The following is a 72,089-nucleotide window of genomic DNA, read 5'->3' as shown; positions in this document are numbered from 1 at the left end:
ATGATTTGGAGAGAGCCAACAGATCATACCAGCAATTCTTACTTCTGCATGGTGCCTCCAGTTGGGAAAGGTGTGTCAAAGGAGAAAAAGTCGACTGTGCATTATCCAAACATTCCATCAGCTATACGCCCAGTACCCCACGGAGAAGGACTGCCGGTTCCTGATGCACCAGAATCATTCTCACTTGAGTCAGACGAGGAAGAGGAAGAGGATGAAACTTCTGGTCCTGAACCATCAATGTCACAGGACCCACATTTTCTCCCATCCTCCTCCTCTGAACCACACCTCATAACACAAGGTGAACTGAATGACCTTGTCAGGGATTTGGAACTACCCAAGAGTAAGGCAGAGCTGTTGGGCTCCAGACTACAGCAGCGGAATCTCCTGGCAGGTGATGTTAGGGTTTCCATGTTCCGTGACCGTCAAAAGGATCTTGTCCCATTCTTCTTCATGGAAGGTGATCTTGTAGCCTGCAACAACGTCGATGGTGTGATGGCAGCCCTCAACATCATTCACGATCCAGATGAGTGGAGACTGTTCATTGATTCATCGAAGACGAGTCTTAAAGCTGTTTTACTGCATAATGGCAATGTTTTGCCATCAATTCCAGTTGGTCATGCAGTCCATATGAAGGAAACCTATGACAACATGAAACAACTTTTGAGGTGCATAAACTATGACCAACATCAGTGGCAGCTTTGTGGCGATTTGAAGGTTGTTGCTCTCTTGCTTGGTCTGCAGACTGGATACACAAAGTACTGCTGTTTTCTCTGCGAATGGGATAGTCGTGCAAGAGATTCCCACTACATCAAGAAAGATTGGCCACTCCGACAGTCATTGGAGCCTGGGAGGAAAAGTGTTCAGCATCCACCACTTGTTGAATCAAGGAAGATTTTGTTACCACCCTTACACATCAAGCTGGGTCTGATGAAGAACTTTGTCAAGGCCATTAACAAAACACAAGCAGCTTTCAAGTACCTCCGTGGAAAATTTCCAAGGTTAAGTGAAGCTAAGATAAAGGAAGGTGTCTTTGTTGGTCCTCAGATTCGTGAACTTCTTCGAGATGATGCATTTGACCATGTACTGCGTGGCAAGGAAAAGACGGCCTGGAAAGCCTTCCAGTTAGTGGCAATAAATTTTCTCGGAAACAACAAGGCAGACAACTACAGGTTGTTGGTGGAAAACCTCCTCAAGGCATACAAAAGCCTTGGTTGCAACATGTCACTAAAGATACATTTTTTGCACTCTCATCTAGATTTTTTTCCACCGAACTGCGGAGCAGTGAGCGACGAGCACGGCGAGCGATTTCACCGGGACATTGCAACAATAGAGAAACGCTATCAGGGCAAATGGAGCCCATCAATGCTTGCAGACTATTGCTGGACAGTGACAAGAGATGCTCCATTTAATGAATACAAGAGACAAACCAAGAAGCGCCGAGTAGACACTGAATAGGACTAAACTATGTACAGAATAGTTTTTTGCCTTTTGTTTCATAATAAATTTTATTTATAACACCCTTTTGCTGATTTTTAAAGTGTTACATAAACAGGACAGGTGAAATATTATCATGTAAAGCAACCATAAACACATGAAAAGACCTAGGTTTACAATTTATGATTAAAACTCTACTATCTACACAATATACATAGACATAAAATGTAAAAACTTAAATATCTTAGAAACAGTAGCCAATCAGTTGTTTTAATTGTCATATTTGAATTCAGCACATCAAAATACATAATAAATAGCACATTTTATCTCTGAAGCAGACGACTTCTCAAAAATTGTAGACCAGTGTTACAAGAGCACACTTGAGGTACTATATGGCTGAAGGAGGCCTTGAGAACACATTTTGACTGTGAACCGTGAACAGGAAAATGTGTCCCTTTACGTTAATTTGTGACACTTCACGGTTAATCTGTAATGTGCTTGTATATGAACCATAGATGAATTGTTCATTTACGGAGAGGGGATATTGAGCTAGGGGGGTTGCATGGCTGTTTTGCAAGTCAAAATAAACAAATCTTTGATTTCCAGAAATCAAAACTTTATTGAACAGTTATAAGCAATAAAATACTTTTTAAAAAATTAAAGCCATTTAAAAAAAAAAGCGAGTGCAAGGTGCTGTGCTTTCCTCCATTGGTCACAGGTCAGTTTGTACGTATATTCATACCAGTTCCCTTTGTTATCCATTGGGGTTGAGTGGAAGGGATCGTGCAGAGGAGAGGGGCATATGGGATGGGGCTTAGAAACAAGGTCTTGTTTATGCAGTGAAATGGCTGCTGAGGGTGCAAGTCTTTGGGAGCTTTGCTCCATAATGCTTTGCAGCATTGGAGAGCGTTGTCTCAGGAGCTGCATAATGTCTTGATGCATTTCCCTATGCAACTTCTGGTCCTTGAGACTGTCCTCAAGCATGTGTGCCCTCCATTGCCTTGTCTCATAGCCCCCAGACTCGGCACTCCTGAGGACACCAAAGAATGTGTCCTGCCTTGTCCTTCTCTTCCTTTTGATCGAAATCTGTCTTTCAGCAGGTGTGAAGGAGATGCCGCTCAAGGATCTCCCAACTGAGGCCACTGTCAAACAAGACTGTGAGAATCATAGAATCATAGAATATCAGGGTTGGAAGGGACCTCAGGAGGTCATCTAGTCCAACCCCCTGCTCAAAGCAGGACCAATTCCCAACTAAATCATCCCAGCCAGGGCTTTGTCAAGCCGGGCCTTAAAAACCTCCAAGGAAGGAGACTCCACCACCTCCCTAGGTAACGCATTCCAGTGCTTCACCACCCTGCTAGTGAAATAGTGTTTCCTAATATCCAACCTAGACCTCCCCCACTGCAACTTGAGACCATTGTTCCTTGTTCTGTCATCTGCCACCACTGAGAACAGCCGAGCTCCATCCTCTTTGGAACCTTCCCTCAGGTAGTTGAAAGCAGCTATCAAATCCCCCCTCATTCTTCTCTTCTGGAGACTAAACAATCCCAGTTCCCTCAGCCTCTCCTCATAAGTCATGTGCTCCAGACCCCTAATCATTTTTGTTGCCCTCCGCTGGACTCTTTCCAATTTTTCCACATCCTTCTTGTAGTGTGGGGCCCAAAACTGGACACAGTACTCCAGATGAGGCCTCACCAATGTCGAATAAAGGGGAACGATCACGTTCCTCGATCTGCTGGCAATGCCCCTACTTATACAGCCCAAAATGCCGTTAGCCTTCTTGGCAACAAGAGCACACTGTTGACTCATATCCAGCTTCTCGTCCACTGTGACCCCTAGGTCCTTTTCTGCAGAACTGCTACCTAGCCATTCGGTCCCTAGTCTGTAGCAGTGCATGGGATTCTTCCGTCCTAAGTGCAGGACTCTGCACTTGTCCTTGTTGAACCTCATCAGGTTTTTTTTGGCCCAATCCTCTAATTTGTCTAGGTCCCTCTGTATCCGATACCTACCCTCCAGTGTATCTACCACGCCTCCCAGTTTAGTGTCATCTGCAAACTTGCTGAAAGTGCAGTCCACGCCATTCTCCAGATCATTAATAAAAATATTAAACAAAACCGGCCCCAGGACCGACCCTTGGGGCACTCCGCTTGAAACCGGCTGCCAACTAGACATGGAGCCATTGATCACTACCCATTGAGCCCGACGATCTAGCTAGCTTTCTATCCACCTTACAGGCCATTCATCCAGCCCATACTTCTTTAACTTGGCGGCAAGAATACTGTGGGAGACCGTATCAAAAGTTTTGCTAAAGTCAAGGAATAACACATCCACTGCTTTCCCCTCATCCACAGAGCCAGTTATCTCATCATAGAAGGCAATTAGGTTAGTCAGGCACGACTTCCCCTTGGTGAATCCATGCTGACTGTTCCTGATCACTTTCCTCTCCTCTAAGTGTTTCATAATTGATTCCTTGAGGACCTGCTCCATGATTTTTCCAGGGACTGAAGTGAGGCTGACTGGCCTGTAGTTCCCCGGATCCTCCTTCTTCCCTTTTTTAAAGATGGGCACTACATTAGCCTTTTTCCAGTCATCCGGGACCTCCCCCGATCGCCATGAGTTTTCAAAAATAATGGCTAATGGCTCTGCAATCTCATCCGCCAACTCCTTTAGCACCCTCGGATGCAGCGCATCCGGCCCCATGGACTTGTGCACGTCCAGTTTTTCTAAATAGTCCCGAACCACTTCTTTCTCCACAGAGGGCTGGTCACCTTCTCCCCATACTGTGCTGCCCAGTGCAGCAGTCTGGGAGCTGACCTTGTTCGTGAAGACAGAGGCAAAAAAATCATTGAGTACATTAGCTTTTTCCACATCCTCGGTCACTAGGTTGCCTCCCTCATTCAGTAAGGGGCCCACACTTTCCTTGACTTTCTTCTTGTTGCTAACATATCTGAAGAAACCCTTCTTGTTACTCTTAACATCTCTTGCTAGCTGCAACTCTAAGTGTGATTTGGCCTTCCTGATTTCACTCCTGCATGCCTGAGCAATATTTTTATACTCCTCCCTGGTCATTTGTCCAATCTTCCACTTCTTGTAAGCTTTTTTGTGTGTTTAAGATCAGCAAGGATTTCACTGTTTAGCCAAGCTGGTCGCCTGCCATATTTACTATTCTTTCTACACATCGGGATGGTTTGTTCCTGCAACCGCAATAAGGATTCTTTAAAATACAGCCAGCTCTCCTGGACTCCTTTGCCCTTCATGCTATTCTCCCAGGGGATCCTGCCCACCTGTTCCCTGAGGGAGTCAAAGTCTGCTTTTCTGAAGTCCAGGGTCCGTATTCTGCTGCTCTCCTTTCTTCCTTGTGTCAGGATCCTGAACTCGACCATCTCATGGTCACTGCCTCCCAGGTTCCAATCCACTTTTGCTTCCCCTACTAATTCTTCCCTGTTTGTGAGCAGCAGGTCAAGAAAAGCTCTGCCCCTAGTTGGTTCCTCCAGCACTTGCACCAGGAAATTGTCCCCTACACTTTCCAAAAACTTCCTGGATTGTCTGTGCACCTCTGTATTGCTCTCCCAGCAGATATCAGGATGATTAAAGTCTCCCATGAGAACCAGGGCCTGCGATCTAGCAACTTCTGCTAGTTGCCAGAAGAAAGCCTCATCCACCTCATCCCCCTGGTCTGGTGGTCTATAGCAGACTCCGACCACAACATAACCCTTGTTGCTCACACTTCTCAACTTTATCCAGAGACTCTCAGGTTTTTCTGCAGTTTCATACCAGAGCTCTGAGCAGTCATACTCCTCTCTTACATACAACGCAACTCCCCCACCTTTTCTGCCCTGCCTGTCCTTCCTGAACAGTTTATATCCATCCATGACAGTACTCCAGTCATGTGAGTTATCCCACCAAGTCTCTGTTATTCCAATCACATCATAGTTCCTTGACTGTGCCAGGACTTCCAGTTCTCCCTGCTTGTTTCCCAGGCTTCTTGCATTTGTGTATAGACACTTAAGATAACTCATCGATCGTCCCTCTTTCTCAGTATGAGACAGGAGTCCTCCCCTCTTGCGCTCTCCTGCTCGTGCTTCCTCCCGAGATCCCATTTCCCCACTTACCTCAAGGCTTTGGTCTCCTTCCCCCGGTGAACCTAGTTTAAAGCCCTCCTCACTAGGTTAGCCAGCCTGCTGGCGAAGATGCTCTTCCCTCTCTTTGTTAGGTGGAGCCCTTTGTTAGGAGTCTCTGCCTAGCACTCCTCCTTCTTGGACATTGTCAGACTTAAAGTCTGGCTGGACAGGAAAGGATAACTCTGGAAACTCCCTAAAAAGTTCCCATAAATATATTCATATAAGCATGAAGTGGGTCAGACTAGCTTCAGAACCCCTTGCTTTCAGATGGGCAGCAGTGTGCAGCAGGGTGATATTGTGGGCATTGGGGCTCCTAAAGTGCATGATAATACAGCCAATAACTTCTGAAACCCTGTAGCCATTGAGGGGTGGGAGAGCGCTCTGCTGACTGTCTCTGGCAATAAGTGTAGAGAGTGCAGTAAATTATGCCAAACTTATTACCAGGGGCAGTGATTCTGGCAGATATCTCGCTCATGAGCATGCCAAAAGCCCAGAGGAGGTAACTGCTTGAGGCCACCTAGGGCTATCTGCTGCTGGTATCTTCACAGTGACGGTGCTGCTGAAGCTCATGGCAGGGTAGTGTGGGAAGGTTTCCTACAGCAGAGGACGAGAGAGCAACCCTGCCCAGAAATCTCACAGCAAAGCCTCAAGGAATATATAGCTGCTTAAAAGTTTGAGATTTGTCATCAGTCACAAAGGGAGACTCGCTGGGGGGGGAAACACACCACACAATACTCCAAAAGAGGAGGGCGGCTGCCATTGGATAGCCCCACAGGCCAAAGCAAAGCAAAGAGAGCTGAGCCAGCAACAAACTGTCTCTGCCTCTTTCTACTGCCGAATCCAAGCATAGCATGCCAGTAATTTGTTTTGGACTCTTGGACTGGAGAAGCAAAGCACTGCATATTCTGAAGTTTGCAATGCATGTTTACCAGACATTTTTAGACATAAGATCAGTTTGTCTAAATGAACAGTTACTGGATTGCTTGTGAGGATTATTTTACGTTTTCTATGTGTTTTCTTTGAATGCTTAGGTTTCAGTTTCCTTGTGTTATTTTTTTCCTCTTGGCAACTCATTGATTTTAGTTCTTAGAAATTCTACATGCCTGCCCTGGCAAAAGCATGCACTTGGGAATGTATTTTGTCTTCACTATAGTATTCTCTCTCTCTCTTTTGTGTGTGTGTGTGTGTGTGTGTGTGTGTGTGTGTGTGTGTGTGTGTGTGTGTGTGTGTGTGTGTGTGTGTGCAAGGAGGAGGAGGGCGGGGGGAAGGAGGAGGACAGTGGCTATGTCTGCCAGTGTATGTTGTTCAAATAAACCAGCTCCTTCAAAAGGCAATTCCTTTGTTCTCTGATCATGCACTTTTGGCTGCTGTGATAGAGTCACCTCCTCGACAAAGCCCCCCTCATGGGATGGATGGCTCTGCAGCACCCTGCCTCAGTTTCCCCTTCTTGGTCTGCTTCAGCAGCTGCAGTGTCTTGGCCCTCCAGCTAAGTCCTTAACAAAAGGCCTCCCCTTCCAGGGAAACAGAGATATCCTATCCTATCTCCTAGAACTGGAAGGGACCTTGAAAGGTCATCGAGTCCAGCCCCCTGCCTTCACTAGCAGGACCAAGTACTGATTGTGCCCCAGATCCCTAAGTGGCCCCCTCAAGGATTGAACTCATAACCCTGGGTTTAGCAGGCCAATGCTCAAACCACTGAGCTATCCCGCCCCCCTTTGCCCCAGTTTGAAACTGGGCCCAGCCACTCCTCCTCAAGAGGAGTCTTCTCTCCACTAATTGTTCTGCCCAATCTCTGGGCTTGGATTTCAGCCCTTCCCAGGTGCTTTTCAGTCTCTCATCTCATCCTTCCTGGGCTCCTTTGGGCTACTCCCTGCTCTTTCCCAAGCAGGTATTCCTAGGCCTTCCTACCTGGAGGCTTCCACAGGCCTCTGCCTGTTTTGTGCGCTGCTCTGGCCCCTCATAACCATCTGCCATCTACTGGCCATGGCCTAGATATAGAGACCTGACTGGGTCACATGAGCCATCAGCCACATGACCTTCATTTTCCCCATCTGGGAAGGAGAGTTGGCTGTGTCCCATGTGCAATTGAGACCCATCTTCCTTTAAAGGGCCAGCCACCCCGGGAGAGCCATCATTTTGAGAGCAGCCCCCACAACAAAGGGGGTTCTTTGTTAGGTTTTTTTTTGTTTTTTTTTTTAAAGCTACACAAGAAAACAGCTACCTGAATTCCTTCCCTTCCTCCATGGGTTCTTCTTCCGGACTCATCTGGGTCAGGTCCAACTTGTTCTCAAAGAACTCCTGGCTCTCCACACTATCTGCATCCTCCGTGTACCCCTCCTCAGTGAGCTTTTTGCCCCTAGCCATTGCTGGGGTTCCTTCCGTTGGGGCTCGGGAGGTGTTCGCTGTCACTTGTGAGGTGGTGTTGTGGTCCCTGCTAACTACACAGAGTTGGATGCCATTGAAGAAGCATGTCTTGGGGGCAGCCCCAGATTTTTTTGTTGCCCTCCATCCCTGTCTGGTAGGACTGTTGCTGTTCCTTCCCCTTCACCCAGTTGCTGCATGCCCTCTGCTCTGTCCCAGTAGACATCTTTATTTCTGCAGTTATCCACAGCTGAGCTTGCCCTGCTCATTCTTCCCATAGGCCAAGGAAATCCAGGACATCTTTCCTGGATCAGGCAGCACCCTGAAGCTTCGTTGGAGTTTTACATAGAGCTGTGTGCTCAGAAAAGTGGGCTAGCAGGAAGAGAGGCATTTCCAAAACACATGAGGAGGTGGCTGGGGGAGACAGACTTCTGATTACTGTGACTCCTAGGCAGCAGAGTTCTAATGACTGCTCTGGTCACTAATTGGCACAGGGACAGGGGCATTGTGGGACAGCCACTGGAAAACTATTTTTTACTGTTATAAGTAATGCAGCGTCCACACATGAATTTTACTGATGGAACAGTGCCAATAGAGAACCTATGTCATTCGAGGAAGTGGTTTTCAGCCACCAACAGCAAGTAAGGGTCTTACTGACAGGACTCAAAAGCGATTGTGAACACATGCAACGATTTGCCAAAATAAGGCAAGCTTTACTGGTAACACTTTGTGGTGTAAACCAGGCACCCATTTTTGAAAGTCATGGGCTACAAGATTGTTAGAGGCATGAGGGCATAGTAGCACAACACAACAGAGTTCTAACTTGATTATAACTCCCAGCATCTACCCGTTCTGACTGCAAGCTCAGTAAACTGACTTTAAACAAGACCCGGGTTTCCTGAGGCTGCAGGTAGCACTGATGGCTGCTGTTACCCTTGCTTTAATCAGAAATTTCACAGAGATCACATGTAGGTGAGCAGGTTCAAAAACTAGGAGATATCATCTAAAAAGTAGGAAATTCTAAGCAAATAGGGAACTCAGGCAGAGCTATTTCACACAGAGGACAATAAACATATGGAATAAATTACTAGAAAAGGCAGTTGAAGGAAAGTGTGTAAACGAGTTCAACAGACACTTAGATTCGTTACTGGAGAAGGAGGGATTGAGGGTGTGGGATAAAAAAAAAAAACAGGAAGATGGAATTAAAATGGCCTTTTCCTGTTCCCATGGCCTTTTTTGTGTTCTTATATTCTCCTTATGCTTAGGTATTGCAGCAATCTCGGCTCAATCCGTGTGTGATGTCTTGTATGCACCATGTGGATGACAATACCTTGGCACTATATTTGTATTGGTTTGCATCAGAACCCCAGCCTGCCTTCAAAGTACCATGTCAGTGTGTTCATTCTGAATTACAAATATGAATGTTTTAATTTCACCGAATCCTTGAATTCTCAATTTTATTACACTCCTGAAATGTGCCGAGGTATCTAAAGAAAAGTGGGGGGTGGGGGTGAGGGGAAGCCGGCACACAAAAAGCACATTCTGACTTGAAAGAGCAAAATACAGTATGCCTATTCATGGGAGGGGAACAATATTTTTATAATATTAAAAATTGCTTGGTCACAAGTTAGGGCTGCCAGAGGCTGCGTGGTGGTTTTACTGGCACTTTGATGTCTTACCCAGACTTTAACACTACATTATTTACTAAGGGGTCTGGTCCCTCCTTGGGATGTGCAAACATAGCTGCTATTTGTGCTAACGGGAGCGCCACACAAACATGGACAGGAGAATAGCCCCTTGTGCGTGTATATTTTTAATGATAATGGCACAGAGCTAAATTCAGCCCTTGTTTACCCCTGTGCAGCCCCATTTGTGGTTGCATGGTTGTAGCTAAGGGCAGAGTTTGGCTCAGAGTGATTCAACAGTCTGTGCTTTTACACAAAGGGAGAAGGGAATTTCCCTCAATCGCGGGGCATACTGGGGACAGAGAAAGAAGGCAGGAAGATGAGACAGAGGTGGCCACTAGAGAGACGTTTGGGAGGAACCATGCCCAGAGCTGCTAAATATAGGAGGGTCCCCACTGGTGTTCTGGGGGGATGTCTTGATTTACATCTGTATTTAGAAACCATTTACAGTAGCACAAGCACCAGACTGGGCTGCGGAGAGGCTGGAGTGGTTGCTGCGGGCTGGAAGAGCCAGCCAAGTTGAAATAAATTGAAGGTTTCATTTGCTTTCCATAGAGTTGTGTTTCATTTGAGCTATAGTGAGCCACTTGATTGTCTCAGACACGTAACCAGCAACTTACATGGGCAAATGACAATGAACTGTTGACAACAACAACTGCCTCTTGCACATCACAACAGCAAGACCAGCCAGCCCTGGAGTCCTTCTAATGCCAAATCTTGCACTGACTGTCAGATTAGAACCAGGAACATACCCATTTCTAGAACTCCCGTGAATAGTCCCATTGACTCACGGACTGAGCCAAAATCCCACGAAAGTCAATGGAAGTCTTAAAGTGGGCATAAATATTTCCTAAGTATTTTCCTCTTTGCTTCTAGGTAAAATCAGGATGTTACAACACAGAACACTGAGCACTGTAATTTATGTCTTTCTTTAATGAACAAACCCCACAATGTGCCATTTAAAAACTGGAAAGTCACAGAGCAGATCTGAATTAAAGTTGCATGTAGAATTCTGTTCTCATCTTTTGCAGTGTTTCATATATTTATCTCCTATGTGCCTTGAGTAGTGAGTCCTTAGCTATAGTCTCCCCTCCTGACATCAACAATAAACACACACATAATGACATGCTAGCAGGATTTAGTTCAAGGCAAATTTTACTAACAATTTTTTTATATGGATATGGGCCAAAGCCAGCTTTGCAAGCAACAGGCAGAAATAGAAAACACGAGCTCTTATTTTGCTCTCTGCAAATTCACACTCTCAATCAAATTCTGGCCTTTAGTAGCTGTGTACTCAGCTATCTTGTTTGTAGCTCACATGTCCATTGTTAAATCATCAAGTGCCTATATTCCCTGGCTCTGCTGGAAAGCAGCATTGCATGGTTAACAGAAGGGAATAGGAGTCAAGAGACACGGATTCTGTTCCATCTTTCTGTACCTCAGTTTCCCAGTCAAAGTAACACCCACCTTTGTAAAGTGATCCTCAGATGAAGGGTTCTATATACTGAACTGCAAAGTGCTGCTGTAGTGGTGACACTGAACAAATCAGCAAAAAGCATTTCTTTTGTTTCTGCGAGGGCCCTTTATGACTGGCAATAGCCCACAGATGGCCCAATCCCAGTGCCTTTTACAGGTGATGGAAATGGTCCAATGAAAGGACCCTTGCAAGGGTGAGCCCACTCACTGACCACAGCAGGCTACACATCACAAGGGGCAGAGCCTCTGTCCCTCACAAGTCCCAGTTCCATCAAATGTGCACCAACTGGTACATCTCATCATTGTTATTGGGCCAGACTCTCAGCTGTTGTAAGTCAATTATTTTAATGAGCTATGCTGATTTACAATGAGCTATGCTGAAGACTTGCCCAATCAGTCTGTGAAACGCATGGCAGTAGATCTGTCTTAAAGGAGGGGCTTGGGTACCCATGTATTTTGCTACATCAGCTGCAAATAACCATAGGAAACACCTTTGTTTCCCGCTCACATTTTGGGTTTAGATTATTTTGCATTGTGTACTTAGTGTTTTTTAAGCACCCTGAAAAATAAAGCATAGGTACAAAATGATTAAAGTCCCATTTGTTTCTCTGTGTGATAGGAATTCCTAGAACTATGCCTTTCTTCATTTGCCACCTAAGTCAGGACCATGAAACACCTGTACTTTCATTTCCTGGGGTCAGCATGTTTTACGGCAACTGGCCGAGAGGTTCTTCATCAGATCTTTTATTAACACACAGCTATATCTCTCTGTTTAACTGCAGCTGCTCTATTGCAGTGTCTGAAATGACCGGTCTATTTCTGGAGAACAAGGAACCATGAAGTCCACTAGAGCAGTGGCTTTCAACCTGTGGTTCCTGGAGTCCTGGGGGTCCACCGACTATGTCTAAGATTTCCAAAAGCATCCGCACCTCCATTTGACATTTTTAAGGGATCTGCAAAGGAAAAAAGGTTGAAAACCACTGCAGTAGAGACATCACTCTGCCAATTTGTTATCCCTTGAGGTGCTCAGATACTAGTGAAATGGGCACTAATACAAAGTCCATAAATCAATAGGTAGGGGAGAGGACAAAAGATCTGCCACTGTGTTAACAAATTTCAGACTGCTGTCTACACTCCTGACCATCAACCACCCCCAGTGAGATATTTTCCATGCATAAAAGTATGACCTGCCTATTGATTTCTCACTAATTTACAGTTGTATCGAGCATCATTACTATCAGTGAATTCCATTTTCTAGATTTCAAATTCCCCCTCCTTATATTTGGTTGTTATTATTATTTATTAGCATTTATGTGGCACCTGTGACTGTGATATTAAGGCACCTTGTCAACGTTTAAGCTGTGTCATTCAAGATATCAGCAAAAGAGAACACCCTGGTACCTATAGCTTTACCAGTAGGGAACCAGCATTTAATCAGTTAGGAAGGACTGGGTAAAGAAGTGAGTCCTATAGATAGATCTTTGTGAAAGTGGGCAGGTTTGTAGCTGATGGTATTTCTGCAGAGGGTGGATTCCAGAGAAGGAGGCCCACAGCGAAACAAAGTCACTTGCCAAAGGACACATAGAAAGTCTGTTGTGGGGCAAGGATTTGACCTCAGTCTTCTGAGTCCCAGGCTACCATCCCAACCACTGGACTGCCTGAAACAATAGTGCTACTCTTGTAATTGATGTAAAAAAATACAGGAAGCACATTTGCATCTCTGCCAGCCCCTCTACCACACTTAGACATATCCAGACACTTCCCTGCAATTCACAGAGAAAGGCTAAATCCACAGCTGGAATTTCTTTGTAACTTCATAGTCTTTACATTAGAAGCTTGTGTATGTGTCTCAGGCCTCTCCGATACCTTATGAAGAAGGAATGACTTTTATCAGGGATGTGTCTGAGCTGCTAAACACAGATGCAGACCTAGACTGGGATCCAAACTTTCTTGTAATTTTGTTTGGGGAGGGAGGGACTTCAAATCCAGAGTTTTGATGCATCTCCTCTCTGCTTAATCCCCAACAGAGGACACACTATTTCTTTGTTAGCACTGCCTGTTTATTCACTGAAACACTGGGAGAGTGCTTAAAGCAGCAATATGTAGCTGTTATTCCAAATGAATAATCAAAATGAAGGGCGGAGCACTTTACCTCAGTCCCTGAAATCTCAGCCATTCTCTCTCTCCCTTTTATTTTGTATGGGTTGGGGAGCGATGCATGCGGATATCTCTGTGACAATTGTTCTCCAAGACCCAATATAGAGCCGGTCTCAGGAGCTTTAGTTATGTTGTCTGGAAAAGGCACTGTAAATTTATGTGTAATCGTTAACACTTAACTTTTAGCCCTGTTGTGGCTGCTGTGTTATGGGGCTGGCAGGAGTCACTTTGTTGGTAAAAACACTTAGCGTGCAGCACAAAGCTGAGCAACCCACAATTATGAGGAAAGCTTCCCTGGGTCTATTACAAACGCCCTCAGGTTAGCCTGGGCTCGCCAGGCAAAGTAAAGGCCCCCCCTTTCCTACCCATACCACAGACTCTGACTCCAGGAATGAGAGAGGCAGGCTACCTAAAGCACCCATGTCATCCAGCTCCTGCACCGTAGCAGCCATAGTTATTTTTATATCAGTTATGAGGCTCCTTTTGAAAGTTCCAGTTTCTTTGATCTGCTTCCTCCCCTCTCCTTAACAGGAGGCCCCTGTTCTCACTTCCTTCCCCCCGGACCTCCTGTGAGATTCCAACCACTCCTTCAATCTTCTTTCTAATAACAATGATGAAAAAAAGACTGCATTGTTGCTGCTCCCAACCCTAGTGCATGGGCCATGTGACGGCGGAAGGGAACCACCAGCAGCACTGTCTCCAAACCTCCTTTGTGCCCATATAGAACATAAAGCTTCTGATAGACATGATTTTGAATGGCTGACTTGGCCCGCCTGCATTACCCACAAAGAGAAAGTCAGGTAATGCTTCACACTGCTCTCTATCACCAGGAACAGTGTGAACTATGTTGCTGGGGCCCTTCAGCAGATACCATGTCCCTTAACTCCTCCCTTTCTCCAGTGTCCCTGGAGAAATTTTTGTTCTTGGCTCTGATCTAGTTGATTCATGTCTATGATTCACTACTTGGTGACATTTTCCCTGTTGCATGATCCTTTTGATGCCTTTCCTGGTGTATGTTCAGGGGATACTGCCTGATGCAAGATGTGCTAGTATAAACTGTGCTGGAGTAGAGAGTGATCCATAGCTACACCATCCCAGAGACAATAAGTACCAGGAGGCATTGTGCTTCAGAGAGACCCCTCAGAGGCACAGTTCCTCCTGGACCTCCCCTGTCCTGCAAAGGATGTAATCTCTGGTACTTCTTTATAAGGTGCACCATAATTCTCACCCCTGCCTCCCAACACACATGCATTCATCTCTGTTGGCTGGCATGGTGGAGGGGAAAATTGGACCTACTCTTCACTCCTCCCTGCTCACTTGCTTGTGTGGGGATCATCCAGGCATACTGTGGGATGAGGGGAATACAGCTGCCCCTTCTCTGCTGAAAGCAGAGGGAAGCTCCTACTTCCAAGCCTGGCTTCAGTAAAGAGTGCTCCTCCACAGCTCCCAGCCTCCTGGGCTGGTGTGGTGTCCAGGGATCACTCAGTGCTTAAGGTACTTGCAAGATATCTGCTGTATTCTGTGTTGGTTCCAGCTGACTGTGCATACTCTGCTGGTGTATGCAGACTCTTGCAAAGTGATGTACTCTGTTGAATTTCTTGCATCTATTCCCATATGCCAGGCATTGCTTTAATTGCTCCATTCTTCCACTCAAGGTATTTCTTAGTTCCTTTTTTCTCCGGGTACAATGTGGTGTTCAGTGATCAGCTGGTGCAGTGAGAGGGCCCCCTCCTGTTTATGTCTATATTGACCACTGGGAGACTATCTGATGCAGCCCCTGTTCTCCCCAAACACCGGGAAGTCCTCAGGCCAACTGTGCAAAGATGGGTGGAAAGGGCATCCTTATAGTGTGGCAATGTGGCAATTGGCTTCCTACTTGTCTGCACAGTGTCTGGCAGAGCAAGGATGCTCTATTAGTAAAATATAACAAATATTCATAAATAACCCCACGCACTACATAACCGTGCTGATATCCAGTGCTTGCATATCACTATCAGCAATATTAGCCATGGCTCATGATGAGAATTTTGAATGGGTTAGACTGCGAACCTCATCAGCCCAGAGCACATAGTCAGTGGGATTACCCCTGTGAGTAACGACTCACCCCAGGGAGTGAAGGCCTGGCAGTCTGGCACAAAGTGAGCAGAACAAGGCGATTGAAGGGCAGAAATGTCCAGTTCCTTTTAAAACGTGGCTTTGGGGGCAGGGAGGGGGCTGATATGTTTGCTTGAGTCCTTCTTAGTCTAGTCCTCCTCTTATTTCAGAAAAGGGAGAGAAAGATGCCCACCCCCTTTAGCCCTGGGTTGGTGCTGACCAGTGGAGGGCACTGGTGTTCCCATTTGCCCCCGCCTCTTTATGCCCCTCCCCCAAAAACAAACAACAACAACCTCTTTGCTTGTTCTTATCTCGCCTTTGTCCCAGCAGCCCAGTAGCTTTAGCTCCACTGAAGTCAAAGAATGACTAATGTCTTCAGGATCTGGCTTCTAATCTGGTAATTGTAGCCCCTCCACGGCTCTCACACCATTTTGACCCAAACTATCTGGTCCTCGCTATATGTTTAATTAGACTCAAAAATGCAGAAAAACCAGCGTGAGATCCTTTGATTTCCCCTTGTTTAATATCTGTTATTATGACATTAAGTGTAAGGGGGGCGGGAGTTTAAAATCCTCTTCTGTTCTGCTGTTGTAGCCAGAGGTTTGCAACCGTTTTGTGTACATTAAAGTGGTCATTTTCGGATTAGCTCTTTCTTTCCTTTGATGCCTATGAAACGCTTCATCAGTTAGATGGGGAATGCCTTCTACCCCGCTTGATGCCCTTCTCTCCAGCCAATACGAAGGAGAGGATGAAAGCCCCCGACTCGCTCTTTAAAACATAAAGGAGTGGCTTTAGTTGCCACTTCTGCCTGAAGTTTCCTGGCCAAAATAGAGGTTGTTTGTTTTCAAAGGCGCAGCCAACAAGACAGCATTCTTCGGCTGGAATTCGGCTCACCGGGCGAACTGCGCATCCTGAAACTTTTCTTTGGGATATTTCTATGACAGTTGTGAAACACCGATGCTTTGGATGAAAAGCCTGCAGCCCGTTCGCAGGCAAAACGCTCGTTGCAGCCCGTGGCGGGGATTGATTGAGACTGTCACTGTGCAGCGGTTGCAATACTGACAATACACAGATACTTTCCATTTACACGTGACCTATATCATTCGTGGTCACTCCTGTGGGTTTGTTTGACATTTTGATCAGTTAAAACAAGAGCAGAGAAGAGAGGAGAAACCCTCAGAGCCCCGAGAATTGCCACTTTAAACATACATATTGTTACGATCATTCCTATGGCTTCTCAATTAAAAAACAAAAACACAACCCTTTTCCTTCTCCTCTATAATCTGCGGCCCTATAGATTATACAAAATACTTGCCTACAAGGGGGAGGGGGAGAGAAGCTATAAGTGTTTATGTCAACACTGATACTCGATAGAATAATGCGACCCCAGTGTGAAGTCACAGCCCAAGGGCATGTGAAGTCACAACTTCTCCAGGTGACAGGTGCTAGAGAAATTAACATGCAAGGCAGCGAGTCCCCCTCTCTGCTAAATGCATAAATAACAGTGGAGCAGAGAGAGGCTGTTTGTGGATCCCACTTTCTAAAGCAGCTCTTCTGTTTGCCATGCAAATAGGAAGCAGGGTTGATGAAATCTTTTCGTTACAGTCATCCGAACTATTTTTACCTAGGGACACATTTTTAAACACTAACGTGTGTCTGATCCGATAAGTATGTTTGAATTTAAAAGCCAATAACTGCGCTGAACTACACTATAGAAATCCGATGCAAGTATAATTTGGGGCATTTTAAAAACGCTGAGTCAGCAATGGATCACAGCTCCATGGCTAGAATATTGTTTCTAACTAGCGCGCCTGTGTTTCACTTACTGTTATATCGAATGTATGGCGTAATTATTGTTTGTTGTCCAAAAATGTAATTACTGTTTTTCCCCTTTGTTTTCTTTTCAACGTTAATCTGCCAGACGTCTGACTAAACCAGCTCTTGCAAAAAGCTCTTGCAAGGCAGGGGAGTTTTACAGGGGTTTCTAGCTTAGAAACGTTATAGTACCAAGGGTTTTCAAATGAAAATACATTGTGAAAACCGATTAGTGAAGACCTAACCCCCCCCCCAAATATATCGTCTTTATTTCCAGAATGCCCTCATTTCAAAGCTTTGATTTCTCACCACAAACAGCTATTGCGTGATTTAATTTTTAAACCCAATTATACATGTGAATCTTCTCACATCATCGGCGATTTTTCTAGTGTTGTCGAGCTTTGCACTCATTTCAGCTACAACATGTTTTTTAAATTTGTTTATTTTTATAATCCTCTTTCTTGATTGCTATATCAAAATATATATCAATATTATGGTTACTAATTCTCTTGATATGAATATTGTCCAGTGATTCGCTATATTTCCATATGTCCCATCCCTTGAATTAGGCATCATCATTTACTGTACAATACTAGATACTTCTTTTTATTCATTTCAGGATGAGCTATTTAGACTAAAGTCCAATAGAATATTTGTGTAACTTGTTTCTTTGTTCTTTCCCAAGTTGACAGTGTTTTCTTGACGAGATGCAGGTATGTCGATCATTGTACTGAAGGGAATTCATTATTGCATTTCCTTGCCAACTAAAACTATCAAGAACAAAGAAATTAGGCAGCATTTTCATATAATCCCTCTGCACGCATGTCTCAACACAGTGTTAGATTTATACTTATACGTCAGCTGTATGACTGGTGTTCCTAGTCATTATGTGGAGGTTATAGGTGGAGTTTTCAATAACTATTACTAATACAAAGGAAAGTAGTGGATTAGTTACATTATATTGTTCATACCAGGTGTCAGCCGTCGATTTCTTTGTTGCTATCATTAACTTCTAGTAAAATGCATGTTATGTAATGGAAGAGAAAGTGTTCTGTCCACTTACATAGATATATTTTGTTCTTATATTTGGCTGCCTCTAAAAGATCAGTCAGATATAAAGTGTCTTGCTTAGCTGGTACTAAAATAAAACTGAAATATACGGGTAATTATTTTTTTTTTTAATACTAGTCCTGTCCAGATTAAAATCAAATGTGTAAAATGCCTGGGACTAGTTTTCAAAAATTGCATGACTATAGGTTATTCACATTTATCTCTTCAATAATTTAGAATCACAGAAGAATGAAACTACATCATCTTACCCACATGTGAAGATCATATTTACTATAAATTATACCTGCTTTATACAAAATGGTCTGGAAGAGACAAATCCTGCCGTTCGTGCTCCCTCAGGCAAGCCTCCAATTGACTTCACTGGCAATTTTGCCTGAGGAAGGACTGCGGAATTTACCTCTAGATGATTTAGCCATGTCACGTTTCTCATGGTTTTTATTAGTTCTTGACCATGTACTCAGATACTTTGAACATTTGCGGAAATATTTTTTGCAAACATGAATTGAAAGGATGACATGCTATTTTTAGTTTTGCATTGATACATTGATTAGCCCCAGCAGCTACTACTTATATAGTATGCTTCTTGTGGCTCCTAGGAGTTATTCTGCATGAACAGGGGTTAGATATATATTCCCTTAAACCAGAGATTTTTATTTCTAGCAGACAATGCTCTCTAGTCAGTGTTTGTATATGAGACAAGTAATTGTGCTCCAATGCTTAAATAAATCATTGATGGGTGAAATTACACATGCTCACTTAAAGTGTAATGTGATTAAGAGATTATGGGATTGCAGTTAATATGTTGTCTCACAGCTTCTGGACCCAATTCCTGACACCAGAAATCTATCAACTACAACTGTCTTTAAATTTACAGATACTATTTCCGTTGACATCAAATCAAGGCTCTCCGAGAGGTTTGGTTTGGTTTGGTTTGGTTTGGTTTCTGCAGGGACAAAAGAAGGTGAGGGAAAGGATAAGAAGATTTGCTTTAGGGAAAAAAAGTTATTTTTTTAAAAAAAGGAAAACGAGTGGCTGGAGCTGTGTCTGCAAGCTGATTACCTCTCATCTGAAAGCTGCTCCATTTCCTTACACATTGGGTAAGTCCTTTATCATGGGGTGGCACTGGCTCTGCCTGAAGCTATTGCTTGCCTCAAGGTAAGAGCTGGGATAGCAGGCGGGATCCTATCAGACTTCATAATAACACTGGGTTTGCCACAGCTGCGCTATGACCCTTTGTGATGGAGCTGATAGCACTTAGATGAAATAATGTCCTTCTTTTGGGTGTGAAATTACCATGTTTATTAATTGAGCTAGACATTAGCTTTACCTTTTCTTTTTAAGCCATGAAAATTTGTGATTCAGGGCAAATGGTTCTTTCCCTCCTCCCAGTCCTAAAGTACAGTTACGTTGCCGAGGTTTGAACAACCCAGGAGCTACAACAAAAGCAGATTTTTTTTTAAGAGTCAAGTGTTGCAAAACAGTTCATAGTCAGCAGATTATTTTAAATTACAGCAACGTGCATGAGATCTTTTAGAAGTGCAACAAAATCATCAAGACAAAGGGGCATCAGTCAGAGCCCAAGACAGTTTAACCTATTAAATCTTTATTAAAGGGAAGTCACTCATATTAAAATGATGTATTGGGTTGTGCATGTCTATTGAATTTTTTTTAGAGGATGCATTGAATTTCGTGTAGCGTTGTAAAGAAAAGTGTGTCTGTCTCGTGTAGATATGTGTGTATGTATCTATAGATACACACACACACACACACACACACACACTTATACACCCACCCACACATCTATACAAGAAAAAGACACGTATTTGTTATAAACGTCACACAGACTACACAGATAATGTAACAGTGTCAGTGAAGACTGATAAAGCTACCTAGAAAGAATCGCAACAATTAACAATAGAGAAATATATCTATCTATCATAAAGGTGTCTCGTATCTAAACACCTGTTCTAAAAGTCGTGTGTATATATATACCCAATCAATCATAGAAATAATCCTTTTATTTGTGATTTGCGAAAACGTTTGAATCCCAGCTGTGGGTCTTCGTGTGTCTAATGATTGCTCAGGTGTTATTATTGTATCATAGGTTAATCACTTTCTTTGCTGCCTATGGCCCTTCGTTGTTTGTGATCTAGTAGGTGTGCACTCAGGTAAACACACGTAACTGTAACATACTTGTACAGTAAGTGGAGTAGGTAATTCGTGTATAAAGATTACGGTTGCCCTCTCTCTTTCTCTTTCGTTGCAATTAGGCTAGTTACAAGCTAGCTGCAGTATGCGTTTCTGGCCCAATAATACTTATATTTAACCTAATTAGAGCCAACCCTTTAAAAGATCTGAAATATAAACACACCATTTTAATGCTCTGATCTGGCAATTTAACATTTAAAACTCACTTTATTCGCATATTTGTTTCTGTTGAGGTGGAGCCAAAACTGCTAAAGAACACGAGGCACCCGGCGTACCGTTGCCTTTCATGTTTAATCACGTGTGTTTAAACATGAGGACCTTTTAATAGCATGAGAGGGGAAATGGTATTAGCTAGAATAGATGGGTTTGGATGCGTATCAGAGCCAGGTAGGCAGACATGCACCCTTGTGCTATAGTACCTAAAAGTTAGCAAGGGCTTCATTATGCAATGATGCTTGACTCCAGAAAGTTGGGGGGAAATTAAAATATTTGAAACAAATGAAGTATCAAATAAATATTGCAATTATTTTTTCTTTATGGGGGAAACTGTAATGTTAGGCAGAGTATCATAGAGTTAGCAAGCTGTTTATATTTTATATGCACACATACACCGATCCACCTTAAACTAAACTCTGCGTAAGCTGCTGATATCAACTCACATGTAAAATCCAATTTGTCTACCTTATTCCACTGACTGAATACTCCAAATGTATGTACACACACACACACACAAATAGGTGAGAAGGTAATGGGTAGAATCTTGGGGTATAATAGAGTCTACATTGTTGGTGGTTTATTTTGTAAACATTTCTATTCCTAAAACTGTTCTTGTAACTATAAACAAAGCGAAGTAAAATAAACTGAACGAATGGTTACATGTTAAAATGTATCTTCCACTAAGAATCGTTTAGTTCAGACGTTCTCTACTTGTGCCTCTCTTCCATTTATTCACTACAGCCAGGGTTAGGCTAAATGACTTTGGTAAACCACATTAAATACTTCTATACCTTGTATATACGTTAATGCCTTTATGCTCTTCCCATATTAAATGAACACGCCTATTTTCAATGAAACATCTTCACAGAGATATTTTAGCAGGTTCCCAATCAATGGGCAAATTAGACATTTTACAGCTCAAAAACTAACATGCTAACATTTTTATTTTTATTTTTTACTGGGTAATCAAAATTATCCTGGGATTTTTTTTCTCCTGAATGACATTACAAAGAATTTTGTTAAAGAAAGCCAGACTAATTGCTGCCAGAAGACTCTTTTCATAGAAAAGTCTGGTTTTCATAAGGCAGTTTCTGTGGGTGTTGCGGTTAAATCTAAACCTAGCAAAGGGTGATTTTTTTTTAAAGTAGATTTTTCTCAGCAATAGAAGGAAGACAAGGAAGGACCATATTTCAGTAAAGATATTCAAAGAAACATAGGGGGAAATGAAGAATGCCAAGAAGCCCAAGAGTCTTTTTTTCCCCCTTAACAAACCAATATTTTTATTGGTATTATAGGTAACAAACTTCTTTTTATAAAACATATACTAGTTTCTCCTCTTGATATACACTTGTTACTGGGCCTACTCCTGCAGTTCTTATTCTGGCTTAAATGGGAGCTTTGCTTCAATAAGGCTTCAGAACTGGGCTTGTATGAACTCTGTTGAACTCTGCATAATTGTTCTAATGTACAACGCTATGATCCTGAAAGTACAGAATGTCCATTGCACGGAGAGAGACGATAGCTAAAGATAGGAATGGAAAATGCAGTATGGGGTGCTAGAAGGGTCAATACTAGTTTTGAGCACTTTCTATAGGAATAGCCCGTTGAAGTCCAATATTTGCTGAGGACACAATCAGTTCAGATGGACTGTAGTTTGCGTAGAAAGCGAGGTACATACGTAGATTAGACTATTTCACGTGGCCAGACACATTAAGTGCACATTACATTTAAAGTCACAAAGAGGCTGGAGGAAACACTCTTTCGGAAAATCTCAGTCTTCCTCACGTGACGAAAAACGATGGCGCAGGGAAAGGGCTACAAAAGGTCTTCAGACAGAGGGGCGGCATTTAATTAAATTATCGATATTTATTGGTTTTGCCATAGCGCTTTGGGGGGCCCTCAGCCAGGGATCTTAGCCCCATTGTGCTAGACTGGTCCCTGCCCCTAGGAGCTCACAGTCTAAGTATATATGAAAAGCCACAACACGTGGGCATATTAAAAAAAAAAAAAAAACAACACAAGCAAAATTGGAGGACCCAAGCACAGTCCTGAGTCAGAAGAAAGTAGGTTAGAACTCTGTTCCCAGTCAGTCTTTAGCTGAGCATCAGAGCTCTTTCCTTAAACAACCTAGAAGGGGAGGAGCGGTTTCTCACTAATTTAGGACCCAGGGCCGCACACTTTACCCAAGTTGTTGTTTTTTGTTTTTGTTTTTAACCGGTGTACGGCCTGGCTTCATCCCTAGGAAGGGTACATGGAAGGAGGCTAAATAAGAACAATTTCAGCTCTAGGTAGCTGGACCTGCCGTGCAAAAATGTTACGGTTGTGCAGAGCTGACTCTTCCTCAGATCTTTTCTGAAGGGGATCGTCTCTTTAATTCCTTATTTACCTTCCTTGTTGCCAAAGATTTCCTCCACCCCACCCTCCTTTCTTTATGGGTCTGGTTGAGTCTTCTAAACTCAAAGGAACCTTGCTTCTTTAACAGAGAAACATACTAAAAAGTGTCTCTCTGGAGGGATGCTGAAGAGAAATGGTGGAAGGAAAGGAAAAGAAAGACTAACCCTATTTCTGTTCCTGTGCATCGATTATTACGCAGAAACACATAACACCAGAGAAGAGCGTGGCGGGGAACAAACAGCTTTACAGCTGGCCTATAGAAGGAGAAAGTCCGCAGCTTGGACAAGTTTCTTTAAATATTGCCATCTTGATATCTAGTTGGGTGACAGTTTCAGTACTGCAACAATGACATTTCATGCTGATCAACGGGAAAAAGTAAAACTGTTCTCGGTTCACCGCCGTGTAATAATGGTGAAAATCTCGAGGTTTTATTTGCATTCTTTTAAGACATTACCTTCTGTAGGGATTGACTTGATTTATTTTAAAGAGATCACTTTCTGCATTAGTTGAACTGTAGTCGCCAATCAAAATGTAAACTCGACATATCTATTTTGTAAAGGATGGTCAAACGTGCACTCATCAACAAAAACCCCTGTTAGTTACAAGTTCCACGCATTTCCAGTCTGTGTTACAGCATCAGCAACAAAGCATTAGAGTTGAAGATTTAAAATTCACAACCGGAGCCCGTGTCAGCACTCCAGTTTTCCTTCCCCTGAAAAAGAAAAGAATTCGTTGAAGGTAATTTCTAACAGAGCTAACACTCTTAGCATAGGGGATAGCTAGATACTTCAGTGAAATAGTCTGTATCATCTGTACATTATTCCTGCAACATTAAAATGCATTTTCAATCGAGGCAAACTCAGTTCAGTTCTGATCTATGACCCTTTGTCCCCGACACACCTGACAGCCTCAGAGAGGGACACTGTTAATCATTTTCGTTAAGCAACTCAGTGAGAAAAGAAAAGTTGTTGCAATAATCCCCTCTGCCTACAGTCACTCTTGTGTTTGTTTGCAGCGTTGGGGACGCGAGGACGCTGGTGGCTCATGGAGTGGTTTTGTTAAATGCTCCCATCATTTTCTGGGGCTGGGATTTGATAAAAGGAGACAGTCTTCTGAAAAGATTTGATTGAAATGGCGTGTGCCAAGCTGATGGGAGCCAACGAGGGACAAAGCGCCGAGAATCCATGGACACTCGAGCAATTATTCCTCCACGCTGAAGGTGGATTAGTGCAATGGAAAGAAGCATATGTTTGGCCTGCGGCGACACTCCCCCTGGCTGGGTTTAGAGAATGAGAGCGGAGAAAGAGGCTGAACCTGGAATATCAACTATACTAGAAACAGCCTTCCCCCTTCTCTCTCCCTCCCCCGCTTTTTCTCTTCTCTCCCCTCCGAAAGTCTAAGGGAGAGATTTAAAATAAATAAAAAACGAGGGGCCAAAGGTGAAAAGCGCCCTGAATATGACAGAGCGAACAAATAAGCAGCCCCGCTCCAAATCATTTTCACCAGAAGACCATTCTAATCGCGTAATCGGTAATTGAACGCTGCCAAATAAACGGTGTTAAACAAATGAGCCCCAGAAAACTTTGAAACAGTACTTTCTGAGGATGGTATTTATTCGAACAGAAAGCTGTAGGTCACCCGAAGTATTGCAAGAAAATGAGCACCTAATTAGTTTTAAGGATACAATTGAATCATAATCAATATGGCTTCAGCAATCCTGCCACCAAATGAAATATGCAGGCATGCTGGTTTGTTTTCAGCTACAGGAGCGATATGTATGATTATATCATTCCTATTGGATTTAACTTCCCCCCTCTCCCAAATTGTCATGCAAAACTAAAAAGAGTCCTTCCAAAGAGCTGCTTTGGCAAACAAAGTTTAATTATCTATTGGAAGAATTAATTCAACTTTTTTTTCCGGGGGATGTACTTTAAAGTATGACATGGATTCCCCGTGATCTCAATAAACAAAAAACAAAAAAACCACACTTGGTTAGACTGGGGAGAGGACGAGAAAACTCCTCGCCCCGTTAGGAATGTTTCCTTGTAGCTTAATTGGGCTTAGCGTTGAAGTGATCGCGGACTATCTGTTCCATCCACCCTAGTTTCCCACCTTCTCTGATAATTCCACTGAACCCAAGCGTCGTGTCCTTCACCTGTAGGTTTCTAACCACAAGTCACTCCCTGCCACATTGTCCTTTTTCTTCTCAATCTACACTTCCTCTGACAACCAAAAAAAACAAGTCGCTGATCTCCAGTAACAATTAGACCTAGGGAAACACAACAGACTATTTCTTAGGAATATTCTATGACACAGACCACCCAATTTTCCCTTACAATGTTTGTTTTGCATGATAAAATAACAAGGGTATATAACAACGAACAATAAATAAAGGGTGTTCGAAATGGGTAAGGAAGGTAAAACAACCTGGTTGAAAAGAAAGTCTTGAGATACATTGTAGGGAAGAAAGAAAAGTGATAGAAACAGAATTTCGAAAAGAAACAGAACACAAAATTTTGCCCCCAGTAGCTACAAAAAAGTTCTTTTCAAATGTATTGTCCAAATTGAGCCTTGGCAGATGCACTTCCTTAGACCTCAACTTTTTGGATTAGTGTGTGTGTATGGGGGTAAAGGAAGAGAACATCATTACTTAATTGCCTGAAACAGAAGGAAGTGTTAGCACAGTAACTTACAAAGTTAAACAACTGTAATAAATAGATAGAAATTCATTTAAGATAAACATAAGTCCTTATGTTTCATGTTGTAACTTAACAATTCATATTCCACTGAAAAATAACATCACCACCATTGATAATATATCTATGTCTCTGCACTTGCTATAAAAAGATTAAATAGAATATTACAAAAATAAACAAACAAAAATGGAGTGATCTGGCAAGCAACATGTTTTTACTGGATCTTTTGTCCATAGGAGAACTAATGGAAATTGCCATACAAAGCTCACTTTCTATTTAGACTAAGATTTGTACATATGCACTCATACTTCAGCAGTTGACACAATGGTCTTTTGGAACAGGTTTAATTTTCAGAGTTTGGATTGAAAAATAAAGTGATTGGTGTTTCCATTATGCAATCAAAACTATCTTTCTTTAGCAAAAAAACATTTTCTACCATTATCTCAGTGCACTTGTTTATGCAACCTAGCTATGTAACTCTCAGTCCTCCCATCAGTCTAGCAAGAAGAAAAATTGAGGAAAAAGGACCTTTAGTAAAATAGGGCCCTGGTTTAGCAAGGTACTTGAGCAGGTGAGTAGCAACATTTAAGTCAATGGCACAGCTCAGGTGATTAAAGTTTGACAATTTTAAGTTTAAGAATTTTGTTGAATCAGGGCCTAAAAGAAAGGAGCAAATAAACATCTATGAAAATTGAATGCATTTCTTCTTAAACAATAAGCTTAATATGGTTTTCTACCTTGTTTTCTGCCTCCAGTGATGATCATCTAACACTTCTGCATTGTAAAGATGTTAGACAAGAATAGTTGGCTGTTTTCTTCCATTTAATTTGAATCTGGATCATGCCATCCACTCCACATCATAGTTCCCTGACTAAACTGGTGGTAGTGGTGGAATACTGGCCAAAATAAATCAGCTGGAAAATATCAGGATTGCCTTTACATCTGCAGTAGCATCAATTTAATATTGAACCCGTGTTCAAAAATGGAAAAGGGCTTGTTATTTTACATGTTATTTTAATTGCCCCTGTAAAAGTAAAAAACAAACAACAAATCCTGCTTTTTTCACCCCATGGTCCTTGTCCTCCCTTCCCCCACAAAAAAAAAAATCCCATAGTGCACATAAAGTTTAAATGCTTTTAAAATAGATCAATGGAAGTTAAGTTGCATATATATTCATTTGCAAAGGAGGGATATTTTAAACTCTTTAATAGGAAGTTATTAAGGGCAAACCAAGTACATAATCATCAAATGACTTTATAAAAAATCTACTCCCATTGATCATGCTAATCTGGTGCTATTGCTCGGTTATTTTTCTGAGTGTCAGGTTACTAAACCAAATATTGCCAATAGGGAACATATAGCCTGTACATAAGTGTTTTAAGAACTCAAGGGTTTGGGGTTTTTTTTCCATTGGCGATAAAAAGAAGGAACACATTTTACTAATCCCTGATCATTTTCACGGTCATTCTTGCACCTGTAACTCAAATAATGAAGCCGTTTGTTATTTATATTGCACTTTTCTTTCCATTCTAGATCTATAACGATCTGACCCTATTTTATAGCCCTGACACAGCCCAAGACTTTCGTGGACTTCCAGTAATTGAAGGATATAGGATAAAATCTTTAACTGGGATGAAGCAGATGTTGGCTTCATGCTGTCCTCTAACTTGATTATTCTTTGGACACGTTAGGCAAGCATTAGTGATTGATAATGACGCTAATTAACCCCTTTCCTTTCCAAAACAGTAAACCCACTGCCAGCAGGATGCTGCAAACACCACATATAAAACACTGCATATATCAATATCTATTTAAAGAAGATAATACAACTTCACTGCTGTATGTTCAAGAACATTTACTTCAATAGAAAATTAGTAATGTTGAAAAATTAGGTATTAGGGGTTCCTTCTTCTTTAAGACCATGAAACAATGTCATAAACGTCAGTTACAGTAAAGTTACCAGGATTGAAGGAAATACAGATTTTTATTTCACTAGTAACATTTTTTCATCATTCATGTTTGTTTATTTACATATTTGTTTAGTCAGTTTGCCCTGTCAGCTAGAAAGGGCTTCACCTAATTCTTCACTTGTTCAACATTTGTTGCTGTAGTTCCACTTTCTGAAAACCATCTGTGATGTATACACTACTCTGAATTTGGATTGAGCTGAGACATTAAATCGTGTGTGAGTTAAAGCGGGAAAGAAAGAGATGCATATTATGGAATTTAGATTTTAGGCAAAATATGAGTAAACAATCAATGACTTGATCTGATTAGGAAGTGGAATTTATCACGGGCAATAAAGAAATCTCCTTTAAATGTAAGGATTTTGATAAATGAATATTCCTAGCAAGTGAATAAAATGTATTCAATTAACTAAAAACCTCGTGCACTTCTGAACTGAAGTGGAATCGACTGTAATTGATTTATTTGAAACCAGAGGTTAAGGACTGAATTAGCTAAGTACAACTGGGTATTTCAAGCCACTGACTTCTCAAATGTCAAATCCCTTCTATTTTAAATATTATTTCAGCTGCAGGGCATTGCTGTCCTGATGGCTGTTCCACCAGTTAAATCTCAAATTATATTAATATTCGATTTTTGTAGGTGGGGTAGATTATGATTTAAAGAGGAGGGTGCTAACTATTCATCTTGAAGGAGCATTGTGTTACATTTTTTTAATGGTATAAATTAGTATAGCATGGCAGGAATGGTCTAGAACTCCTTAACACTCAACCATTCATCCTAATTTCAGCAAATCGGTACAAAAGAAAAAAAAAAGTTGTTAGTATATAAAAGCATGACCTAGAATTTTACTGCTGAGCATTGATCACAACGTTAAAAATACATCCAAAGAATGCTAAAGTAATTAACATGTTTTAGTAACTGCATGTTGGTCACCAAGAGGCCAAACCGAAACAAGTATAATTTCCATTATCTCCTGTAAACTCCTTCTTTAGAAATAATAAAGAGATTTAAGCCAGTTCACTTAATTTCTGTTTTCTGATGGGGGCGGGGGATAGTGAAGCATGGGGATACTGAAAATATTCCACTGTAGACTAAAATAACTAATTATATTTTTAAAACATTATTTATTATGACATTATAATGTTCTAGCACAAGAGGGCTTTATACATTGGCCAGTATAAAACGATTATATTGGGTACAGGTTTCAAAAAGTAACAAGCATCTGTAAATCCAGATATGAATGAATGGTATTTAATAAGATTGTTTTCGTTTTAAAATGAGTATTTATGTGTTGCTGTAGAAAGAGCAGCAATGTATTGCTGTTTATGGATGCTATTGTGCCTGAGGTTAGGATCCCACACACAATCTGAGATGCAGCCAAGAAAAACAGCCCTGATAGACAATGCTTCACTTCACCTGCTACAATACTGTGCATTTCATTTATGTCAAGAATATGTACAGTTAGGGTTCATTCACCTCATTATTTTGTTACATCTACTTTCCAGTTAACCAGTCTCTCTTGGAAATAATAAATAACTGTTTTAAAAACAATTGCAGCTTTGCATTCAGATGATCTACTTTCATTTTGTATTAAAAAATATCCACCATTTTTATAAACTGGCTGGCTTTCGAAAATAGAATTTAGATTCCACCAACTCTCTTCTGCTTGGCAAAATTGATTTTACACTGCCTTCCAGAAGTAGATTACCAAAGCAAAATGAAACATCTTGAGCTTTATCTAATGCTTTGCTTCACCAGCCCTACCAAACATCAAACTATGTGAGCAAATGTTAATTCTTGTTGCAGATTCATTGTAAACACCTCACAGTTAACCTCCTCCTATTCTGTCTGAGGAAAAAAAAAACCCACCAAAACATCAACATCACTTAGAATGTAAAATCTCTTTAAAGGCACCTTCACATTATAAACTATATTAACAATCCTTCTTGTCACATAATATAATGCAAGAGATTCTGACTTCTCTGTTTGGGCTAGACAAAACAAGCTGAAAGCAAAAATTATCTCACTGATTTATTAAAACAGACCTAAAATTTGTACACGCTTTAACATTTTAAAAAAAAGTTTTTAGCAAATTTCTCTTTTTAAAAAGAGCTCGGGGAGGGGTGGGGAGAGGGAGGAGAGAAGAAGGTTGAATTTTAAGGTTAGGATTTCAGCTCCCTGTAAACCTACATTGGCCATCTCAGCAGAGGTCAACCACTGTGTTCCACTAAAACATAAAACATTGTGATGAATATGAAATAATTTGTCTTCCTCAAGACTTAACTACAGCCCAGAAATCTTTAGATGAGTTTACTTGCCAAAGACTATGGAGCAATTTTATTATTATTATTCAAATCTATGTGTTAATAGAACCACATTTCACAGCAATTAATTTTCAGTATTTACTTGGTACTGATGGGCTAACATTTTAGTTTTATATATATTGTGCAGAGTATATATATCATTAAACACAAATAAAAACCTAGAGGGTCAACATAAATAAAATAAAACTTTATTTTTTTTAATAAAATTATGTTTTGGTTAAAGAAAAGATAGCGTGTCATTTCTTTACTAGTACAGACAATTTTTTATCCAAAAGAATACATTGTGTTTTATTGTGTCATTTGTCTGAATACAGACTCAGTGGAATATCTAAATGATACCCTGCTCTGAACTCCAAGTTGAAAGTAAGTTTTTATTATACTTGAGGGAAACAATGGGTTCAGCTGCTTATTGCAAAGAGCAATTGTCAAGGGAGAGTTAAACTCAATTACTGTAACCATACTGAATAAAAAATACTGCCAAGAACAAAAATACGCCTGGGTAAAGACAGCCACTGAATAAAAAAATCGACATAAAGCGTATCAAATATTTATTTATCTGGGCAACAAAGGACTATGATACATTGACAGGCATGGAAACTACTGCCAGCACAACTCAATACAATACAACTATAACTGCTTCCAATATGGCCAGTGGAAATACAGGATACCAGGTGGTCCCAAATATTTGAAGTTCTTTGGGGGCGGGGGGGGGGGGGGAAGGGCAAAGAAAAGAAAAACTAAACCTTGATCTAAAAGACAATATTAATTTATTGCTCTGATGATACTTTCAGGAGGACAGTGGGTGAAAATGAACTTTTTTTTTCCACAACACGTAATAGTTGTAAAACCACTAACGTTTAAAAATCTTGCCTGGATCCAACATCACTTTATTTTTTTTCTTTTTCAATGAGAAACTAAATGTAATACTAATTATATATAAAAATTCAATTTTCTTTTGTTTGTTCAGTTGCTTCATTGTCGCCTTTAACATGCTACAACAGGGTTAAAAAATGATGAATCCCAGAGAAAAACAAAACAAAACAAAAAAACTCTGATTTCTAAATAAGTACCATGAACCACATGATGAACTAAGAAGGGAAGATTTAAAACCCACTAAACAAGAGGTAAACAAGATCACCAGATAAATAAAAAAAGGCTTAAAACAGACTCACCATATTTACAGTTCCCATTAAATTACACATAAATAAATATATACATACATAAACACTGATTCCCTTATATAATAACTGTGAATCGTGTCGCAATAGAAAGTTCAAGTTGGTCGCTTTACCTTGGACAGGAAAAAGTTCTACAACTGAAGACATGACATGAAATTGCGTGTGTTTTGTGTTCAAGTTTATTCACAATACTGATAAAATGTCATCAATCCTTTTTGCCTTTTGCTTTTCTTTAGGTTTGTTTTTGTTTTTTTGTTTTGTTTTTTTAATATGGCTACAATCTTAACTGAAGTTTATGCAAGGGGAGTTGGTGATTCAGTCCGATGAAGCTCATAGATTTATATTTTAGTATTATTTATTAATTTGTTTTTATTTGTTTTTATATATTTTTAGAAAAAAAGTTCCTTTTCTTTTTGTTTGTTTTTTTTTATTATTATTTTCCTCTTTTTGTTTTTGTTTTTTTTTTAAAAAAAAAAGTTCACAAACTCAGACAGAACTTTTTTCTTTGCTGGCTCCATCACCCATTTCTGTTCTCTCAGGCTCCAAAGCAGGGTAAGGAGGTGTGGGGAAGTAACTGGGAGCAAATGAAGTGCTGAAGGCTGGAAGGGAGGAAGGACAGCGTAGTCCTGCAGAGTTAGAGAACAGGATGGGCAGAAGGGCATTGATTTTGTTGCTGTAGCCTGGGGTGATTGGAGAGGGAGGGAGGGAGGGAGCTAGGAGGGGGATGAATGGATGGATGGATGGATGGATGGATGGATGCGGGAAGGGGGGAAATCCTCACTTTCGGTGCTTCTCCTCTTTGTCGCCGCTTTTGGTGCTGTTATCTGTGTGGTTGTTGGGGTTGTTACTGAGGTACATTTTGTCCATGGCCTTGAGCGCCTCGGTGAGATAGTTCTGCAGGGCGGTAACGGCGGCGCACACCGCAGGGCTGCCGAATCCATGAGAGATGAGGTTGAAGTGGGTCAGGCAGCTCTGGATGCCCGGCTCAAGGATAGGGTTGGGCCGAGAGTTCCCCAGGGGAGATCGGTCCTGAGCCAGCAGGTCGGTGAACTCTTTACAGATCTGTCTGCAGCACAAATGGAGCAGTGAGAGAGAGAGAGATGAACCATTGTTGTCAGCAGCGAAGCCAGTGCAGTCTTCCTGCTAGATTACACAAGCCTTCAGATCAAGGGGACTGCTCCCCCTGTACACACATAGCCTCTCTCTGAGTCACACACACAAACTCTGTCTCTCTCACACACACACACATATACACACATCTCTCACTCACGCTGGCACACAGACAAGCAGGTCTCTCTTTCATCCCCTCCGCCACCTCTCCCACTCACAGATGCACACAAACATTTCTCTCTTTCACACACATACACACATGCTTCTCTCTTTCACAACACACACATACTTCTTTTTTCACACACTGTTTCTCTCCCACACACACACGGAGAAATTTCTCTCTTTCACACTCACGCACACATTTCGCTGACACACACAAACATGCACATTTCTCTCACTCACTCACACTCGCTCATGTATCCTTACACTCTCATATAAAAACTCTCTCACAAACACACCCAAAAGGCACCAAACATTTCAAATACACACATCACAAATCACTCTCTCGCACACACATACACTAACACCACAAACAGTTCAATCCTACACAGGTCATCACAATATTTCTATGTCCCTCCTCCGATGTTGTATTTTGGCACATTGTCAATAAGCAACTTAGAGTATCTCTGCAATATGGAACAGGATATATGGTATGTAATATTGAGAGGGAGGCTCAGGTATTTATTTGCCTTGTGGATGATCCTGTTTTTGGAATAGGAGAGATTTATTCTCTTCTCCACAAAGCTAGACAATGGCTGTGGCAGGAGGAAAGCCAAGGTTTACTGGGTAGAGGCCAGAGAGGTGAAGTTAAGGATTTAAATTACGCTCTTAAAAAAAATTATTATTTTTATATATATATATAGTTTAAAAGAGACTTTCTCCACAAAGGCCAAGGTGACACTGGCTGGGATCCAGAAACTTCCTTTCATGGAGGTGGAAAGGAAGGATACAGGGCTATATGGACCTTGTGCAGAAGTTATATTTTATATTTCAGTCACTGCACAAATTGTTGAGAAAATAATACCTTATAGCAGAGATTAGAGGCGTTTTGAAACAGTTTGTATTCTAAAACCTCTGTTAATGTCTTCCAGCCATAAACTGGATCCCATCCTCTGCCTGTGCCCTCTGGCACTGTGCCCTTTAGTGACATCTCCATTGGTAATTAAGGGCTACTAAACAAGCCTTTTAATTTCCAGCAAACATATCAAAACAATCATTTTCTTTTCACACACCACCTGGAAGCCTAGTCAGCCCCACCAATGATAAACTCCACTTGCATTTTAACTGCATACAGATTGTCATTTAAAATATATTTGTAATATCCCTATATTCACTAGGTAACAGATCTGCTTAGAAAAAAAAAGAACCATTGCAGATTTTAATGAATTGAAATCAGTTTAATGTGTCAGTTTTATTTTACTGTCAATAGGAAACCTTCCCCTAGTGCCTAAATTGATAAAGACCCAGCAAATGTTTTCCTTTAAGGAATTATTGTTTTTTCTTTAAATAAACATCCATCCAAGATTTCACAACCTGCTTTCAAGAAAATCTGCATAAACTCACTTTAGAAAATAAAGCTGGTTATATACTTTTTGCTATAATATATACTATGAATGCATATTCACAGTCTTACAATTTGCAAAATCATTAGCCAATTACTGCATGGCAAAAAAACAAACAAACAAAAATAAAAGCCCCCAAACCTGTTCTTTTCTTTACAACTCAGTAACACAACAGAAAGGTAAATGTCTTACTTTGTAGCTAGAAGCATGTTTTTTCTTGTGACTTGCTCGTTTGGATCGGAATGTTGTCGGTTGAGAAATTCAGCAACTGCTTTGGCAGGAAATTCTGTCTCACAGACGTACCCAAAATCTCTAGCTAGATGTACTGCTTCTCCTGAAAAGGGGGTGAGGAGAAACGCACATTGAATCAATATACACAGCACATAGGGCAAAGTAGATTAGCAAAAGCTACACAGTATTTCACTTAGACTTTCTCTTAAAATGTACTGCCTAGTGTGCAAATTACAGATATCCTCATTTTATGAATTTTCTTTTCTAGGTCAAAACAAATATATATGTCCAAGAAAAGAGTTAGAAATGAAATTGTGTGTATGTATTTGTAAGTTTAAATCTCTCGCTAAGTAGATATAGATACACAGAGTATGTACTTCATTTTTAACTATTTTCTTTGGAAATATATATTTGCCTTGACATTATATATATATTTGTTCTTTTACAATATATAAATTATTAGTATTGATCATAATTACTCCTAGAGCTCTTCTAAATAGAATGCATTAAACAGCTAAGTGTTTAAAATTTAACTTGATCGCATATAATTATCTGTTCCCCCCAAACGATTAACCATGAGAATTTTAGGGTCATTCCACTGAGTCTGTCTGTTTTGTTGATTTTCAAATCTTTGGTTTTAATTTCCTGAACCAGTTGTTTTTTACTGCAGGGCTTCCTGCCATTAGCTCCAGCTCCGGAAGAACGCATGCGCCAATTAGAGCTTCAAAGCCTCAGTCCAGTGAGCTTGTTTCCATAAAATGGAGCGGATCATAAACAATAACAGTACTCTAGAAACTGCCTCATCGCCACGGGACTCAAAGCCCAAACAATTTTTATATTATCATGCAAAAAAATTAGCCACCATTACCAGTTTATCTGAAAAATCAACCCATAGTTCTTATTTTTTTAAATAATTCCTTAAAGCCCTCGTATGTGGAGACCACATAGAACAATAGATGACTGTAAAATACTCTCCATCTTCATTAACATCACAAATAATATTAGCATCCACCAAACCTAGACTTTTTGCAAGTTCTCCCATTGTTTATTTTTCTTACACTAGAGTGCTGGTGCAATTGTAAAGCCATTTTAGTTCAGAAAGACTTACACAGCAGTAAAAATATAATGGACTTAATAACCAAAGTGATAATATTGTATTAAAAATCAAATCTGGCAATTTTATATGTTTTTACTTCATCTCTTATGATACATAGCAAAAAAGAATAAAGCTATAAAATCACTCCTACACAACCAAACTTAAGCTACCTTAAGCATCCTTAAAAGCACTTTACAGACTCAATCAAAATCAGTGTAAAGGGATGTAAAAAACAAAACTGGAGAGGAGGAAAGATATTTTAGACTGACCCAGATTTATTTTTTGTAAGCAGCTGTGACAAAGTAACCATTTTTAACCAAATGATTGCACCTCTTTCAGCTTTCTACATTGGAAATATTAAAGCACATGAAGTCTGAAGGCTTAAAGAAGTTGCACCTTTTCATCTAAGAGTAAAACAGTGAAGCGTAGTATAATAAAACAAGCATATATTCTGAAAATAAGAACCAAAAGAAAAAAGAAATGTGGGTAGGGGAAGAGTACAACTTTGAGGCTTTCAGGACACTGTTAAATCATGACTTAGGTCAAGGATTCCCAAATTAATTCAGGAAGCAATGGTCTCGCATTTCTCAAATGCAGATGTCAGAATAACTTAAATGATTTACTGTTATGTTGTTTATGGGGGGGGGGGAAGACTTAACTTTGAGTAGCTGCAGTTCTTGACATTTAAAATTGCTTAGTCCTCAGTGGTAGACAGAGGATGGAATGAGGGGACTGAAACACTTAGCTGAATCCTGTATCTTTCACTCACATAAGTAATACTTATGGGCCTGATCCTGCAGTCCTTATTCAGAGAGGAAATTCCTGTAGGCCCATACTTGCTCCCACTGAAGTCAATTCACTACAGTAGGATAATTCACCTGAATAAGAATGCAGATAGCACCCTGTGTGTGTGTGTGTATATATATATATATATATATGGCAATGCTAAGTATGCAAGAGATATTTCAGAACATTTCAGGTTAACATAAAAGACACAGTTACAGAATTAACATTTTCCTCAAGCATGAAGACTAGACAAAATAACCTCCTTCAAACAAGGAACACAGGCCTGAAAAAAATTGGGGATTTATCCTATTAGGCAAAACGAACCCTTTCCAATCTTTGAGTCACTTACCCTCCACTAGTGATGTGAGCAGGGTGACATTAGCAGCTTTACGTCTCCCGGCTGGCAGGTTTAATCCTATTTTGTCCAGTTTTTCTCTCAAAGATCTCCCTCCATTTTTAGACTTCGCCCTGTTTCACACATAAAAACCACTTAGAACATGACTAATCTGCACCAGGTCATATTTCAGTTCCTTTAAAAACCTCCCAAAATGTATTAGAAAATAATGTTGATGATGAAGGGACATTTAGGAAAGTTTTATGCCTGGAAAAGCTAAGAATGAAAAACAGGCAATTAAAGCAAAGCTGAATACAAAATTAACTGAAAAGGATATATTTTGTTTGTGGTTATTTTTGAAATTTGAGTGGTTTTAAAATGTTTTCTAACCTACCAAATCAATCCATATACTAGCACAGAGGTACAACAAGATCTGTTTGGCCAAAGCCATAATCATTTTAGAGCTCTTGACACATTACTACCCCTAATGGGAACTTTGCTAAAGTAGATTTATTTGCAATATCTAATGCATTATTTAGCAGACTAATCTAAAAGGTCAAAAACTTACATTACCATTAGAGAACTTCACTGTATTCAGCAAATAGATTAAGTTCTAAATACCTATCTACTATTTTCAACAGAGACAGGTTAAGATAAATTGTTTAAATGAAGCTTCCTATTAATTAATTCTGGATTTTATTCCCTACCCAAGTGATCTTTAATTGTATGGATTAGATTATAACCCCTAGGTAACTAAGAAAGAAATCACCAATGAATGGTTGTATCATTTGACTATAGAACCCAAACTTTTAAAAAAATTACTATACCAAATTTCTCATGGGGGGGGGGGAGACTGGGGGAGAGGAGGGTATCCCCTGCATCCTTTGTGTATTACAACACACACAAAAACGATTACCGCTCAGGATCCAAGCATCACTTTAAAACAAAATATTCCCCTTTGCAGTATCCTACCATAGCAAGTAGCAGCCTTATATAGAAATGGTTTGGTTGTAGTGACATCATTATGTGGTGTTGCATTTGTTTGCAAGAGGCCTTGTGTTTCATTAGTGGAGTTGTAGATTGGACTGTGTTGCTATGGTTGCAGTGACCTCATGTGATGATGCTGATGAGAGGTGGCCTCTCCTTGTGGTGTTGCAGTTGTTGCCAGTGGCCTGGTGTGCGATGGGATGCTGACTTGGATGCAGAGTGGCTGGTGGCGTTGCACTAATTGCAGTGGCGTGTTGTGGCATGCTGTATGGGACTGCCGGCAAGTGCTAGGGGGGAGGAACCTCGGCTGCAGCCATGCTGGGATGTTGCAAGGGCCCTGGCGCTGTTGCACGCGCGCTGTGATGGCTCTTGCTGGGTCATGGGTTCGGAGCAGCCTAGCTCCGGGGGCTGGCTGCGGAGAGCGCGCGTTACAGCGAGCACCGGCCTGCCAGGCCATGCGGGGCGGGGGTGTCTCCTCTCCCCTCCCCTCCTCGCCCCGCCCCTTCGGCTCCCTCCTCCCCTCACCTCCGGAGCACCCCGCCCAGCAGGGACGCGTTGAGGCACTCGGGCGGGGAGAGGCGTCTCTGCACTTCCGCCACCGTGACCTTGTACTTGGAGGTGGAGCTGAGCAGGGAGAGGCGGCCCGGCACGGAGCAGAAGACCTCGTTGGGGTTCACCACCCCGCCGAAGAGCGCGTCCTTGTTGATGGGGATGGCGGAGACGGCGTTGCTGTTAGACTTGGAGAGGGACACGGGGCCTGCAGCGGACAAGGGGGGGGGGGGGGCGGAAGAGCGGCGTTAGGGCCCCGCAGCGCAGCGGCAGCCCCCAGCCGGCCTCCGCGCCACGTGCGAGCGGGGACCGGGGCGCAGCGGGCAGAGGAGCGCAGGGTGCGGGCCCGGGGAAGGGGAGCGGCGCGGGGGGGGGGGGGTCCAGGGATGAGGCAGCGCCGGGATGGAGAGTGGGGAGGGGGCGGCGGGGAGAGGTGGGGGGAGGGGTAAGCGGGGGGAGGGTGGCGCTGTTTCGGACTCAAGCGAGCCAGCGAGTAGCTGCTGTCAGTGCAGGCTCAGCGGGAAGAGTGAGCGCTGCTGGGGGGGCTCCCCAGCCAGGCTGCCGGGCTCTCCTTACGGAGAAGAGTCCAGGTTACTAAAGCAGCTGTGAAGCTGCCTCTCCCCCTCGGTGGGCTGGGCGGCGACCCATGATCAGTGCACAGTACCGGGGGAGGGGGAGCTGCTTTAGCCAAACCCCATTCCCAAGGTCTCCGTTTGCCCTTAAATGCAGATAATAATGAATAAATGAACTCGCACAAAGATTTTAGGACTAGCCAATTGTATGTTTGGTATCTGGAAGCCCACGTCCCGTCCCCCCCTTCATTAAAAATACCATTTATAAAATCTAGAGACAGTCTAATAATCAAGGTGCACATTCGCTTTTTCCTGAAATAAGCTAGGCCTTAGAAGCAAGTTGGTATGAGCCAGCCACACAAGCAAGTATCTGTTTTTTAATAGGAAGGCTCCTGTAAAAGTGGTGTCACATAAAGTGCAATATTTTAAAACTGGGGAGAGGGCAATTCACAGGAGGTTTCAAAAAGCAGCTAGCTGCCTATTAATATAGTACAAAATGCTAGGCTGATATATGTATTTCGGTACTCGTAACTGCAAAAGAGAGTGAGAACGTGTGCCTTAACTTGTGCTACCCTGTTTTCAATTTGTAACACACAAAAATAATATATTTTGATGCGCCTGTGCAGTGTTCTCCAGTAAAAGAAACACTGAAGAGCAAATTACAGCACCTTCCATGTGAATGAATACATCTGCCCAGAAACCTTGGGTGTTTAACTACATATCTACCGAAAATAAAAATCATCCCATATTCCCCACCCCCACGCAGCCAGGTTCAGGCCATTGTTGGAATAAATTCAGGGCCACCAAAAAGCGTACTGAGCCCTTGCCTTACCCAGCATTACTAAGCACAAGTGAAACATGTCCATATTATTTTGCATGGAATTTAGGTTGCATTCAAGTTCCACACGGGTACATTATAAATGTTTACTCTCTTTCTCTTTTGTCATGTGTGCTGCTTTCCCCCCTACATCTTTACTTTAGTGGGGATAGTCCAAACCTATGGGGGGGCTCTAGGTTTTGGATAGATCACTTGTGACATTAATAGCTCTGGGGAGGCTAATAGAGACAATAGGAGTTAAACGAACTCTTGAGATTACTAATAAAAGAGCCAATTATCATGTCGACTTGGAAAGAGCATCTCTTAAGATTTATCCCTTGCACATCTAATTTGACATGACAAAGGCTTCACAGACAGAAAAATGAAACTTTAAACTAGCTTACTGTATACTGATTAGAATAAGAAAGGAGAACCGCTTTATATAGTATCATCCTCTGGTGGTGCATAGAATACCCAAATATTATTACCTTGCCAACAAAATACAAGCATACTATTGCTCAGAGCGAATAATACCTAAGCATTCAACCCAATAAGTTTTACTCTAACAACAGCTCAGTAAACAGAATCCAAATGCAAACCAATGACTTTCCACCTTTTCATCAAGAACCAAACACTACCTTGAACAATATTTTCATAATCCTTAGGGTCATTTGAAGGAAGATAGGAAACCAGATTTTAATGAAAGCACGAAATAGCTTTTACACAATTAGGAACCGTTTTCACAACCACTCCTAAAGACCCACGTCTAAACAACCTTCAAGTGATCAGACTAAAGAACCTAACACCTTTTCTACAAAGCCATCTACCATTTTTACTCATCATCCTCATTTAAAAAAAAATATGGAAAACATTTCTTACCATTTCAGAACCCCCAAATTCTCAACATCGATAAATAATGCCACTCAGTTGGATTAATTGGTCTCGTTACAAAAGTGAAATGCATTATAATGAACTAAAACACTGGATCTGAGATAATATTGCAACATTTTCTTGAAAACTGCAAACGCTACTACTAAATGAAGGCTGCTTTCAACACTGATGATCTATTTTATTTTCCATTCACAACCCTTTAGTAAATTATATTTGTAAGAGAAAGAAAAAGAGGGGGGGGGGAGCTTAGCAAGTTCTCCCTTCAGTAGTACCCAGCTCGTGAGGACATGCTTGGAATGCTAAAGGAAGTGGCTTACCTTTCTTAATTACAGTTTGATCTGGGATGTTAATACCCGGGTCTTCTACATGCTGCAACAAAAGAAATACATAGGGATGTAAATTATAATCATAACAAAGGGAAACGAATGTCAGGAAGGTTGTATGTGTGTTATCAATTATTTTTTTCTCTTCCTTACAATTTATATGTAAACATCTGATCTCCGTTTATTGGGATTTGGGCATTTCTAAATTAAAGAAAGCTTAGATTTCTCCCCCTCTTTTCTCTCCTTCGAAATAAAAACACTGGGAGTTGCCACAAAGTGCAATGGTGACCCTGAAATCCAAGTCACCGTTTAGTTTTGTACCTCAACTCTTTTTAAAAAAATCCCTATTATAACAACAATCAAGTACGCGAAGTCTTGCTCCTGTGCCTACTGCAGCGAGGGCAGAGGAAAACACAATGGAAGCTAGCGGGAGAAATACCGGGGGGGGGGGGGGACGCACTGGAAATCATTTGGAAATATTTTAAGGGAGGGGGTGCGAGAAAGAGGCAAAGCATTTGCACACTTTCACTGTGGAAAACAGGCGGGCGGGGGGGGGGGGGGGGATCATTGCTTGAAACGAACATCAGAAAAGTGCTATGAAAACAGACTGAAGAGCCGATTGCTTTACTATTGTCCACTAGCAGGTTTTGTTGTTTCTTTTACAGATGGATTTTATGTGCCGGAGTCAGAACGTGATTAGAAAGTAAAATGAAATCATGTTTTCTAATTCAAAAACTGACAGGCAATATAATGTCTGGCTGTGTTTACAAATTAACACCAGTGCTGCTGAGATAGAAGATTTCGCAATCGTTACAAAACACAGGCATTACCATTTAAAAAACTATTACTTCCTTCTCTAGTCTTTGTCCAACAATAATACTGATTCTAACATTTTCCATTCTGTCTTGGATTTATGCTCCTGTTAATTGTGCCTGATCTCAATGATTCCGGGTGGATGGTACTAAGTTGCTTTATTACAGGTTTTATTATACTCAATGCTCTCATTTGTAACTTGCCTAAAGTGCTTCTGGATTTAAGTATAATTAAATTGAGAAATGTTCAGAAATGACTACTGCTGCAGTTCTTGTGTTTTAACTATATGGGGAAATATGATCCCTTTATGCATGCACCCTAAACCCATAAAGTAAATGTAGTGTGGCATAATACTTTTATTTGTGTTATTTCTACACGTATTCCATACAGCGAGGACTATTAAATTTAAAATCCCACAGAGATATTTATGATTAAATAATTTGCACCATCTACTGGATTTTCTTAAATATTTAGCAGTGATTTTTATTAAAGGTTAACTGTTGCAGCAACGGGAAAATTCAGAATGACCTTTTTTCTGACCCAAATTCCTTTAAAAGAACGTTTGGTTTTGCCTAACTGAATAATACTCTCAGAAGATACATTCTCTTATTTATTTTATTTTGTTTTATTTGCTCATGCATCCTGCTGTTTCAATTTTACAGGGAAAAAATGACTGGACTAGTTTAAGGCTTTACACCAGATGGCATTTGGCTTTCACGAAATATAGCAGTGATAAGAATTCATAGGTGCTTGAAAGATTAATAAAATGATATGCACTTAAAATATCTGTAAAAAGGGGTCTCCAAGACAGTCCACTTTAACAAAATACAATTGCAGGAACGGAGGATTCAGAGAAATATTTTAGGTCATGCTTCTACAGTAACTATGACCCAGCAGTCAACAAATGAGTTTCTTCTAAATATTGCCTTCATGACGTTTTATTTCAAGTTAAAAGAATCGATCTGTTTTCAACGGATCCAAATTGCTTACTAAAACCTCCACTTTGGGAAATGTATGCGTTTATTGCAAAACTGCTAAACATAAGCAGCAATTTTCTGTGGTTAATTTAGCCAGAAGAGAGCTGTAATAAATTCACTATTTCCCCAGGTATAATTTACAAAAGGTTTCAAAATGACCAAAAAATAGGTAAGTCCATCTGAACATTATCCTTGCAACATGAAACTGTACTCATTAAACTGTCAGCGGATATATTGTTGTAATATTTGATCCTGTAATTTGGGATGGCATTTTAGCAAAAATCACATCCAGATACCACAATTCCCCTCCTCCTTCCCCTATAACTAAAGCGGCTTTAGCCTCTTAGCGGGAGCTCCATGAACTTTAATAAATTTATTGGCAAGTTCTGTCTTTTTTTTTTCAGGGAGAAAACCAGAAATATGAACTTTGATGACAAACAAATTCTTTAAATCACATTGCACTAGAGTACTTCCAAATGAACAATAGCCATCTTGCACTGGAAATAGCCAATGTGCTAATGTCATGCTTAATTAGAAATCATTTTAAACTGTATTTATTGATAACAGAATTAGACCAAAAATAATGTATTATCCAATAGTCTCTAAACATTTAATTTAATATAGGGTGTAGGAGGTCTGGATAGAATTTGATAACCTATTGCTAATGATTTATGAGGTCATCCCTTAGCACTCCAGCTAAAAGAATAAGGCAGCATTTTAATATACCTCCTCTCTGATTTGTCACATAATTCCTTTAGAGTAGAGAATCTGGATGTATCCTCTTACAACTTTAGCCGTCATTGTACCATATGCCAATTCCGTAATCACTAAGAACTGATTTTTCTTCTTAGGCCACTTTCTTCCACTTTTTTTTTTTTTTTTTTTAATCTTTGGCTGGGAGGGCATTTAATGAGCTCTTGCATTTCAGGCTAATGTTTTTTCCCCAAGGCACCGAGCAATCCCAAATGCAAGGCCCAATGGCGGGGTTAAATATTCTTCCTATGGTAACAGCTTATTGTCTTTGAAAATGAAAGATATTGTTAATGATGACAGTAATTTGATTTATTTATATTTTAGTGGACACTGTTAAGGCAGAGGAGGTGGGGTATAGCTGCAGGAACCTATTGTTCTTGGTGGGGGCCTTGGCATTTTTGGTTTTGCTGTTGTTTAGGTTGAATTCTTTCCGTGTGACAAAAGCCTTTCCACTCTTTACACACTGCCTTGGGTAGGCAACTATAAATTCTGCTGAGAAAAGGCACACACTCTGTCCTGCAATTGTATTTGTGGGTGAATAACATAGACCGTATGCATCCTCCTTACCGGTACATCTTCTATAGCATGAGGTATCGAATGGATAGGAATGTCTCCTAGTCCTGAGCTGAGCCCATGGGGTCCATGCAGTAGATCCTCATGCCGCCGGTAATCCCTACGAGGGTCCAGGCCGGATAGCTGGTGGGGTAACCCCCGGTGTGTGTGTAAGAGCCCGGCTTCCTGGCTTTGTCTCTGTCCTGGCCATCCTGGATGCTGGGGTTGAGGCTGGGCATGGAGGGGATTCAGGCTATAGGGGTCATTAACGTGGGAATAAGGATCTTGAGACTGGGGGTAAATGGGCTGATAAGGAGGAGGGAAATATGGGGGCTGAAAGTCAGCGTTGGGGGTGTGGGAGAGTGGAGGGGCGCTGGTGTAGGGAGATTGACCTACAGACCCCAACTGGGGTAACCGGGCTGTCCCATTGCTGGTGCCATCGTGACGATCCTGAGGGGGAATAAGAGAAGAGAAGAAAAGAAAAGATAAAATCAAACTGTTTACAGTAAAATTGGCTTGTAAATTTCACCCATCCAACGATCAGACAAGATTTGCAATTCATTTGCTGCCCAGCGGAGAAAAGCAGACCTGGAGATTTTCCTGTCTGTGACTTTTCTCTTTACATGGTGGCAACAAAACTAGGCAGAAATCTTTAAAAGAGCAACCCATCCCAGTGGAAATGCAGTATGTATTTACAATAGCTATGCCCAGAATTCGTATTCTTACATTGGAACATGAAACATATTTTTTAAAAGATTTTTTTTTAAATGGGCATTGTTCTTAAAAAAAAAAAATCAACCTCACCACTACCAAAATGTATTTTGCTGGCTTTAAACAGAACTAAAACAATATTATTGTTTAGATTATCTTTAATGTATCTAAGAAAAACACAGAAAATCAAAGAGCACTGCCATTTTATTACGATTAAACATAGAAGTGTGTCTAAAATGCTTGAAATAAAGCAATCATTTAAATTACAAGTTTCACAAATGTTTAAACACGATATTACGATATGCCTTTTCACCCCCATTCAATAGATATGCGCTGCTTTCTAGAGATTTATGCTACAGGATACAAATTAAATGAAAAATATTTAATTGAGGTGGAAAGCAAATCGAAGGAGATAAAATACTGCATAAATAATGAAAAGGCAGGACATCTTAAGACACACAGCTGGATAAATATAAACAAAAATAAAATGAATGCGCATTATTTTGTCCGTTTATAATTGGAACTGGGGGGGAGGGTTACTAAATAAAAGCCCATAGGTATGTCTAAGATAAATTAATAGCCCCCAAAGAGGGGAGGAGAGATAAGAGAGCTATCATTACATGATATAGATTGTATAGCACATGAGGTTATTATCTCGAAAAAGGAGAAAAGAAGAAATACTGAATATAGCCCAATTACAAGTGGGAAAGTGAAGAAATAAAGGCGGATATGGTATAAACAAGCCTTTTGTAGTTCACTTGAGGCAGTCAGGGGAAAAAAGCTAAAAGATTGACTTGCGGGGGGGGGGGCAGAAATGTCCTCGTAGGAAACCTGGGTGTAAAAGCCAAAGTAGCAACATCATCATCGACAAACAACAATAAGGCAAAAAAACAAAACAAAACAAAACCCCCTAAGATATAATGCTGAAGCAACTCACCATAGCTGAAAAACTGTGTACTAACATCTGCGAAGAGTCTGGGATACCAAGTCAGGGTAGAAAAATCAGAGAAAAGTGCCCCAATGTGAACCCACACACACACACTCGCACACACACACAAAAAGAGAAGTGGTAGAAGCCCAGCTCTACACTATGACTACAAGACCATAACGCCAAGGCTTCTCATGCATCGAGGAAGCTCTACTATAATCCATCAGAACTTGAACAAATTCCTGATGCCCTTCATTCGATGTTGAACAGGCGATCTCTATCCTGTCGTGATATTAGAATTCAAAGTTTTTTGTGTGTGTTTGTTTCTTAATCCTTTTTTTCCTCCTCCCTCTCTCTCTTTTCTCCTTCTTTGACTTAGCTGCTGCTCCACTTGAGCTCCTAATAACAGAGCTCTGCTGCCTTCCTTGAGACTCCTAATAGCAGATATTCATGACTATTAATATTACACGAATACTTAATAAGGGAAGAATGGCTGGAAATCGAGCGTGAAGCGAGGAAGCAACTCAAGGCAGAGTCTGTTCTAAATGACGTCCATTGAATGAAGAATCAGTGTATCTAATCAGGGATGGGGGAGAGAGCGAGAGCGAGAGAGAGACAAAAAGGGAGAGAGAGAGAGGGAGAGAGAGGGGACATGCTGCTGCGTCTGACGAATCACAGGAAAGGGGCAACATTTTAAAAGGTTGCAGGGCATGCAAAAGTGAAAGAGAAAGAGATGCAAGGAGAGGGAGAGGGTGGGAAACAGGGAGTGAGACGGGGGAGGAAAGAGGATAGTGGGTAAGGGAGGAGAGGGAGGAGAGAAAGCGAGAGGGGGAATGGGAAAGAGAGGGAGGAAGAGACAGGGGGTGGGAGAGGGAACCCCCAAGTCGGCATTAAAGAGCGGGGCACACCTCGGGCTGCTGCTGCGAGTATCCTGCTGCCTCAAATGCCAGCGACAGCAGCTGCTGGGCTCCTGCTTCTCTCTTGGTGCCCGAGCCGCTCTCGGGCCCTTTGCTGCAGTCTCCGCCGCCACCGCCTTTCAGCTGGGGCTGATCCGCGGGGCCAAGCTGCTCTCCCGCCGCCGCCGCCTGCTGCGCCTCGCCGAGCCGCACCTCCATGGTTCGACGGCTCCAACTCAGCCAGCCCCAGCCAGCCGCGAGAGCCCGAGCGAGAGCCGCGGAGAGTGCAGGACCGGGGCCCCGGGCTGCAGCGCCGCCTCCTCCGCCTACCCCTCTACCTTTGATCCCCTCTTTGCCGTTCAGACCCCGATTGATCCTAGCGAGGAATCAGGCAGGAGAGAGGCGCCGGGGCTCAGCCCCTGCCGCGTCCTTCCAAGGAGTCCCGGAAGCGAGCTGGGAAACTTTGTCTCTCCCCCTTCTCCTCCCAGCCCCGCTCTGGTGCCGGCTGGAGCCGGGCGAGGGGAGCCGGGGAGCCCCAAAGTGCATCCGATGAGCTTCCCCTCACGCTGGGAGGATCGGGGACAGGGGGTGTTGCGGTCGGGGGGAAAGGGGACGGAAAGGGAGGCGACTCCCGGCCCTGGCAAGCTGGGGCTCCCAGCCCCGGCACAACCCGTCGGACTGGCTGTGCAACTCCCAAACAACAACTCCCTAAAAGATGACATGCCTGCTCCACTTTCCCGATCGGCTGCCGCTGCTGCTGGCGGACTGCGGGGTTATCATAACAACAGGCACTTTGCCTCCTTGCATGTTCCTACAAAACTGTGCACACACCTAACCAAATAAAGCTTTAATCCCGCGCTGAAACGTACATCACCATGTCTCCGCGGCACGCTGCCATTGAAAAAGTTGCTGCCTGTTTCTCTGTCACCTGGTGAGCTGATGCTATCGCCTCTTGTCACACACAATGCGGCTGTGACATCTCAGGAGAACGTGTGTCACACATGTATTGTTATGATTGTTGTTGTTGTTGTTGTTATTTTGAAAAGATCCTATTCACTATCCCAGGGTCGAATACCAGTCTATTCAGAGCGAGTACGAAAATCTTAATTACTGCCCTGCAAGGACACCTAAAACTCCTGTTTCCAAGCCAGTAAAAGACACCAGACTGAACTGCTATTTCCTCTCGAAGAAATCACCGAAACTAATACACCAGGGCTTGTAGATCCGCACCTGGATTTAGCACCTCCGTGCAAAGTCACAATAGCACAAGGCAACAAAAGATAGTTACAACCAAATCCACACCCACACGCGCACAGTTACACACCGATCCAGGGTGAAGAGGAATTGCTTTTCTCCTAAACCAGTAGAGAAATATTTTGGGGGTCGGGAAACCCTGATGCATCATTCATATAAAGCTAGCTTCTGATTCCCAGTGAAGACAAGCTAGGACTGCACTCAATCTATTCAATTTATAATTTGTAGACAGAATCACCCCCCAAATATCAGCCCCACACTAAAACATATTTATTTTAGTAATCTTCGGGTCTAGTGATTCGCCGGTTCCTTTCTATTTATATCCTTACAAAAAGAAGTCAGCGGATTCTGAGGGAAATGAAAGACCCAAGATATGTACCTTGAAAGACCAGATTAGGGTTTCGACGTGTATATTCTTACAGAGAGTACAACAAAAATATTTTTAAAAAGCAGCAGCACCCTTTATTAGTCTGTTTAGATGCACTGCATACAGCAACGTTTGCGAAACGTTTAAAAATAGCATTTGTCGGTTTCATTCTGTCGATTTGTTCTGAATATTTTTGTATATATCACTACACCCCCCCCCCTCTCCATAGACATGTATATTTAGTCGCTCAAAGTAAAAAAAAAATAATTAGGCGGATTTTATTTTAAAAGTTGTTAAAATAATAGAATCAAAAGCTAGACAATTAATTAGGAGGCTGGGTGTACGTTCAAAAAGGTTTGATTTTAGTTCATCCACTGACTCTTGATCATTGTACAACTCAGTTTTACTAACTAGCCCTTACACCCAAAATATCATTTTAAGCATCCGTCTTTGGTAAATATTGGGGTCCCTCTGGCATCTCTCGTGTAAAAATAATTATTTCCTCTTTTTCTCTTTGCCTTTTCATTCATCCATTCATCCCTCCATACTGATGGATGGAATCATTATAGGGACTACATACAGGATCTAGCTACAGATGCTATTATCTTCTCCAGTCTGCTTTTTTCTCATATACTTCTGACAAACGCGATTTTCCAACAGCCCCAAAGTTCCTGGTTAAAGGCTCCCTAGCCCAATGCCATTGCTTCCAACTGTAAGGCTGCAAAGAAGACTGGCGAAGAAGCAGAAGTTTCCTAAACGAAATTCACGGATCGATGGATGCTGCACGGTCCCATTCACAGCTGCTGGGCCAGTTGATTGCCCCCAGCCCAGGGAAGCGCTTACCTCACATTCCTCATATTTGATATTATCCGTCAGTTTCCAAAGCATTTTCATGGATTGGCGCGAGAGCGGATTTGTTTCTCCCTGTCTTTCACTAAAGTGGAGCCTCTCTGGTATGCAGAGTGCGGCTGGTGGAGTGTTTGGAGAGCTCCTGTGAGCGCTCTGAGATCTCCCTCTAATGGTAGAAACTTTTCCCTTTTCCAGCTCTTTACCAACAGCCTAATCGCCTCATTAGCATAGCAACAATAGTCCAATTGCTCTCCAGCACAACAACCTGCAACAATGGACACAGGTATAAAGGACCCACAAGCAAAAGGCTTTATCCAAACAACCCAGCTCTTTTGGAGGGGGAGAAAAGCCGAATCTAGATTTGGGCATGTGTATATTGCACTCCCTCTCCCCCCTCCCGCCCCTCCCTCGCCCCAGTTGTTGTTGCTGCTTTTGCATGTTGGCTTCCGGCGTGGAGAAAAGTACAGAGCGAAATCAAAGAAGCAACCACTACTCGATTTTCATACTGGGGTGGTGTGTGTTATTGATTAGCCTGAGCAAACCCCTCCCCCCTCACATATAGACTTTACTGTTTTAAATAAACCAAAGTCAAAGCTCGGAGAAAAAAATCAGCATTTTAGTCTAACGAGGTTATTCCACTAACATGGTGGCTTTTGTTTTCCTCCGTCTCTCTCTCTCTCTCTTTTTTTTTTTTTTTTTTTTTTTTTTTTGGGTCTTTGTAAGGCTTTTTCTTTTGTACACTGTTTTGTTCTGCTCGGGCGATGTTTTCTATTGCATAACTACAGTTCTTTAAAAAATAAAAAAATAAAACCGAAGATCTTATTATACAAAGTATGATGCAAACACATTTGCAGCCAGAAACTCTTTTGCAAGCTATTTGGCATAAGGACGAAACAAACTTTGTTGTTTCTTAGGTGCGGAGTTTATTAGCTTAACAGTATCCAGCAAAATGACCATAGAGAACTAACTCTGCTCAGTCCTCCTCGCCCCATGATGGGACAAGATTTCCATCATTAATGAAACCACTGACGAGTTCTTTATTATTCTGTAATGTTACGAATGCTGAGTCACTCTCTGTTGTGGCGCACCGGGCTGCCCATGCCTCTCCAGATTCAGACAGGCACCTTCCACCCATGTGTTTCTTTGATCTGTTCGGCAAATCCGGAACGCCACGACCTTACTTACCCACAGCGTTAATTCTAATCGGGTTCTTGGGCAGTACCTTGCATTGCCTTTGAAAACCCCGAAAGCCTTTTAAACCAAATCGACCTCTAAACGTCCCCGTGACACTTTCAACCCGACCATTGACTGTATCTGGACATCTAGTGGGGCAGTTTCAGGGTCTCGGCCCCTCCGCCAGGCACATTGGTATGCGCTCTTTAAGAGGCTGAGGGTTGGGAGCCATTTCCAACACTTCGCTAGAGAATTATGGCAGCCTTGTGTTTTTGAACCAGTTGGGGGTTATTTGAGGCTGGTGAAGGGCACGTTTTGTTTGTTTGTTTGTTTGTTGGTTGGGTTTTTTTTGGTGAAGGCAGGGCAATTTAAGGCCCGATTTCTAAATAGACACGCTCATTTCTTTTGTTGCTGGCTCTACAGGTCTGAGCAATCTTCCACACAGCAAGTTCTCACCTTCAAGGAGGGATTTACCCAGCTGGAGGATAAACATGCTTCCCTGAATCTCCAGGCGAAACCCCGGGCCACGGATGTCTCTGGGAGATGAAGCGTCCGCTGCACGGCCTACCCAGAGCAATGTCATACCTACATACCTACACCTTTTGCGTGAGCAATGAAGGCTCCAGACATTTGGGGTTGTTTGTTTCTGCCCCCCCACCCCCGAAATTTCGTGGGCGTATCTCGTCTCTCTCCAATTCTTTCCCCTTTTGTCTTTTGTCTTCAGGTGCAAGAGAGTAAATTGTTGTTTTACTACCATTAAGGTTCACATGGAGCTGGCAAATGAGTCTCTATAGTTCTTGCAAAAAGAGGGGACTCCTGAAAGGACCCATCTTGTGTCAGAGCCATGCTCTGGAGTCTGTCGGGCCAGGTTTGTATAAATGTCATTACCATGACAGCTCAGGTAATTGAATGTGAATGTGTACACTGAGGATCCAACCATCAGAACACAGCTTCGCTCCCAGACGATAACGGGCTTGGAAGATCACTCTAAAGGCAGATCAATAGGCGAGTTTCATTACCATTTTTGGTGGGGTTGCAACAGTCGAGGCCTGTTGTGCTTAATTAGGTGATCTGGAGAAACCGGACAATGCAGGCAGCCTGAAATATTCCCCGACCGATTGGCAGAGCAGTTCCCAGCCTGCAAGGCCACATTTACAGCTACAACTTTTCAAAGTTCGGTATCAGATGAAACAGGGCCGAGGTTTCTTATTGCCTCTGGATTTGCTTTCAAGGGCAGGTTTCGAAATCATAATGTCAGGTGTGCTAGAACCCGGAGTATTTCAAGAGACTCCAGCCCACTGTAATGACAGTAGATCTACCAGCTCAACCTTTATGTAAGCACGTGAGTGGGTCTCTTAAAACGCTGTTTGCAATATTCCATTACACTAATTTCTGACCACTGATCTGAATTAAGTGTATAGTTACAAAAATGATCACCACTACATTGCTTGAATAACAGTGGGGTATCCCCCCCCCTCACCTCTGTAACTTAAGAACTATTTTCTTGCCCTCATTTGCTAATTCCTTTATACATTTTGCTGAATGAAGGACGTGGATTTATGCACATTAACACATTGCTTATGCAAATCTTAAATTATGTTCATTTAGGTGGCCAAATGTCTGAATGTAAGGAAAGAACAGTAAGAGATTTAAAGCAAGATAAACCAAAAATGCTATTGTATTAGAGTTCACTTAATTAAAAAAATCCTTCTCTTTTGATCACTTGTACCAGACCCGGAAGGTAAAAATGCAATAACCTACCGTGTACAAAGTACACTCTATTTCTTTCAAAACAACCTGCTACTGCTATAATAAATAAATAAATAAATCAGTGAGTGCGATTTAAATATCTTGTTAAAAAACTTTAAGAAAAGGAAATATTCATATTGTCTCCTATATCATAATACGGTTACCCAGAAAAGAGCTGTTTTCTGTAATATAAGAGCGCCATGTTTTAATATTATATTTCATTTTAGTAAAGAACTCTAAGCCGGACAGTAGCTATGATATTAAAAGGCAATAATGATTTGCAAGAGGCTGTGGAAGTCTGCTATGATGCTACCTGTGTGAGTTTCCCTCTGTCTTACCAATTTTTTTAAAATCATCTAATTGAACTATTTCTTCTAGTCATCCAAGGGCCCTGACTAAAAGAGAAGAGTCGTTTGATGAAGACACATGGATTGAAAACAAATTAAAGTCGTTATCCAAATAATATTGTCTGCATCCTAGTGACACGCTGCTGCCCGTCCTACCAGACTGTAGCGACCGCACATACTCTGTGATTTTTAAAAACTGTTACAAGTGATCATTCCCACGTCCCCCAAACCTGTTTCATAAAGTCTGCAGAGCAGCCAGCACTTTGGCTAAGTTATATATAGAGATCCCACAAATGAAACGCTAAGTATGATCATTAATTATCCTTTAAGTATGCCTGGAAACATCAAGGTCTACCGAAAGAGTTACTTGCAGAAATTGGATAACTTACAGGTACACATGTCCATTCGACAAACCTGGGGGGCAAATTCAGTCACCTTAGGGAGCTGAGATCATGAAATCACTAGAGCCAAGGGCTTTTAAACGCCAATTACTTCCCTTGCATGATTCCCATGAAAGTGGGAATTTCCTTGGACAAGTCACTGGCTCGCGGAGATTTCCCACCTGTTGAATTGGCACCCAGGGCCTCCCGGTGAAAGAACCCATTCATCACCGATCAACAAATAACTGGACCTGGGGTGTTTTTCTCCTCTGTGGCACGGCTCCTAAGCTCCCCCAAGGGCTGATAGTCTCACCTTTCTGAGCTAGATCTCTATTTCAATAACCATCCCCACCCCGGCCCACAAGAAAAGGGAGATTGCATTACCTGCCAGTCTCCCATTTTTGCAAGAATTGACATTCTGGCCGCGGGCTCCTTAACACAAAGTCCCTGCTGGTCATGGACTGAGTGATCCGTCCGCTGCTTCCCCGTGATCTCTTTAGGCAAATCCTCCTTTTACCTGCAACAGGACTCTCTCACCTGGTCATAAAGAGCTGGGTGCTACCTGCCCGCGCCTGCGCACTGGCCTAGGAATTCACTCCGCCAGCTCATTTCAAAAGCTCCCAACCTGTCCGGGTAAATGATGGATTTACAGCAGCCAGGGCAATCTTATCCGCTCCCCGCTTCTTTTTATTTATTTATTTATTTATTTTCCCGCAAGAGCCTTCCCGATCTCCATGGGTCAGCAATCCCCCAGGGAGCAGGGACTTTGGTGGGAGTTCCTTCTGCTGTTTGCTGGCGGAGCGTCGGGGTTGCATTTGATGGAAGGGGGGATGCACCGGATTCCCTCGGGACTGATTTGAAGCCAAAGACTGAGAGATGGAGACGGTAACGGGACCCCCAGAGAGAAATGTTTGCTCATCTTAACGTGTGGCCGTCTACTTGATAGGGAGCTAACGAGGGGGGACTGGACGCTATTCAAAACCAGCATCAGTTGCCAATGAAATGGATTTGCCTTTATTGCTTCACCTAGACTAGTGTGTCAGGATCGGGGACACATCTCGCTCTCCTTAATGCTAACTACATCGCTCCTTCGTATATATGTATATTTGTAACTTTGCCTCCTCCTCCTCCTTTCCCCCGCGGTAAGATTTTTAAAGGAAGAGCTCAGTTTGTTGATCAGTTGACATCCGCATCGTAGATTATTTTTGTTGCAGCAGGTATACAGTAATGGTGGTGGTGATGGTGGGGGCTGCTTTACTTTTCCTAATAATTAGCCTAGAGGCTTTAGAAGAAGTCTCGAGGTGTCTTTAGCGTGCTGTGGCATATATAAGCACACATTTAAGGCTTTCTACAAATCTGTGTAAAAATAAGCCTTTTGAGGCGTTGATTTTGCTGAAGAGGGCAGAATACAGGTCTTAACTGCTACAGGGGTTACTGTGGATAAACAAAGAGCAAATATATCGAGATCGTCTTTCAAGACGACATTCAAATCTATGCTAAAGGTCATCTAAACGCGATATTGCGGAAAGCAGTTAACAATGATGGGAAATTTACAAATGAATATTTTCATTCTCTCTCTCTCTTTCTCTCTCTCTGACACATTCATACTTGAAATTGATCCAGGATCAAGACCCACTAGCCTGACTCACACGAGTATTGCCATTGAAGTCAACGGAGCTACTTAATTGAGTAAAGGCACCAGAATTTGGCCCTATATGTTAAAAATAGGTGTGGTGTGTGTAGTCTTTTAATTCTATAAAGGTGAGTGACTTTAGAAAATTAGGCCTTCTGTTATATATATTTTTAATTAACTTTGAAACTGTTTAGACTCTTTCAGTTAATTTCGTCGCTTATGCATTTTTAAAGTACTAGTGGTTTTTGTTTGGTTGGTTTTTGTTTTACAAAAATTGGTTCAAGTGCAAGATTTCAGTAGTACATTTCTTGGGCTACTTTGTCCAGCGTTCCTTTGATTGAAATGCTTCTGTTTTAGAAAAGGTTTGTGGAATGTTGTATACACCACAGCCAGAAAATAAAATCGGTTTATATTTGTATTATTATTAAAAGCTATCAGCATTTCAAACAGGAGAAAAAGTGGCGTCTTTTCACCAGGGTGTGACAGTTAGAGGCCTGTAAAGAGATGGGATGCTCTGAATATATTCAGCATACAGTTAATATCAACAATGGAGGGGGAAAGGACTGACTGTTCTGAAAAAAACTTTATAAATGCACTATTTCTCCGGGGTGGCCTGCCCCCATTTGCTCTATCGTACTTGTAGAATGCCGTGAGGCGGTGTAACTACGAGAATTGTTACCCCAGGATAGTATTAAATATATGTCGAATTCAGGATTGTAATAATACTTGGATCTGAGACACTGGGGAGTGCCTGCAACAGAAGATCAGGAAAAAAATACGCCATTTCAGCAACTGCCTTCACTTGGGATAAGAGCTACTCTCCAATGTAACTGTCTGGATTGGAAAGGGATACCATGGAGATATTCCGTGTAGCAATTCTTGCTGATTCTAAAGAGGTTGCTGTTGGGTTGCATTTCTTTTCCAGAACAGAGGCGACATGCCAGAGGCTGGATAGTTTTCTTGCATGCAGTAAAGTGCTGGTTCTGCGCCTCTCCTTAGCCCGAATGCAGCAGAGCATTAGTAAGTGTGAAAAGCTCTCTGCTAAACTGCATCGAGAAACCGGTCTCTCCTACGGGACTGGAATCTCTTCTAGAGTCACCCCCTTTGGGAATTGTCTAAAATGTAGTCCGGTTTGATTTAGGCCTAAAGGAGGTTTCAGATAGAGATTCCAAAACTCCCCGCGGGGTGCTCCTGTCCTGCCTGCGAAATTTGGGAAGGAGCCAGTGGGACCCAACTATCTGTAAATAAACAGCGGCTTATTATATCATTATATAATTATTGATTTGTATTACACTGAAGTCTATGGGCCTCAACCAAGATCTATGGCAGTATTGTGCTTGTCGCTGTATAACACGTAGCAAAATACAGTCCCTGATGAAGAAAGTGAGAAAACAGACAAAGGGTGGGAGAGGAAACTGAGGCACAGCCTTAATCCTAGATCCTGCCCTCATTTCAGACTCAGTTTTGCCCTATCATCGCCTTCTAGTTCTGCCCTAGGCTAGCTCCATCTTCAAACCCAGGCCCCCCTCCCCTCAATGCTTCCATAAAGCACTCCTAATTCAAAAGCTCCCTTTTGTAAAGCTAATCTGGCTCCATAGCTATTATCAGATCCAGAGCTAATTTCATCCCCAGATCCAGCTGGAACCCCAACTCCTGCTCCAGCCCTAAAGTCGCCTTTGACTCTAGCCCGCTTCCCAGTCCTCGCCCCAGTTTTAAACCTATTCCAGAACTAACTCAAATTCCTGCTCCAGACCTCACCTTAACTTCAGAGACCTGTTGCTGCCGGGCGGAGGAGGGGCTATGAGTGATGATCAATGAGCCATGAAATGTGCGATTCACACTAGATCTTCAAGCGCTCGCAAAGGTTATACAGTAAGGTTCAAATTACAGCAATTAGCAGGGCAGCAGAAATTAATTACAACCCCCAGCTAAAGGCAGGATTCTGCCAATGCAAAAGTGTTTAAAAAATAAAATGGAAAGGGAGAAAATAGTGGTAGAAATTAGTGGCAGCAGTGGGTCACCTGAGCAGTACTCATCTTTCCCAAGGGCACACTGGGTTCCAGACTGCACTCTCCTTCAAAGCTACCCCTTCAAGTTATTGTTTTATGCCTCTCCAACTGAAGGAGATTTGTTCCTCCAGTTGCCGAGACCTGTTAGCAGAGAGTTTTGTTCCGCTTTTACCCTCTCCTCCCAACTGTGTTTCGTTGGCGTTTAACAAAACGTTCCCAGCAAAGGTAAAACTTTGTCCCGCTGGGATCTTTCAATTCTGGTAGAAAGCACCCCAGTTAGACTCAGCCACGCCATTACATTACGTTATACATCGCCCCAGTGCTCTCCACAAATGCACCCCGCAGCGTTACTCCTGCAACACTAATCGAATACGCCCCATCTGTAGATATTCACTATACAGCCCAGATTCGAACTCCAGCCAGCCACGGTCACCCCTCTCTATAAATGCACCCGGCTTTACATAGACGCTGCTGTAGTGCCCAGCATCGATACTTCTTTACTACTTTTCACAAGTAGCCCCCTGGTTTACACATCCGGGTCCCTAATGCTCCCCTGCTTTATATATTCTCTTCTCTCATCCAAAGCACCCTAGGCATTGCTCTCCACTGCACCCCAGCTAGACACATCCCTCCTATCACCCGCCCATTGAGGCACTTGAGGGGGGACATGCCTTGAGCCTGGCGGAACACATACACTGACAGAGCAATAGGTTGAATGATGAGCGGTGAACACCGATTGCCTGTCAGGGCTAGGAGATCCAGATTTTTTTGTTACCATATCAAAGACACAAATAATCATTAGGGTCCAATACACTGATAAATATGTGTGTAGGCGCCACCGGACAATCTAGGGACGATTCAGCGGTATCCACATTTAGCACCTTACAAAGTGTTTCTACTACCTGCGTTCATAGCAGGTGAGGGAGAAATAGAACACGCAAGGGAGAAACGGTATGGAATGCATTTGCCTGCAAATAGAGGGAATCTAGATACAATGATTTATGTTCTTCTGAATTCCCAGGATTTGGGTTTTTTCCGCAGCCCCCCCCCCTCCCCCCCGCCCATTATAGCGCAGTGTGCTAATGGTGCATGGCTACTCTCAGCACTGGGTTTTCCTTCTGTTTACAAAGCAATTCTGTCATCAAAGGAGACAAAATCACCACTTATCTCACTCTGTCATAGTCTAATCTGCCCTGGAGGAAAACACTGCAAATGGACGGGGGGGGGGGGGGGGAACCAACAAAAATCATCTAGCCCTACTTTCATTCCTAATAAGCAGCATTTAATTACGGCTGTCGGTGTAAAAGGCGCAGTTCTGGAAGATGCCAGTTGTCAGGCGTATGTGAAGAACAAGGAGTGAGGCGCTTAGACCAGTTAAAAAGGACACCTTTGTTATTTCACTTGCATGAGTTGTCTTTTGCTGGGGCACTCCGCAGGAGTTTCCTCCCCTTGAGTTCAACGAAAGAGCAGTCTTTGAGAAAAGTTCCCCCTACAAAAGCAAAAAGGTCCCCCTAGAACAGAGACAGTTGGTGCGGTGGTTTTGCAGGTAATCCATTTCTAGATGACAAACAGAAAGGAGCATTGCTCAGATTGCTTCATTTGTTTCGTAGAGCATGCTGATGACAGACTGGACAGCATTATCTCTGTGCGTCAAAACATATCTCGGACCTGGAGTGACAATCATAGCAATTGACGAGCTATATAAAGGGCATTTTATATATGCCGGAGATGCATCGAAAATGATCCCCCACTTCTTGTATTTGAAAGACACGTCTCTGCATGGAAGTGATCGGCACCTATTTCTGCCGTGAGATCTAGGGTACAATGGCATCTTCTCTTCCGTGTGCAATGGACACCCATCGCGATTATTTCATCCTGTGCCTTGGGAATCAAAGGGGGGAGGGGGGGTTCAGTTGACTTGAATAGGTGCAGGGCAGCTCGCCTTAGATGAGTTTACAACTAGTTGTTAGGAGTTCATTCACCCCTGCTTCACGAACAAGATAGATCTGACGGGTTTCACAGCTTCTTGTGAAATAAAAACAAAATGATCATTTTCACGGGGGAAAACACCTACTATTTTGCTAGGCTTCTGTGTAAACAAGTCCATCAGGCTTCCCGCCCCTCCCCCTTTCTTTCTCTGTGCTGGTATTTTTAGTAACTTCCCCAATAACACTTCCCTGTGTGTTTATAGAAGAATATCATTGGCGGCTAGTAAATTTATATTTCAATAGCCACGGGCACATTTTCAACTGTACATAATAGATTAATAGCAGTTCAGGAAATTTTTACGTTGGGCAACGAGAGGGTGAAATCTTTCTTTGTCTGTGCTGAGTGAATAATTCATGTGTCTTGAAAAAGTTTGACGAGTTCTTTGGCTCCAGGTTCCATGCCCAGCGCCCTGTCACTGCAGCTGGAGTGGCTGGAACGGCGCTGCCCACATGGTACTGCTGCTTGCAGAATTTGTACTACTCTCACCCGCGCTAAACTCAGTGGCAAACCGAGCCCCACACTGCTCATTGTCTAATTATTCTTTATCTTTAATGGAGGCCCTTGGGGAGATGATCTCAGCGTAAAGTACATACAAGCAGAACATAACACGTGTACTCCTGACTGTAATCGACAAGAGGAGAGATTCCCTTTCCCAAGGACATGATACACGTTTAAAGACGTCAAAGAGCCACACTCAAAAAGCAAGACAAAAGGAAGGAGCATTATTCTAGCCTATAATGTTTTGTGCAGCTTTAGAGCTTTATTTGATTGTATTGACGGCTGGAAATGACCTATTCTTTTCATGGGAACCTTCAACACTGGTGGTGCGGACTTTTTCGGGGCACTGTTCTCCTAGAAAGCTTGTCGGGATCGGCATTAACTAGGAAAAACAGGGAGTGTGGTTTTTGGACACAAAACAAGACGATCAACTTGGTAGTTGTGTTTCACACGGAATTAAATTAAATGTTAGAATTCAAACTTAAGGGCTCTAGATCGGAGTGTACAAATAATAGCTGATAACGCCTTTGAGTATATTGCGTTTTCTAAACTGGCGGTTTATTTTTTCACACTGCATACATTTACAGCCAGTGTAATGCTGCTCCATGATCTGCATAAATAAAGATCCTGGGATTTGTAAGAAAGATTTCCTAGTTGAACCTCAAGTGCCTGTACAGGGGGGTTATGACTGTAAATGAGGCAAATATAACCAATAATTACAACGTAAGAAAAAACATCCTCAGAGTTTCCCTCAATAGATTGCCAGAGTGCAGGGTCTCCGCTGAGCAAGGATCTCAGTGCAAAAGAGAGGATGAAAGAAAGGAAAAGAGAGGAGAGGAAAAGAAGACAAAAGTTTTCCTAAATGTTTGTTGCCAGCCAGATGTTTTATCCCCTCTGTTAAATCGCGTTTGCGAGGTTGGTTCCAGAGACTTTGAGGCTCTTTGACTATTTCTTATTATTTTAGAGAGTTTTATTTGGATGAGACCTGGGTTTCTGGGTGGAGCTGCCCGAATACTTTTTCTTTTCGTGAGAGTTTGGTTAGTTTCCTGCATTAGCAGCTTCGGGGTATGATAAGATGTGTGAGAACGATAAAACTTTCCCCAAATCAACCTGTTTACATACATGACTGCTCGTCACCAAGGTCCCCAAGGTGCTCCCGGGGAGAAAAAACACCTCGTGCAACAGGTACATTCCTTCAGTGAAAGACAAGTTCAGTGTCAGCTTCAAATGCCTGCCAAAGAAACGACAACCCGGTGGAGTATAAGCGATCTCCTGTCCTTTCAGCCCAATCGATTGCTGCAGCATAACACCCTGAACTGGCTGCTATCAAGTAGCAAAATAAGGGCCCGATCCTTCTGATGTTACCGCCAAAATGCATTTCTTCCAGGGAACAGGATGGGCCCAGGATTGCTGTACTGGGCTAGACTGTAGCGCCAGGAAAGTGCTAGGCACTGAAAGACGCAAGCAATAAAATTAAGGCCCTTGATGAATGGCTCAGGCCAATTGCTGAACACGCGTGTCACTGCTGGGCTGCGTTAGCTCGGAGCACAGGGGTGAGATGGACTAAGAAGTGGCTGATGCTGTGACACGTTCCTCAGGCATCGCCGCATTACTTTGGGTACAACCCACTTCAGCGCTGCAACCTGCAGTTTCAAAGGCAGTGGGTGCAGATCCTGCCGCCACGTGCTTGCGCGTGCAGCAACTGGCAGAATAGACCCAGGGGAACAAGTAGAATCCAACAGATGATGAAGAAGGGAAAATATCTGTCCAATTGCAGAGACCCCTTACCTGACATCCTGTATCCCTTACCTCTCTGTGTGTCCAACTTGCTTGCGGTTTTCACTGACGCACCTTTGCATTGCATGGGATAAAAAAAGGTGTATTAAACTCCCAAACCTTGCATAAGGTGTCTGCTCTTTGTCCCTTAGCTCCTATGTTCAGGGAGCCCATAGATACATTGACTGGACTGATTTGTCTTCAAACCAAACCAAATGCAATGTTGATCGTTCTTTCCTATACCATGTTATACAGCAATGTGGTTTCTGGGGCACTTTTGTGCACACAGCTGAAACATCACTTTAGTTTAAAACAATCATTTCTAAGCAATTAGTCAGTGTGGTGGTTTGTGCCTTTAAGTGTGCGTGTTGGGGTGTGTATGTGTAAACAATTGAACTGGCCAAAATACTGAGGGTTAAAACCACATATCTTGGTGCAAATGCAGCATGTATACTTCCGATTCTCTACACTTGCATATGTAATCACATGATTCAAAAGGTACTAAATACTCAGGATAGAAGTTGCATTATATCAAAAATTGTTAGTTACTCCATATTCCATCAGCTACACAACTCCCTAAAAGCAGGCCCCTAGAGCTTTTTCTCTTTACCTGTTATATTTGCTTACCTCAGGAAAGAATTTTAAAAATAACTGCCAACTCAGCCTAGGACCTGAAAATCAAAATGTGTTCTATCTGCCTCAGTCTTCATCCCCAATAATGAAGAGTTTGCAGTTGGAATAAAGTGACACTTTTGCTGATAATGCACAAGGTGGAGTAGAATCCAGTGGTTCTATTGGCCCTGCCATCCAAACAGTATCAACTTTTTTTTTTTTTTTCTTCAGTAAAGTCGTAAGATCTAATTCAAAGACAAGGAAGCAGATATGTGGGTAAGAATCCTAAATGTGACATGTCAAATCTAGATATAATATACTTGCTATTAAAATATGTCAACTGATCTCACCCCTCTTCTTTAGGCAAAACTCCCATTGACGTCACTACTCTGCTTCTGCTCAGGTGGATTCCAAAATTCCCGGTGACTTCAGTGGGAGCAAGACCAGCCCTTCTCTCAGCTCCTCCATGCTACAATATTACTTTGTAATTTTATAGTGATTTTCATTTGACTATCTCAGAGCACTTAGTTCTATAATAAGCTTCAAAAACATAAAGAGTGGATTATTATTAGTATATCTAATTTACATACGGGGAAAATGGTGTAAAGATGAGCTAAGGGATTTGCCCCAGGTCATTCAGCTGGCTGATGGCAGAGCAAGAGATGTAAACCAGGCAGGCTCCTTCCCTGAGTTAACCACTAGACCACACTCCTTTCCTCCAACTCGCTCTGATCATGCATTCCACTGCCAGAAGTCAAAGGGAGCTGCAGGTGCTCAGAACCTCTGAAAAACCGATCACTTTCATTTAGGTGCCTAAGTTTGCATTTAAGTTTATACTGTAACTACCCGGTCAGAACAGAGTGAGTTAAAGGAGTTTCAGTCTTTAATGCATTTAATAAAACACTGTCATGACTCAGATACATATTTAAAAAACACCACCTGATATTTCCCATAGTGAAGCTTAAGTAAAATATACTTTTATATATCTATGCTACCGTTAGAAATGTTGTCTGCAAGACATCTATTTTTATAAGTGTAAAATAATTACCAAAAGCCATATAACTGGAAAATGACTGTTGGGGGCTCTGATGTCCAGGACAATATTAATCCACACAAAAATCTAAGAGATGTTTTTAACAAGAAATTTACCAGGCTTAATCTAGAACAGCTTGCATGCAGCTGCAATTCATTTAGCCTTTACCATTATGTTTAACCATTGTCCTAACACAAACATGCATCCCATGGCATTTAATGGTATGAAAAGCAATCCTGTACAGCGAAGTGACTTGTCACTGGTGTGTGTTTGTGTGTGTGTGTGTATGTGTAGAGTGTGAGGTGGGAACGCTGCATTTGCTTTGAGAAAAATAGAAACATGGAACAGGATGCAACACTGAACAGGATGCTTTTCCGGTTGGTGGTCTATCTTGTGAGACTCATTTGTTTGACTAACTTTTGTTTACATGTCATTTTACACTATCGTGTTTAAGTCAATGAGGGCCTGATTCACTGAACTATTCCAATGTGAAATCTCTCTGAGTCAAGAACAGGCCCTGTATTGGGCTAGATCCTTCGGGGGCAGCGTGGCCCCTTTGTGCTGCTCTCCAAGTATAATCTTGCCCCAACGCTCAGGGAAGATCTGTGAAGGTTGAAAAGATGCTGTAGTTGTTCTTATGCCAGCTTCTTCCCTCCATAGCAGGAAGAAGGGAGTTTGGTTGGAGGACAGCGGTCATTATGACTGGGATGAGCCTGTATTACACTGACCCTGGGCATTTGCAGGCTCTTGTGTTCATTAAGCATAAACTAGATCTGTTCCAGACTACTTTACCAGCGCACACACCGACTGACTGTGGCTCTGCATAGAGCAGCACCAGGACACTCAATCCCATTAGCTTCAGGGAGTGACAGTCACTCACCATCTCCGAAAAAAAACGGTCAAGGATTTCCAAGAAATTACAATATGGTAACACACACTTGGCTCCTTTCCAAAGTCAGCTCTTCAGCTGCAAAGGTTAGCTGGCAATTGTTACAGCCTCAACTCTAACAGTTACTAATAGTAAAGGGTATTTTGGTGTTGTTTTGTTTGTTTTAAGTCCAGTACTGAGGGTGCTGGTACAAGTATATAGATACATGGGAAGTGCAGAGAAAATAGACATTACTGGAAAATAATGGGAGGGGCCACACATAAGTACTCAGAAAGGAAAAGGCAATCTCACGTTTGCATCAGAAAGACAAACTGATGCATCATTCTTACTATGAAACAGGCAATGGATATAACAATAATCATCCATTTTTCTTCACCTGGGCACTAATTCTGGTCATAGGGTGCTGGAACTAGGGGTGCTGGCATCCCCTGGCTTGAAGTGGTTTCCATCATATACAGGATTTACAGTTTGGTTCAAAGATTCTCATCACCCCCACTATACAAATTGTTCCAGCTCCCCTGATTCTGGTACAGAGTTATAAATACAGGGCAGCCACATTTTCTATTTACAAGGTAGGTTTAAATGATTGCTTAGCCTCAACCCATTTGGAAACAAAAAACGGCACCAAGACTAATGATCAGCTCAGTTAACATTACCCACTTCAGTTTACAGTGCATTTTATATACCTGAATTCACGGTGTTAGAAAACTTCTGAGAAAGGAACTGCCTAAAAGTAAACCCTGAATTCCTTTTTCTAATCCTTTGGCGCCCCTCTGTGTCTGCGTTCGGTTAATTCTGAGGAAGAGTTTTGTCAAGGTCTTTCCCACTCACCCCCAACCAGGCAACAGGAACATTGTAGTTACATGCTGAAAATACTCACTGTAACTTTAAGGAGGATCTGGAGAATATTACTGAGACAGTGATTCCCAATAGTTATGTCAAAGTTAGCTCAATGCAATTTTCCACTAGCTTCTTCTATATGGCCTTAACTAGACCAGTGGTTCCCAAACTGGGGTTCGTGAAATGTTAGAGGGGGGTTCTTGGGAAAAAATTCCCTAATGGCGGACAGAGCTGTCCCTGGGGACCCCGGGCAGGACGGGGCCAGCAGCCCCAACCTCCTGGACTTCCAAGGGCTAAGCAGATCAAAGCAAGCATATCTATCACACTGAGGAGATTTAAACTTCAAGTCTCCATATAAGAAATGTAAAGGGAGATGGACATTTTTTGCTGTTTTTAAAATTAAATATGCAGCTTGTATTGTTTTTAAAATTATTATGAAGAACAAGTTTAAGCTTTGTTGTAATGTGCGTTGTTTGCCTGGACTGCTCAAGACATGAATGCTTGTATAGGAGGAACTCTTTGAGTTGGCTTCTTAAATACCTTCATGCTTTTTCACATCTGATACTCCTTGATGAAACATAGGAGCCTTGTTTTATAACAGGCTTATTCAAAGTGATACAAGCTATGAAAGTGAGATCTTGGAAGAGTGTTGCCATTTTCATAATGTAATAAAAATACTGTAATGATTAATAATAATTAATGTGTAATAAGTATGTCATAAAAACAAATTTTATATTTCCAAGATCACTGCTTTTATAATTTATACTCAGGTAAAGGAGAAAATCCCTGGAAACATTTATTTTTAGGAGGGGGTTCGTGAGACTTGACATTTGAGTGAAAGGGGTTCACAGGTTGTTAAAGTTTGGGAACCACTGAACTAGACTAACCGCAGTAGTGTTGCCAACTCTTGTGATTTTATCTCTTTGCTGTCTTTCTTAGAGCCCTTGCTCTTGGAGTGATGTGATAATGTGAGAATCTCAGCTTTGGATTTTAAAAAATTCTAGTCTTCACCATTGTGGAGACAATTTGAAATTGAAAATGTGTCCTAAAGGGTAAAAAACCAGATGGCAAATAAAAAGAACCCAATTTATTATGTTTAAATCTCATTTTGGGGGGAGTCTGCCATGAATGTCGGGACTGGAAATCCTGTACTTCAATGGAATGTTGTCTGCATCAGGCCTGTAGTATCAGGTCCAATATGTTCCAAACCAGAGCAGGAGGAGGGGAGTAGAGGAATGTCTGCCAAAACGGTGGGAATACCCTAACTGGGGTCTACAAGTACTATTGGTGAGGTAGATGTCATTATTCATACCCATTTTATAAATAAGTGAGGTACAGAAAACTAGCCACAGTGAGCTAGTTGAAAAACTTCAGAGGAAAAAACAACACAGGAGCCAGTTCTGCCTTGAGTTACAGAATATGACATCTGAAGTTAATGGGAGCTGCAGATTTGGGTCTCCAAAGTCCATGCTCTAATCCTGTGCTCTACCCTATATCTTTATTTAAAAACATGTTGGATCTATGCAGCCCTGCTTTAGGCTGTGTTGAAAACACACACAGTGTGTTAGGTGTCATTAGGGTAATACAGTGCACAAGCTATGACAGACTACTGCTTGTCTCCACAATCAGCTTCCCCTCAACAACCTGAAGCTGGCCCTTTTGTGTCACGTGTGCTAATATTCACACTTTCTCCTCTATTAAACAGCTGCAGCTCTTGAAAACACACCACAGTCTTCTATTTTTTTTTAAATACATGTCTTTGATGGTTGGTGTGCTCATTTAATTTTCCACCACTACAGTGATCACTGCATCACTTCATTCATTCTCACTCAGCAGCTTCACTCATCCTGGGTAATTTGCTCACTAGCTCTTGAAAAAAAGACATACCCTACCCTTCAGCAAAGTGGCAGCCTTATAATAAGCTTCTTATCAATCTGATTAACCACTGAAAATCTTTTTTTCTAGCTGAGCTTAATGCTGGCCAGAATGTTCTATAAGATGTCAAAAGTGCCTTTAGTTTCTGAGATCAGTTAACAGGTGTTGACCAATAGGTGCTGCAGATTTCTCTCTCTGGAGAGGCAGTTAATTTACATCACACTGATCATGAGCTTCCTTAGCCGATTCATAAACAGCAGTGAGTAATGTTCAGCCATTGGCATTTTCTGTTGACTCCTTTTCTTCATTTCTTTCCTTTGGCAGGAACAGACAGAAAGCAGCTTTCGTGTAACTGCTGTGAGCCAAGAACCAAAATTCTTCAGTGCCGAGTGAAAAGATGGAAAAATACAAAAATATGCAAGCCCTCCAATAGTCTGGAGATTGTAAACATGTAACTTGATCTCCAGAACAACCTGAACTGCCACGTCATTAATTGATTAAGCCCCATCATATAGCAGGTCTTCAGCTTGTTTGTATATCTTTACTTATCTACATCTTTGTTTATATGTATGTGTGTGTGCTCACATGCACATCTATACATTGGATAGAAGGATGGAATCTGGCTAATAAGGATTCTGAACATATATGTGATATGGCCAGGACACAATAGTCCTGGTACATCTCATAAAATCTTACACACAAATATACACGTTTCTCAGCTGCTTGAAGAAACTTGGACCTCAGCTTTGGGCTGCTTTGTGCTCCCTAATTGTGCAAGCGTCCTGGAAAAAACACACACTGTGGGGAAGAATTGTATGAAAGAGTATAAAAACAGACAAAGGACCAGTTCCAAAGCCAACAGAAGTCAATGGAAAGATTCCCCCCACAGCAGGCCCACAGAGAATTTACAAGAAATCTAGATGAAACATTTTAATAGAGGGGACCACTGTGATCATCTAGTCTGACCTCCTTGATAACACAGGCCATAGGACTTCCCCCAAGACTTCTTCCATCAAGCTTTTAGAAAGACACCTAGTCCTGATTTAAAGACTTCAAGGGATGGAGAAATTGAGCACATCCCTTGATAAAGTTGCTGCACTATTAAAAAACTGCACCTTTTTCCATTTGAATTTGTCTAACTTTAACTCCCAGCCATTGGACTGTGCTATATTTTTTATCTGCTCTATTAGAGAGCCCTATAATATCTCTTCCCCTTGGATATCTATTTACTTATAGATCGTGAATAAGTCACCTCTTAACCTTCACGTAGATACATTATATAAGTTGAGCTCTTTAGTGTTTACGCTCTGTGCCCTGCCCCCCCAGTCCCTCACACACATGTAAACCACCCCTGAAAGAAAAGTCTACCCAGGGACTTGGAACCCAATTTCTGGCCAGGATCATCCCAGACATTTCATTCAGGCAACATACACTAAGCGATGACCACATTAACCTTGAGCGGTGAAGTATAATCCCTTACCTTTATTTTGTGCCTTCCTTTCACAGTCTTTTCTCAGAGAAGAAATTTGTTCTCCCCAAAAGAAGGAAAATATTAGTTTCATAAATGGTGTTTCACAGAGTAGGCACAGTTAGGTTCAAAACCCAGCCACATAATCAAGACAGATTGGTTTCTGACATAGAAAAGTTTCAGGTAAAAACAGGTTTGTACTCATCACATGCGACTTAACATGTTATCTAAATAATGGATCTGTTCTATTTTCTACAGAGCACAACAAAATTTGTAAGGCCGAATCACAGCACACTTAAGCTCCAAGTGGATGTGTAAGCATGCAGCTGGTACCACCATGTTTACACAATGTACTGCAGATTCAGGGGAATAATCTAAAGTAACAGTTAAAGTTTGCTGGCAGAAATAGGCCACCTATATTTTAAGCTAAATTAGCTTCAGATTTGAATGGTCTCACATCCTGAATTATGGTATAGGGAGGCTGCGCTGCTGGTTGAAAGGAAATTGTATAGTGTGTGGGTGCCAATTAAGGGCAGCATTATTAATATCATGACTGAGCATTTGACCAGGCCCAATATGAATACAATACATTCTAATCTAAACCTTAAAGCTAAAAGAATGTATCATGTAAGAAGTCTAAGTCACTGGCATGGAGTATCAGACCATTACGACAATTAAATTTGTGCGTAAGTACACAAGGGTCAAAGTCACCACAATGCAGGTCTTTAGTCCAAGGTAGGTGGTTCACAGAGCCTTGCTCTTCTCATCATCCTCAGGGCTCCATGTTCCACTCCACCCATTAGTGCAGAAGCAAGCCTAAAACCATGCCTCCTTCAGGAGAATGGTTTCCACGATGCCTTCCTGGACATTGAGAAGTGTGAGAACACGGCCTGCGATGTTCTATTCCAACCGGGCATCAGTGTTTCCAAGTGGGAAATTGTAATAAATACAGGAAACACAATGGAAAAGAATCACCAGAGCCACAGGAGATTCCTGGTCTATTCTTGGCCCCAAACTGGTGCAGACCTGCCTGAATTTAATGGGAAATATTACCTCTCTTTAATGGATGACTACTTACAGATTATTGAAACAGAGCTGTTGCAAAACAAATTGAGTCACAACATATTAACAAATTGTAAATGGCAGTTTGATCTCTGTGGGAGTCCAGATGAGCTAACAGATAATAACCCATGATTCACAAATGACTTATTTCAGCACTTCTCTTTGATGCATCAGTGTAAGCACATCATGTCAAGGTTTTAGACTGTACTTTCAAATTGGCTAGCAGAGTCGTCCTGGAACCCCACAGTGCCATGCTGACACAGTCACAAGTACAATTTAAGTATAAAATTAGTCAATTTCACAAAAACTGTCAAATGCTTTACTGTATCTTTGCCTCTTCTCTATTTAACCATTTTTATGCCAAGTGTCCCAGTACCAAATTTGTGTCTCAATATTTCAATCCCTAAAACAGAGGGGAACTCTGAGATATTACTGCATATGTTATTTATGGAATTCAAATTTCCTGTATTTTCAGTGTCAACAAAGTTTAAACAAACATTGATATACTGTAAAAATCTCAGTGGAACGCCTTTAGAGTTAGAAAAATTACAACAATTTCCACACTTATGATTAGTTCACCTATGCTGAATTCCTTTAGAAATGCAGCTAGTATAAATTACTTTTGAATTATGTTTTTCTTGGTCTCAAAAACCTTTTTGTTGTTATTACAGAAGAAAATATTATGATAAATTAATCAACACTGCCATCTATTGGTAAATATTTTGAAATACAGAGCTTCAGACGTTCTCAGTTTATGAATATCCATTTCTTTATATAGTGGGTGGTATTTTATAGAATTTGTACCCAATGACTCAGTTTTTCAACAATTTTCTATTTATCAGGATAATTTGGAAAATACTTTGAAGGCATAATGCAATCAAATGGAAGCATGTTTACTTAATACTACACATTCCACATTTATGAGAGGTAATTAAGTGTGAATAGTATTTCTGTGGGCATATTCTAAAACTTGTTTCTACTTGGGATTATTTTCTTCCTGCAGGTACAAACTCACATCACTTTTGAAGCTACACCTGTGGTTTACTGTTGCACTGTAGAATTGGGCGAATACTTAAAACAAGTTTCTGCATATATCCATTCAAATGCACCTATCTGGCATTTGCTTTCCATGCAGCTTCTGCTGAAAAATTTCACTGGCCAGGATAGTCACCAAAACCATGAAATGAAGCAAAAATTGCACAGAGTTATTGGAAAGTGAATTTCAAATGTGCAATTGTGCATATTTGCACCGGAAAACTGGTTTTAAGATTTATGCTCATCAAATCAGGGAAGAGAACCCGACCACTGGCCCACTCTCCATGTCCTCTCTTGAACTCCTGTGCCTGCCCCTCCCCCTCCTCTTCTCCCCACAATCTCCTCCCTTCCTATCCATGCCCTCAACCTCTGGTTCAGACCAGCGCCTATGGGAGCACAGTATGACAGAACCAAAAGTTTGATATATATTTTGAAACATTTTAAAATAGTCTATAAATAACCTAATTTTAAACATTGCTCTGTATACACATGATAATGGGACTCTCTGAGTGTCAGCTGGGTCACAGCTACAAGTAACAGCTAAGAGGGAAAAGACAAGTGGAAAAAATAGAGAAACACTTTAATCACATACACACACACTCTGCACAGAGCATTTTCTGCACCCTGGTTCAGCATGCAGGGAGACAGGACAGGGTAGTCTTGAGGCTGGTGCAGAGAAAAGAGCAAAATGGCAAACAAAGGATGGCTTGTTTCAGCCCAGGAAAAGCTAAACCGCCCTTTTTTAAAGCTAAATAGCTCTTCATTTTCCCAGTTTCTTCTTGTGCATGTGGCTGGGCTGGCCAACATAAGTTCTTCCTCTTCCACTCAAGCCTCACCTCCAGGTTTCCACAGCCTCCTTTTTATATCCCTGCTCTAATGAGCTCCTAATTAATCTGCTCCCTGCACACTTCTCTATGCGATACATGCAGTGTCCCGTGGATTCTATAGTTCCCTACCTGCAGAATTTGCTAGAGAATTCACCCTTTGCTGCAGAACTGTGCTCCAAAATCTCAGCTTTCACTTTATTAAAGTTACGCTTCTAGCCCATATGGTTGTAAAGATAATCTTGAAAATGTGAACAGAGCATAAACAGATGCTTGTGTGAGTCTATAAAGAGCTTGAAACGATGACTCAGAGATGTGAGCTGCCCCAGGCAGTCACTGTGCTAAGGGTCCCATGGCTTTGTGATTGTGTGGCCATGGAATTAGGCATTTTTCTAAGATACCACAAAATTCAGTATTTTTATGCAGAATTCATTATTTTGTTACTGCAGTCAATAACCTGGAATTTTATTCTCTATCTCCCTGACCTGCTAAAACTGCCTTTTGCTTGTCACTTTTCCCCTTTTGATTCTTTCAACATCAACCTTATTCCAAATGGACATTCCCATACTAAATAAACCTGTGATACTATTCAAAACTCCCAAAGGATTAATTCCTTATTTTTTTCTGGAAACATAAATGCTGGTTTGTATCTTGATACCTGTAGGGGTTGTTGATAAGCAATAACCTTATTTATGAGGAGTACTGAAAAGAAAGATTCAACCTTAATATCTTTACAATAACTAAATTTACTCATTTACCAGGTAGACTGATTTAACACAACAGGGATATGCATAAATTGTACTTGATTGATTAATACCCTTGGTATAGATGTAGCAGCGAGATCATTAGCAGGGCCTTCTTGTAGAACTGGATATTTCACTAAACGTTGTGAATCATAGGCCTTTCCCACTACTGTTGCCTGACCTTTATTTTAAAATATGTGTTAAATTTTACAATACCCGAAGACTTAATTTGGATACAAACTTCATATTCTCCTTCATTTTCATTATTTAGGTTATATATGATCAACTCTCCATTTTTTACTGAGCTTTGATATTTGGTTTTGTTTTTCCATAATCATGGGATTCCATCACTTCCTGGTAAAGATTTACCTTCACTTGTAATATATGTTTACATTGCCCCCACCCCGGATTCCTTAATTTAGGGAGAGATTCTTTCCAATCCACAAAAGGCATTTGTTCATTTTCTTTTATGTCATATTTAAGAAGTTTCTTACCTATTACTTTTAACCTTTTGATAAAATTTGCTATGAGTGGTTGGAAGAAGTATTTGACTAAATTTCTTTGGAAAATAATGCACATACCTTCCTCCAAGTTTCTAGACCTCCAGTGGAAAATTTTTCACTTATCCTTCAATGCTAACCCTATCCCAATCTATACAGACCTGAAATATGACTCTTTCCCTTATGTATTGTCCAAGTTGTAAACAATGTTTTATCCCAAGTCTTAGTTATAAATTGTGCTTATGCTGGTTGACCATTCAATTTGGAGAACATTTCATTTGAAAATAATTTTATTCCTTTTAATCCTTGATCTCGTTTCATTCATTCTTGCACCCAGATCACTGTTATAATTGCATCCTGAGTAATAGGCAAGTCTGAGTCTAGTCCCAACATAACATTCTGATTCGCGATGACTATTCTTGTTGTACTGGAACAGTCTGCTGTTTGGTTTGAAGTGCAGTATTAAGGCAATAATACAGCATCAATGCTGTTAAGACATGCAATTCTCCCCCCCCCCCCCCCCCCCCGGCTATTGGGCTCTCTCTGGTCCTCTACTTCCTCTTTTGTAGTCAATGTCTCTAGTTCCGCTGCCTGTGGAGAAATATTTATTTTCCAGTACAACTTTAAGTGATTAGCATGATCTTTTGTGTGTGTATTATTCTGATTCTGTATACAGAGGAACCTGAGTCTATTCATAATATAGTGTGGCCTAGTTCATTGGCTAAATACATTGTGTTCTGGTACAGCATATGATAGGAGTATAACCTGATCTCCAATTTTCCCAAGCATTCTTTTTTTGGCCTTTATCAAAATATTTTTTTTTGCCTTCCATTTAGATTTTCCCAATTTAACAGCTACCTGCAAGGGAATCTGATTCCAGTGTTTTTGCAATGCTTGCAGATAGCTTTCCAGTTTGACTTCCACTAGCTGTGTGCCATTGGTATGTCACAAAGGATGCTCTGGCATTCACATGGTTTGCCCAGTCATTACCTCAAAGGGTGTGTGGAGTTGCCCTGAGTGTCATTAAAATGGGTGGAATCCAATTGGCATTTACCAGTTTCCGCAGCATTAGTTTGAAGGTGCTATTTGTTAATTCTA

At 41.7% G+C, this 72,089-nt stretch overlaps 1 protein-coding gene across 3 annotated transcripts; it reads right to left on the bottom strand.

The window, feature by feature from the left end:
• Nucleotides 1-31,975: 31,975 nt before the first annotated feature.
• On the bottom strand, nt 31,976-52,622 carry TFAP2A (transcription factor AP-2 alpha). 3 transcript variants are annotated; one of them, XM_065398837.1, is made up of 8 exons: nt 48,551-48,595; nt 45,200-45,226; nt 43,567-44,001; nt 40,451-40,502; nt 37,830-38,061; nt 36,333-36,451; nt 34,063-34,204; nt 31,976-32,264 (listed from the first exon to the last, which is right to left on the bottom strand). In XM_065398837.1, the coding sequence occupies exons 1-8, from the start codon at nt 48,593-48,595 to the stop codon at nt 31,976-31,978; spliced, it is 1,341 nt and encodes a 446-aa protein (XP_065254909.1). The 3 variants fall into 3 exon arrangements, with proteins under 3 accessions (XP_065254909.1, XP_065254911.1, XP_065254910.1); XM_065398839.1 differs by lacking the exons at nt 45,200-45,226; nt 48,551-48,595 and adding an exon at nt 52,590-52,622; XM_065398838.1 differs by lacking the exon at nt 45,200-45,226 and having other exon boundaries at nt 48,551-48,601.
• Between the last annotated feature and the right edge of the window lie 19,467 nt (nt 52,623-72,089).

This window comes from Emys orbicularis, chromosome 2 (assembly GCF_028017835.1).
Source record: "Emys orbicularis isolate rEmyOrb1 chromosome 2, rEmyOrb1.hap1, whole genome shotgun sequence".
Lineage (NCBI taxonomy): Eukaryota > Metazoa > Chordata > Testudines > Emydidae > Emys > Emys orbicularis.
Note: the sequence above shows the minus strand (reverse complement) of the source record. Positions and strands in the feature narration are given on the sequence as shown.

Bases quoted from the DNA above. Each gene is read 5' to 3' on its own strand.
- TFAP2A (XM_065398837.1), bottom strand. From the start codon at position 48,595: ATGCTTTGGAAACTGACGGATAATATCAAATATGAGGAATGTGAG. The intron at 44,002-45,199 runs GTGAGTTGCTTC...ATTCCCCCTCAG, and splicing joins TACACAGTTTTTCAGCTATG to GATCGTCACGATGGCACCAG. The intron at 40,503-43,566 runs GTAAGGAGGATG...CTTTTGTTGCAG, and splicing joins ATGCTATAGAAGATGTACCG to CATGTAGAAGACCCGGGTAT.